The following is a 72,089-nucleotide window of genomic DNA, read 5'->3' on the forward strand; positions in this document are numbered from 1 at the left end:
CAACACCCGATCAAGGGTTCGAGTATCCATAGGTAGTGAAATTACACTAGCATGAGCATGTGGGGCTAATAAAAATAAAAAATAAAAAATTGATTAATTGACCAACCATCTATTTAGCCAACTATGCACCTACAAAAACCAGGTGATTGTCTAAGGCCAAGCCCTTCATCCAAATTAACTCATTTTGCCTCGGATGCCACAGACTTTCAAATGTGAAGCAATTGCACGAACTGATCAGACCCGACCCGAAGCCTAAAAATAGTAGACTGTAACCTTGCCTTTGAATCAGATGATGATCAGGCCCATCTGCTTGCATCTGCTTGCATACACGTGCCCGATTGGCATGTGCGAAGGTCGAGTAGCATTTATGATTTTTTCCGTCGTCGGACGTAAATCAGTCCGTATTACACGTGCCTGCTGAAAACCCATCCTTTCGTCGGACGTAAATCAGTCCGTATTACCACACCTCAGCTACACTAGCCTCAAGCTAGGTGGCTAGTCCGTGTGCGAGGGACGGATTGGTTGCTCCCCTAGTCGGTGCTTTGTGGGCCTCACCATGATATATGTGTTTCATCCATTCTGTTCATACATTTTTACAGAATATTTTATGGATTCGTAAAAAAAATGATAGGTATGTGAATCTTAGGTGGACCACATAACAAGAAAACAATAATAATTGAATATCTACCATTAAAAATTTTAAATCCTTCTAAGGTCCACTCTTCTGTTTATTTGACATCCAATCTGTTGATTAGGTCATAAAGACCCAGATGGATGGAAAAAATAAATATCAGCTAGATCTAAAACTTTTAAGCCCAAAACGTTTTTAATGGTTAACGTTTATTTAATAGTGTTTCCTTTAATGTGATCCACTTGAGATTTAGATATATCTCATTTTTTTTTTCATTCCGTAAAATGATCTATAAAAATAGATAGAAGGCATGGATGAAACACATACATCATGGTGGGGCCCACAGAGCACCGACCAACAGCCAATGGCCGGTGGCATCGTGGCAGAGGGAGTAGCCAATCCGTTTCCGTGCAAGGACGGGACTGACGCTCCTCGAGCTCCGAGTTGTACGAACGGTTCAAAGGAGATTAAAAGTATATGGGCCCCACAATGATGTATTTATTATATCGACACCGTTCATATATTTTTAGAGATCATCTTAGGGTATTATCTAAAAAATTATTAATATCCAAAGATCATGTGGACCACACCACAAGTAGCAGCAACGAATGATTTTCACCATTAAATATTTCATGTGGTCTACTCGATAGTTAGATCTGTCTTATTTTTCATCATAAGCCTTATGACGAGCTTACCAAATAGATGGACGGTTTAGATATAACACATACCCCATGATAAGACCCACATAACTTGTTAAATTCATTACAGCAAGTCCTCACCCACTGTATATTTAAAAAAAAGACGTCAGAGCTCTTTCGTGCGCTGCACGTTAATATACATGTTCGGTAAAAACATAAGCATAGTAATGGATAGTTTTTGTATAGCTATGTGGGGCCCACCTTGATGTATATGTTTCATCTAAGCCGTTTATCCATTTTGAAATATCAATTAAGGCATTGAGAAAAAAAATAACATATATTAAAGGTTGAAGTGAGCCACATTATATGAAAAATTAAATTAAATTTATACGGATCCGAATCATACCTAACTCGATCAGACTCGGTTTCTCTGACCGAGTTGGACTCTGTTCGGGTCAGACAAATTATGCATCGGATCTGTTCGGGTCAGGTGACCCGGATTTGATTCCGGATCTGATCGAGACCCGATCAAGGGTTCGAGTATCCATAGGTAGTGAAATTACACTAGCATGAGCATGTGGGGCTAATAAAAATAAAAAATAAAAAATTGATTAATTGACCAACCATCTATTTAGCCAACTATGCACCTGCAAAAACCAAGTGATTGTCTAAGGCCAAGCCCTTCATCCAAATTAACTCATTTTGCCTTGGATGCCACAGACTTTCAAATGTGAAGCAATTGCATTGTCCAACAAAAATATAATGAAATAACAAATGTAGGAGTGAACGTACCTTATTACTAAAATAAAATTATTGACACGCTGAAAGTGGTATGGTACTTCTCGAGGTAGGATCAAGATAAGTGAGATAAAATAAAACCTGATATTACAATTGTTGATGCGGAAATCTTGTCCACTTTTCTTATGATAACAACTATGGTTAACCCAACATAAGTGGACGGATACCAAAGTTAAAATATACCTTCAAATACAGTATATAAACGCAAATAAAAATGAATTACAGTTACTGGTCATGAGTAGTAGTCAGTCCACTTGGAATTCGAATGTACCTCATTTTTGAGCTGGTACTATGAAATGATATGAAACAAAGGATGGACAGTGTGTATGAAATATGGGGGGCCCAAAGAGCACGCAACACTAGCCATTGCCAGTGGGTAGCTAATCGCGTCCTATTACTAAATGCATTACATATATGTTGGACGGCCACCAAAACCTAATCGAGTCTGGTCTCAAGAACGAGCCCGTTCCCGATAGGACATGACCTGGTAAATCCGTTACCCCGGGTAAGTGTGGGGGGACCATGGGACCCGATCCGTTGATAGCCCAAAGAATGGTGCCCGCTTGGATCTGACACTCGCTCAAAACTCGCACTAGTGAGTGTAATCGCAAAGTTCACTTCCGGAGCCGCTTCCCACTTCCGATCGCCGTGATGGCGCCAAAGTAAACAGGGTGCGCACTGCGCGCTCATCTTCCCGCCAAACTCTCCGACAGGAAAATCCCGTAAATTCCCGCCATAATATCTGCCATCTTTCCCAAACATTCTCTCCTCTCGTTCCTTCCAAAATCTCTCTCTCTCTCTCTCTCTCTCTCTCTCTCTCTCCATTTCAATGGCCCCTTCCCGCCGTCTCAGCAATGGTCGATCTCCAGTAGTCAACCCGCAGCGTCAGATCACCTCCTTCTTCACACCAGGAAAGTCTCCGATCTCTCCTCCGTCTTCGATATCGCTCAAAGAAAGCCCTAGGCCTAGCCCTAACCCTAACCCTAGTCCTCCTTTCCAAACCAAGAGGAAAAAGCCTGTTCTAGTTGTGGGACCATCTCCTGCCCGCCGCTCGCCGAATTCCACGCCTTCCTCCGAATTGGGAAAGACATCATACTCAGGAGACGTCGTTGGGAAGAGGATTAGGGTTTTCTGGCCTTTGGATAAGAGCTGGTACGAAGGTTGGGTGAAGTCGTTCGATGATCGGACCGGCAAGCATGTTGTTCAGTACGATGATGCGGAGGAGGAGGTTTTGGATCTCGGAAATGAGAAGATTGAATGGGTGGAGGACGTGGTGAGGAGCTTCCGCCGGTTGCGGCGGAGTTCGGTTTGTGAGGAGGTAGTGCCTGAGAAGGAGGAGGTTGTGGATGATGGGAGTGGCGGAAATGATGGTGGCGATGGTGACGACAATGATGATTCAATGGATGAGGATTGGGGGAAGAATGTAGGGAAGGAGGAGGAAGATGTTGCTTCCGAGGAGGTGGAATTGGATGAAGATGATGAGGAAGTGGAGAGGTCGAGACGAGGCCGGGCGAGAAACTCGGGGTCTGGAAAGCGGAAGAAGATTAAAGTGGAGAAGTTGGGTTCTGGGAAGAAGAGTAGGGTTAGTGGAAATGGGGAAAAGGGTGTGTCGAAGGCTGCTTTTGATTGGAGCGGAAGTAAAACTGTGCGGCTTCCAAGCAACGCAGAAAGTAAGTAAAATGGTTGGAATTTGCAACGACGAACATGGAGGGGTTTTGATTAAACCCATTGGATATCCCAATAATATCTTTCATCTTTGCTGAACACGCTGCTCTTAGGGTTAAGTGCTGATTTTTAGGGCTCTTTTTGGATGTAAAATTGGCGTTAGTTCTGCTTAGTTTGAAGTGAACAAACAGTCCGAAGTTGTGATTACGTTTGTTTGAACTAGTACTTGAAAAAGAAGTACCTGAGATGACTATGGGGGCCAACTAACATTTTTACTTGGAAAGATATTTCATTACTCATATCCACTTCATTGCAGCTTAATTATTGCAATTTAAACCAATCATACGTCCAAACATGCCCGAATTTATTATAATAGAGATACATGTTTTGAGTATAATGAGGGAATGTGGGCCTTGATCTCTCTTTGTTGTACGTATATCACTTCAATTGGTTGGCATTTTGACAATTTCCATCACACCTGCCAAGCCATTTTTCTGAAAGAGAGAATTACTCATCAGTAACTGTTTCAGAAAATAATCGATGGACCATCCTTAAAAGTAGCCTAATTGCTAAAACCAGGTATTGACGAAACATTAGGAAAAGAACATCTGGCATTCGATGTCGGTCTCCCAGAATCATTAGCAAAGAACATCCAGCATGTGATGCCTGTCTCCCAGGGAACTTTTATGGACAATTTTGCCCTTTTCAGTCATTTAGAACTTTAGCAGCTTAACTACAGCTATGAATTACTCACTGCCTATAATTATCACATTTCTGCTATGATTACCAACAGCCAATATGGGCGTCTGCAGCTTAGAAAATTAGTGACTAAACAAAGGCTTTAGCAATCCTGCTATTCAAATAGGTGGCTAAAACAACATGCTGCTTTCAAGATTTAAACAGCTGGACAAAGAGAAACATTGTTAAGTATTCGTTTAAAAAAGAAAAAAAAAAAAGAAGAAAGAAAGAGAAGAAAAAAAGAAAAGAAAAGAAAAAAGAGAAACGTTGTTAAGTAGGGGCAGATGCATGTTGCCTGTTTATTGAAATTCTTTGCAAAAGCCAGACTTTTGCTTTTAATAATCCAGTAGCTGCCAGGCAACTTTTAAGGTGTCCTTCAATTATTTTCTAAAGGGTGACAGTTATGTAATCTCCCCATCTTGAACTGGTAAATTTGTAGCTTTCATTTACTTCAGAACTTGATGGAAATGTGGTATTCACGCTCTTGTTACGTGATTATGAATTTTCATCTGATTTTCCCATTCAAAAAAGAACTAGTAGTGACCATCGATTTCAGTGTCAGGAATGAAGTAATTGAGAATTTTATGTTGGTCAGAATCAATGGGGGAGCTTCTGGTTACTTTTGTTTCTTATTGAAATTTGTCATGCTTTTTTGGCAGCGGCGATTGCATTACCTAATGGTGACAACATTTTAATGGGCGATGCCGCAGAACGATTTGGAAAGCGCGAGGCAGAAAAGCTGGGGTTTCTTGGACCGTAAGTATTTGTTGAAGTTTGTTTCCTTGACCCTTGCATGTCCTTTTTTCTGTTAAGTAGTCAACTTCTGGTTTTTCTTGTTCATGAACTAATCAAGATTCACAACTAGTTAGATGGCCACTTGAATATGGGTTTTGTATCTGCCTATATATCCCTTCTCATGACCTCAATCCAAGTCCGTCAAGGTCTTTCTCTCATCCTTGTTTTTGGTCCTTCAACCCTAATAAAGGTTCCCCTTCTTGTGAGAGCTGTTTGGAAAATATTTAACGCACATTTAAAATGTTTCATCTAATAAAATATCCCAAGCTGTTCTTAATTTCTACATGGCTGAAAAGGTTGTTTGAATGTAATATGTACCTAGAATGCATAATAGAGGAACTGACACATATAACACTAGAGCATATTATAACCATTTCACAAAAAAGGCAGTATAGTTGCATTCAAATAATGGGTGGCATACTTCGCTTATATTCTTTAAAGAACTACCTACTATTGGGTTTCTTAACAAATTTGGATTTGACAATGAAGTTGCACATGGATCAATTGGTATTCTAGCTTTAGTCAATGGAAGAACTAAATTGATTCTATAGGATATTAAGAATATTAAAAATATCAAGGGGTCCTAATCAATGTGATGTAGGACAGGATGATCTAACCTAATATGATGCGTTGAAACTAGATAGTGGATTAACTAGAGCAATCAAAAGACAAAATAACGCTAAACTACCACAAGTTAAAGAAAATAAAATTTGTAATGTGTTAAGGTTCAAAACACCTAACAGTCCCACAATGTGATTCTTTTAAAGTATCAAGTAATTAGGATAATGTAGAAGATACGACTCCCACTTAGCATAGGTATTAAATATGAGCATTCATGGAATCACTTGAATTTTAAGGTTTTTGCATGTTTAGGGCTGTTTTAAAGGTTAAGGAATGTAGGGAATAAGTTTAGAGTATTTAGCAAACAACAAATTTAGGGTTTCGATATAGGGATTTTAGGGATAGGGAGTTGAGGGTTAATAGGTTAGGAAAATTTGGGGAAATTAGGTTCTGGGTTATAGGATTTTGGGGGAATTCGGATTAATGTTCAGATTTGGGGATTAGGGTTTGGAAAGATTGGGGATTTTGGGATTTGAGAATCTTAGGGTTAGGGTTTGAGATTTATGTTTGGAGGTTTTGTAAAGGGGGTCAAAGGGAAGAGGGAAGTAGAAGATGATTTGAAGCAAGGGGGCCACGGATTGGGGTTGCCCCTATGGACACTATTCATGCGGTATGGTTCCCCCGGTACTGTTCACGGCTAGAGCTTGGGTTTAGTTGGGTGTAGGTTAGGTCTAGGTTGGTTTAGAATTTATTTATTTATTTTTTTTTTTTAAAAGAAAAAGAAAGAAAGAAAGAGAAGAAGAAGATGAAGAAAGGGAGATGAAGAGAAGTACCTTGAGAGGGAGAAGAAAACAAGAGGATAACTAGGGGAATCACTCCCCAAATGGCTTCACACCATCAATCCCATCACAAGATGAATTGCTAAAGCACATAGCAAAGGAGAGGAAACTCTTTTCACTCATGTTTCATAATGGTTACGGTGGCGACATCGAACCCTTTATAGTATCAGAAAAGACATTTTACAAAAAGGCGCTCTCAGATAAGATTATCAACATAAAGATGCTTAATGAGTTAAAAGTTGTTCCCAACTCTCTAATCTCAACATAAATATGAGCTATACAAAAAATAACGAAACATGTAAACAAACTAAACAATTAAATTATTTCGTGGCCCATGGGAGTCCGCGATCAAAATGTCCAATGATGATGATCTAATGGTCTGATAATCGTGTCCACTCAATCTAATGGTCTGATGTGTCCATTAAGCTCCTATATGTAGCTCATGTGCATCTTCCTAGTGTGGGGTCCTCAAAGATGCACGAACATGCACGTGGGTTCTTCAATGTAACTAGGAATGCGAATTGAGCCAATTGGCCTCATGTAATGGTTGTCTAGCTATAAGGAGATTGGCTCAGCCCTCCTCCTTTGGTATGGTGCTTGGATGTCCTCATCACATTGGAAGGTGGAGGAGATGGATGAAAGCAATAAAATTAAAAAGAAAAAGAATGTATTGAATCAGGATTCTTCTCAGTACTAACCAATGGGCCCTTGAAAATTTTTGCTGTTCGAGAGGCTTGAGACAAGAGGATCCTCGTTCTCTTCAGTTTTTTAGTGGTTAGGGAGGCTCTTAGTGCTTCCCAAAGGTACTGTGGAAGAACTAATCAAGGCTTTCAAAGTGGACAGACCAATCTTTAAATATCCATTCTCCAGTTTGAAGATGATACTCTATAGCTCTATGACACATTGAGTGAGTTGAGTGAGTGGGTTATGCATCTCAAGAAGATCTTGAGATGGTATGAAGCGATTTCAGGTGAGAAGGTGAACTGTTCAGCACTGAAATGCTTGGATGAAACAGAATGAGTCAGTCAAGTGGTACGAGTTCTTGTGTCCAGGCGACCAGCACTCTGAAATCTCTATCTAAAATCATGTTGCAAACAATCTACAAATGAGGGAACAATTTCAATGCACAAAATTCCCCCTCGGTAATGACATCCTAACTGGTCCCAAGGGTCTGGGTCAAGGAGGGTTGATGTCAGGTGTGCAGCTGGTCATAAAAAAAAATGCCAAGTAATAACTATATCTGTCCCCATTTGTTAACACAAGGCTATGATGATGATGTTGATGACAACAGCCACAGCAATGATGCAAGTGTGGAACTTTGGCCTTTGATATCCAAGAGGTCAGATTCTTTGGAATCTGTCCTTTGCAGCTATGTGGTCCATTTGGAAAGAGTGGAACATAGGTTGTTCTCTAATAAAGCAGAAAGTTATAGAGGTGATAGAAGGGCTAAAAGGAGAACTTTCTCATAGGCCTTGGTCCTTGGAGTTTGTGGAGTTACGAAGAAGATCTATGTAGAGATGGCTGGATATAATCGATGAAAAAGGGGGTTATTAATTATGGTCATATTTATAATCTGTTATTGCTTAATAAAGATGTTGAGATTCAGTGCAGCTGCTAGTATCTTGAATAAATTTGTAAAGGTTGCCTGTTGTCCTTTTGCTGTGTCATAGTTAGTCTAATTTAGCAACATTTGACAGACAGTGGCACAAGGTTTGGTTATCAGTATCACGGCACCATGTAGTCCTATCTTTTGTTGCATATTGTTTTTTAATCCTTAGATTAATGGTTTCAGATCTTTTATTGCAGAAAACGGAAGGATGCATGTGGGAGACTGCCTGGGGATGTAAACTATGATCCAAGAACTCTTTACTTGCCACCCAGTTTCTTGAAGAGTTTGTCAGGTGGACAGGTAGGTGTTTATATATTTTAATGCTATTTGATTCAAAGACTTCTATATTGTCTGCTTTAGTTATAGCTAACTATCATTTTTTAATTTTTTTTTTTTAATTTTTAAAATCAATATCTACAGAGACAATGGTGGGAGTTCAAGTCAAAGCATATGGACAAGGTTCTGTTTTTCAAGGTATGGCTGTAGTTCATTGGTATCGCCCAAAGATGCTAGTGTCACCAAAGCTGATATCTGTCCTTAAAAGTAATAAGTCAATAATCCCTTCATCTCTTTCCGGAGCAGATGGGCAAATTCTATGAATTGTTTGAAATGGATGCACATGTAGGAGCAAGAGAACTTGATTTGCAATACATGAAGGTATGTGAGCTCAAAAGATTAAAGTGATTTGGATGGTTATTTGGAAAAGTTAGTGTTTTTTGTAATACATCTTATTTCAGTTACTTCACTTTATTCCTTAGTTGCCTTAGCTGAAAATCATTGTCATGCAAGTTATTCACCTTTAAAAAAAAAATCATTCTCATGTAAGCTATTCACTTCCCCTTCTAAAATTGCTTTCTAATCATGAACTGTTGAGCGGAGAACTACATTTGATTGCTGCTTGGGCTGGAATTCAGACTTTTCAAGTTGAATGTATTTTCTGTGAATATTAGTCTTCAAGTGAACCTTTTACGCTTTGCTTAGTGGTCTTAGGGGCTACTACATGAGTGTGCCACAAATGTGCACCAGGGAGCTCTATCCATCCAGTAACCATTTCAACAACCTTTGAATTTCATGCAGTCTTATTTTGTCTGGTGAAGGATGTATATGCTGTCATTCCAAACTGAGATCCTTTGACTCATAGAATTAAGTAGTACATCATTTTCATATGAGAATTGCAGATGAAGTTGGCCTGTTTTTTGTTTGTGTTGTTTTTTGAAGTTAAGCTTTCATAGATGTTTTTAGAGGAATCCATTTTTGACCAATCTTAATGTCCATTGAATGGAAGTACATGAAATTGTAGTGAAAAGACACCACAAGGATGCAAGACACTTTTGTCCTAATCTTCAGGATTTTGATATCTTGGTTTAAAAACTTGTTGACTTCACTTGATACTCATTTGAATTGACTCCACTGATAAGTCTTAAGTCAACTCAGTCAATGCCAACTTGAGTTTTTCCCAAACCCGATTTGAATTTGGACAAACTTCACTGCAAATCTTAAAGCCTAATCGTGCCATTAAATTAGTTTATGAGATTTGTTGGGTGTTTGCCTATGTTTTCAGGGAGAACAGCCTCATTGTGGATTTCCAGAAAAGAACTTCTCGATGAATGTGGAGAAATTGGCAAGAAAGGTTGGCTTTGCGCACACTATATTTAATTTCTCTCAAATCATTTTTTCTCTCCCTTGTTTTGATTGTTATAACAATTTGGTAGCTTCTCTTATTTGTTTTTAACAATCCATCTTGTGGTGTCCTTTACTCTTTCATGTAATTATTTTTTACTGAGAATGCTTCGACAATGCAGGGCTATCGGGTTCTTGTTGTGGAGCAGACAGAGACACCTGAACAGCTTGAACTTCGTCGTAAAGAGACGGGTTCTAGAGATAAGGTAAAATGATTATTCATATGGATCAATATGATTGATATATTTTTATTTATCAGAATACATACCCGATTAGGTTTCTCTTTCCTTGTTTTCCTGTACTGTTTTACAAGTTCCCCTGTTTATCTTGAAAAGCCATATGATGTGGCACTGCTTGTCCTAATCAATGACTGATATGTTCCCATCTTCGTAGGTTGTGAAACGTGAAATCTGTGCCATTGTTACAAAGGGAACTCTAACTGAGGGAGAGATGCTAGCTGTGAACCCTGATCCTCCATACTTGATGTCAGTTACCGAAACTCATCAAACTTCTGGGACCCCAGAAGATGACATAGTTGTTGGGGTTTGTCTGCTTGATGTTTCTACGAGCAGATTTATTATTGGACAGGTAGTGTTTGAAATCGCTTGTCTTTTTCTCATTATTTACTGCTTTTGTTGGTCTGTCAATTTATACGTGGTGGTTCTTCATTGAGGAAATGACTGTTCATGTGGACAATTGTGTGTTTTTTCCTTCTTCTTCTTCTTCTTCTTCTTTTCTCAGTTTACTGATGATTCAGAACGTCATTGCTTATGTTCAATATTGTCTGAGCTGAGACCTGTGGAAATCATAAAGCCTATCAAAGTTCTCAGCCCTGAAACTGAAAGTGTTTTGCGGAAACAAACAAGAAGTCCTTTAGTCAATGATTTGGTTCCTATGAAAGAATTCTGGGATGCTGAAAAAACTGTTGAGGAGGTCAAAAATATTTATAGAGTATGCAAGGATGGAGTACCGGGATCCTTGAGCAAGGCAGCTGTAGGTGTTCCTCCCGATTATGGCAGCATGGAGAATGGATCGGGATGCCTACCAGATGTCTTATCTGAGCTAATAAATGCAGGCGAGAATGGGAACTCTGCACTTTCTGCTCTTGGTGGCTGTCTTTTTTATCTAAGACAAGCATTGCTAGATGAGACTCTGCTTAAGTTTGCGAAGTTTGAACTTCTTCCGTGCTCGGGGTTACTTCATACTCTGCAAAAAACATATATGTCACTCGATGCAGCCGCGCTAGAGAACCTGGAGATACTTGAAAACAACAAAAATGGAGGTTCCTCAGGGTAATTTCAAGATGCTTATGTTTTCATTAATTCATTTTGTTTGGGCCACCCTTATTCTAAAGGGGTTTTGTTTGTCAATGTAGGACACTATTTTCACAATTAGATCACTGTGTGACTGCATTTGGTAAAAGGTTGCTTAAAAATTGGCTTGCAAGACCACTCTATCACATGAGGTCAATTGTGGAGCGTCAAGATGCCATAGCAAGTTTGAAAGTAAGTAAATCTTGAAAGACTAGTATTACTTGTGAAGGGTTATTCTCCCATTGTTGTCCTTCTCCTATGATTTCTTTTAGCTGATCTGAGTTTTTCTTTTCGTTTGCTAGTGATACCTCATCCAATCTTTCTAAAATCTTACAATTGAGATACCATATTGGACATCTTGTTTAATAGTTAGTGGGATCTGGATTTATGTAAATCTTGATGGACAGTGAGGTTGCATTGGCCTGAAAGGCTGGCATAAGAACTGTTCTCAACAATTGAATATTGAATTTGCGTTCTTTAAGCTTCCATCACATTAATTGTAAGTAGTGTTGTCAAAATCCTACAATTTACGATTTACAATTTGAGTCGAATCTTAAGCAAAATGATTGAATCCCACCTTTGAATCCCTTTTTATATGAATCCTACGATTTTATGATTCGAATCCTACGATTTACAACCCATATCCTGATTTACGATTCAAACTATACTTGTTTTTTCTTCTATTTTAAGCTTCACTTGGCTTTCATTTTATGTTTTTTAAATTGGTGGGGACTTTAAGAATTATTTAGAAAAAAATCGTTCAAAATAAAAAAGAAAGAAAGAAAAGAATTGTTTAGAAAAGGTATATTATTTTATTTTGTTCTTTATAAGAGATAAAATGATATATATTCTCTTCAATGTGAGATTCGTAGAGCTTTTTTTATATTATAAATCTAATGATTTCTTAATGTGAGATTTGTAGAGCTTTTTTTTCTAATGATTTCTTACTTCTTAACTGGTCAAAAGACCAAATTGATGTATGATTTATCTGGAATGTTTTTATGGATGGTTACAATCACGTTGACTTATATGTATTGTTGAATAATGGTTAGAAATCAAAATATCTTTTTTGTTGGTCTACAAAATCAAATTCTGCTTTTCCAATGTGGTTCTACATTTAAGAATGGTAACAAGAACATAAGGATCCTTGTATGTTTCTTAAGGAAAATTTCTTAACAGACAAAAAAAAAAAAAAAAAAAAAAAAAAAAAGAGAACAAAAGAAAAGAAAAAAGGAAAGATAAGAATCCTTTAGCACTATCATGACATGGTATTACTTGGTCCATATTGATGGCAAAAGGATGAAAGTTTTAATTTTTTTTTTTTCTGATTTATCTTTAAAAAAAATCTGATTATTTATTTTTCATATTTTAAAGAAAATCATAAAAAATCTTACGATTTATGATAAGACTTGCAATTTGATACGATTCATCCCCTATTACGATTTGCTATACGATAATGATCTTGACAACATTGATTGTAAGATAATTGATCACCTACAACCGGTCCTCTGGTATGACCCACTCTCTTATTCCATCTGAATTGTTATTTCCACTTCAGCCCTTGGAAATATTGGATATTTTCAAGGAAAAAGTGCTTGGAAATGGGCCATAGGTAAAGTTATCCTATGGCAGGTAGTAGGTGATTAGTTTGCCAATTTCACATCTCAAGGATACAACAGGTGTTCAAAGGTGTGAGGATTACCAGTTGTTAAAGTGGTTGGAATGTTATCAGTGAAGGTGGTCATTTGAACCATAAGAGGCCGAATCCTCTGGCAACCCTCCTGGTTGGTGGAAGTTGAATGCTGATGGAAGCTTTAAGGGAATCTGGGAGATTCTGAAATTGCTGGGGTAATCTGCAATCATGATGGGGAGTTTAAGTTGGCTTTGTTGGGCCTGGCAGGGACTGGTGACAGAAATTTTGAAGTGATGCTTGCAATCAAAGTGGGGCCTGCTCCTCAAGTGACACTTTCTGAGTCCTCTTATTGTAGAAGGTGACTCTAGGAATGCTATTGCTTGGGTTTCTAGAAGATGGCCAGATCCTTGATAGCAAGTTTTCCTCGTAAATGATATTTCAAATAGCTTGGCATCCTTGAAGGTTGAGTAAGCATGTTCTGATATATGCTAATCCTTTGTGGATTCTCTTGCAAAGGAAGTTATATCCTAGCTCCTTGTTGGAGATCATGTTTCATTATCTTAATCAGTGTTGTCATATGCCATTTGACAGCATATACTGCATGTGCCATGGTGGCATATGTGGTTTTATGACCTTTGGGCATTATATAGTCGCATATAGAAATATGCTATTTCATATGCCATAAGTATGTGGTTATGACATCTGCCTACTTAGTATACGATGGCATAATCTCCCATCAAAACCACATGAATAAAATTTCTAGTTTAAATTATCTCTGTTAAAATAAAATTTCTTTGTTGTTTATTTTTTCTTTTCCACATTTTTGCATGCATTCGTTTGAGTGTTTGTTAGTTGACTTGTCATAGTCTAATAGTCTAATGGATGTAATAAATATAACAAAATCTTAATGAAATTGATAATAAAACTATGAAAAACGATTCTCTACACTAGCAATATTTTTACATATTTTTTCTATTTTCCATTATTTTTCTGATTTTATTTTATTTTTCAAAAAAAAAGGGGCCTCTGTGATGGCATATGTAATTGTGCTGATTGCATGTGGCCACAGCCCCCCTGGGTCGTATGCGATTGCATCTACCATTTGAAAATACTCATCTTAATTGATTGTTGTTTTTTTTTTTTTTCCTTCTTTCTACGAGGATGCATTGAGTCATGCAGAAACTTCAGTTGGGCCTTTATATCTGTTGCTTCTCTGTCCACTCTGTAGGGTGTTCACTTCCTGTTTACTTTGACTCATGACCCTTGCATCTATGCTTTGGATTGCCAACTTGTGGCAGTATCTAAATTGCTCGAAGTTATGTCCTTGTAGTTTCTGTATTTGTTGGCATTAGGTTGGGCAGTCACTTGAGTGAGTTACTATGATGGGTTTTAGCCTTGATATTTTTGCATCTATGAACCTAACTGCGTTGCCAGGGTGTCGCTCAAGCTTCTGCACTTCAATTTCAAAGAGAGGTATCTAGGATTCCAGACATGGAGCGTCTTCTTGTGCGCCTCTTTGCTAGCTGGTAATTATTTCTGTGTCAGCCGCAAGATTCAAAATGTTATTTGATGTGTGTATAATAGTTGTTTAATGCCATGGGATTGACCCTGTAGCTTGATGGTTGACAGTGCATTACAGCATTGAGGTCTTGGGTCAGAGCCCATCTTACCCATAAAAAGTAGTTGTTTTATGCCTTTAACAACATGAACCAAACCATTTTCAACAGGTTTCCTTTAATTCATTGATGATCCATACTTTTATTTGAACCTTTTGCTACAGGCCTATTCATTTTATGTTCTGGTGGATGACAACTCCATTGCATAAAAATTGGAAAACACATATAAACAAGGGGCAGAGACTGCCCTGTACACATGTACCTTCTATAACTTATATTGCAAGCCTAAAGGCTCCATTATTTGCCTTGTGATGTACATGCTTGAAATGAACATCTAAATGACTAGAATTTTCCAATATCTTGTCCACAATACATACTATTCTCCATGGACCTTCTCTTTCTTTGCTGCCTATGATATGGCATCTCTCCAAATCACCCCAAACAAGTAGACAACTGTCATTTTTTAATTTTTTGGAAAGGTAATGGTAATTTATTAAAGAAAAGTTCCGACGAGGTGCAAAAGACTACAACCCAACAAACAGAAAAATTACAATATTTTAGAGCTTTTATACAAGAGGCCTATTCCACTACATGGAGCTTAGCCTACTAAAGACCTCCACTGCCGAGCTACTCATGTAACGAAAACATCTTCCATTCACTCCCCCCCAAAGCACCTTTAAGGTAGCCATCAGAACCAATCTCGAAGTTACCCTTTCTAGTTTTCCAAGCCCAATACCATGCTAAGCCAAGAGAAGATCACCAATTGATTCTAGCATCACCCATGACATTTTGGAAATCCCTAGGAAGTTAATCCACACCTTTCTAGTGAATGGGACCGTATAAAAGGTGATCAGCTCATTCAGCATTTTCCATGCACATCCCACACATTGGGGATCACCATTGACCTTTTTTTGAAGATTGTCAAATTCCCCTCCTCTCGAGTAACCAAACAAAAGTAGCTACTTTCAGGGGAGCACCATGGTACCACACATTTGACGTATGCACGTCTTCCTCCTCCCCTGAAGGAGAGAATAAAGCAATTTATGGAAGGAGTGGACCGAGAAGCGACCTGATTTGTCCTTGCTTCATATCATCCCATCCTGTTCCCCCATCAATGGAAAGAAGCATTGGAGACATCCCTAAAGCCTCGCTAGCTCCTCCACTTCCACGTCGAGCAAATTTGTTGGCAAGGTGGAGACCAAACAACCATATCTTCACTGAAACATCCTCATACTCTTTAGGAGAGCTCTTGCTCTCAACGGGATCCTTCCAACTGAGCAGATTGGAGAATGGTTACCTTTTAAAAAAAAAAATGCATTTTCTAATCTCTAGTAAGGATCCTTTCAATAAAAAGAGAAAAGAAAGAAATAAAGAAGAAAACCCAATAATTGTATCTCTGCAAAGACTTCTTGTTTCTCTTAAACTTCCGAATGTACCTTTCAACAAATCACGTCAGATATAAAAGGAAATATGTTCTTCGTAAAGTACATCTTGTTGGTGTTGCATTTTGAATCATGTTCCCTGAATGCAGTGAAGCAAGTGGAAGAAATGCCAATAAAGTAATTTTTTATGAGGATGCATCTAAGAAACTCCTTAAAGAGTTCATTGCTGCTCTTCGTGGTTGCGAATTGATGGCCCAAGCATGTTCTTCTTTTAGTGCCATTTTGAATAGCACTGAATCTTGCCTACTCAGTCAGTTACTAACACCAGGTAAAACAAAGGTCCCATAATTGTCATTCTGATATAAGTTGGGTGTTGTATCTTATGTTATAGATGGGCTATGCAGGCAAACTCCTTCCTGACATTGATCCAATTTTAAAGCATTTCAAGGATGCTTTTGATTGGTCAGAAGCTGATCTTTCGGGACGCATTGTACCTCATGGAGTAGATATTGAATATGACTCTGCTTGCAAAGCAGTTAAGGAGATTGAATTTAGTTTGTCAAACCACCTGAAGGAGCAACATGAAGTACTTGGAGATAAAACTGTAAGTACTTGCCTGATCAACTTGCATCAGGTTTATTCATAAAAACGAATCAAGTTCTTTACTTCATGCTATACTCTGGTATTTCAAATATGTGTAAATTAACATTCCTCCTCTTGGTTCTTCTCACAGCTCAAATATGTTACTGTTGGAAAAGACGAATATCTACTAGAAGTACCTGAGAGTCTGCGAGGGAAAATTCCTCGGGACTATGAGTTACAATCATCCATAAAGGTATGTAGAAGTTTAAATGGAAAAGCATTATACGAAGGTTGATGATGCAGGACGAATGGTCTAGACTAAGTATGATGCAAAGAAATTATAAACGGATTTTAAAGCAATTCAAAGCATAAAATATACTAACCTGCCATAAATGTAAGAAATCAAATAAGCAATAAAATTCAGATTTCAAGCTAAATCACAATCCTGCAATAAAGTAAACCATATAAAACGTGAATTTCAAAGGATCAATGGAAGGTAGAACTTTCACTTTAGCATGGGCTTAGAACTAATTCAAAGGGCCTGACTTGGTCTCTCTAGGGTTAAGGATATGAGAATCTAGGGCTAGGGTTTGAGTATGTAAGGTTAGAGATTTGAAAGGAATTAGGGCTTTGGAAGGATTTGAGAATTTAGGATCTTATAGGAAATATGGAATTAGGGTTTCATGGGGAATTGGGGATTAGGGCTTGGGAAAAAAAAAACTAGGGTTTATAGGTGAATGAGAACTAGGGTTTTAGGCTAGGGTTTAAGGGATAAGAAGAAGAATCGAAGAGAGGGAAGAAATGAGGGTAGAGGACTGGCCGTATAGTTGTACGGCCATGTCCATACAGTTATACGGCCATGTCCATACAGTTGTACGGACAAACTTGTATGGATAGGCAGTCCGATAGGCGGTTCATATGTGTGGGACTTGATAGAGATGGGATGGGTTGGGTTTTGGTGGAGAGAAGAGTAAATGGGTTTAGGTTTGGAGAAGAAAAGAGGGATTTGAGAAGAAGATTAGAAAGACGAGAGAAGTATCTTTTAAAAGAGAGATGAGAGAGGAAAGATTAGGCTTCACACCTTGGCATCACACCATCAATCTCCATTTACAAGAGAATTCATTCACATGAAGAGAAAACTTCAAGATAAAGCAAAGAGATTTCATTCAAAAAAACAATCATCCCTAGGGCTGCTTGACACCCCTTTTCTCCCCCTTTTATAGCATCAAAAAGGACATTTTACAAAAAGACGCTCTCAAATAAAATTTTCAACATAAAGACGTCCAATGAAATGAAAATTGTTCCTAACTCCCTAATCTCGACTAAATATCAAAATAAATCCAACATAAATAATCAATTAAATAAAAGAAATAAATCTAAACATTCTGAAGTCCACGATCAATGTGATCTAAGATCACAATGATCCAACTGTTCGATCGACATGTCCTCGCAATCCAATGGTCCAAACTCCTTAATAAGCAATCCACATGCATCTTCCTAGTGTAGGGTTTTCGAAGATGCACGATCATTCATGTGAGGTCTTCAATATGGCCCACCTAGGCCCATGTAGTGGTCATCAAGCCACAGTGAAACTGGAACTAATCTCCTCCTCTGGTATACTCTGTAAGGTGCCCGGGTGTCCTCATCAGTTGATCGAGAAAGTTTAAGTTTAAAATCATTCTACAACGTCCAAACGTTTCTTCTAGAACTATCTGTGCCCCATCTCTGGTTCTCTTTCGGCCTATGCAGGGATACTTCAGGTATTGGACTCCAAAAATTAAGAAGTTGCTAGCAGAACTTTCTCAAGCTGAAGATGAGAAGGAATCTAAATTGAAAAGCATTTTACAAAGGTTGATTGGGCAGTTCTGTGAGCATCATTTCAAGTGGAGGCAATTGGTTTCTGCAATTGCAGGTACTTCTACTACCTATTGCATTGATTATACAGTAGGAACTCCATTATACATTCATACACCATTGATGATCAAATATTTTGGAGAGAACTTTACTGTACATTGTTTTTGAAAAGTTGATATACTGCAAATCATTGCATGTATCACAAGATTGCAACACACTTGGTCACATCCCAAGGGTATAGCCATGGATCAAAAAACTCTGCAAATGTATGATTTGTGCCTCGTTCTAGATACTAGAATCTGTTCCACAAAATTTTTTTTATGACCGTCCAGTGCAATAACTAGACAGACATTACTGGTGCATTTAAGCTTTGTAATTTTGTTGAAAACATCTGATTGGCACGACAAATTCTTTCTAAATATCCTGTAACTTTTCCTGAAGACTACCAAAATTATGTGCAGTGCATGTATATGCACTTCAAGTCTATTCTCGTGCATCTCCCTCTGGTGGGGTGCAAGGGAATATGTGGTTTAGCTTCGATCTTGCTTGGTACGTCTGTGTTGGCACCATGAACACTTTGAGGTTCTACATTTAGTTATGAGCATTAATCCATGAAACCATGTTCCCTCAGTCTTGTAGTACTGTTAAATAAGGAATCAATGTGTCATGTTATAGTATTTACATTATAGGGACAATTTCAAAGATGCCCTTCACTGTTTTAATAAAAGTTAAGAAAACCCCTCTTAGACTGAAAATATCAGCTGAGCACTCCTGTACTGTTGCTGTCGCTCGTCTGTTAAAATTTGATGGTGTTGCCCTTGGTTTTGTCATTTTTGTTGGTGCAAGTCCCACATCATACAAGTACCAATAATGATAACTTTTAAAGTGTTTGGTAATGGTACCCATAAGTCCACTTAGACCAAATATGTTTACATGGGTAATGATGAGAATCCTTGTGCACCAAGTCTATTGTTAGTTTATTACTGTGATGCAGGAACATGTGATGACTTAATCCTAGATGCATGTATAATCAGGTTAAAGAATGTTCAAATAAATATACCTATTAACTAACCATTTCCAGTCAAAGGGATTAAGTAAATTTCAAAACAAAGACGAGGCCATTCCGTCAGGATCATGCCCCTTAGCATAAAGTCGGGTAAACAGTAAAAAGGGAGGACCTAGGGATATGAAGATATCTTAGATCTAGCATAAGTCAGTCCACAATCAAGTTTGGATCTGACCCTACTGACTAATCATCCATCTTTTCAGTTCAAACTAGAAAGGGGATATCCAGAGAGGAACGAAATGGGTGAAGAATGAAAGATTTGAGATGAAGAAGAAGGTACGGGTTCTTTTGTCGTCAAAAGAAAAAGGAGGGTGATTCTTATCTTTTCCTGCACCTCGAAGATTTAGAAAGAAGGAAACCCGAAATCGGGGTGAAATTCTCAACACCCAAGGGCCAATCCTAAAACCCTAATCTCTTGAATAAAGAGGAATAAAAGAGATGAATTTATATTCATTCAATAACAATCAAAATAGGGTTTCTCACAACGTATATATAAGCTATGGAAAAAGTAAAAGTGCACTAAAACGCCTAAAAATAAGAAAATTAACAAAAAAGACGAAAAGTAAATAAAGTGCAATAAAGCCCCCGAAGTAAGGAAAAGAACAAAAACGTCTGTGTGGTAGGGTGTGAAATCTGACCCATGGATCTATGGTTAGGGTGCGGTCATGCCGCTCCTGCACTCGTAGCACGTCAGAAAATGGGTCTGATGGACTCAACGTCCATTCACATCAACTCCTCCACTTTGGTACTCTATCGGCGATGTCTCCTCCTCTGGTACACTCTAAAGGGTGCACCACTGATGTCCGCATCATACTGATTATGTATTACATCAATTGCTTGATACTTGCACAACTTAACCATCCACATAGGCCAAAGTTAAGACTAACACCAAAATCTGTTCATATTGGTAAAGATAAGAGCCTCTGTGTTAAGTCTATTAATACCAATATGTATCATGTGAACCTTTTTAATCAGTGCCGATATGTTTCGGGACTTCCACCAAGACAATCGACCAAACCAGGGTAAGTCCACCATCATTTATTTGACACGTGTCAGGTACAATATGAGAGGGCTCGGTTTATTTTTTAAGTCTGAGTGGTGTTCTTAAATTTTAATTATTTTTTAGGGGTATTCTTGAAAGTGTCCCTTCATTATATTATGTATCTTACCATCAGGAGTATTTGCCATTATTTAAGTGGACTTGGGCTGATGTCTGATGCAGAGCTAGATGTTTTGATAAGTTTGGCAATTGCAAGTGGCTACTATGAAGGGCCGACCTGCCGCCCAACTATCATAGACATTTCTTGTTCACGTGAAGCTGTTCCATGTTTGGCTGCTAAAAGTTTAGGGCATCCTGTTCTCAGAAGTGATGCCTTGGGGAAGTGTTCTTTTGTCCCCAATGATGTGAATGTTGGTGGAGTTGGACACCCCAGCTTTATCCTTCTCACTGGTCCCAACATGGGCGGAAAATCCACTCTCCTTCGCCAAATTTGCTTGACTGTGATTTTGGCACAGGTAAGGCTTTTCTTGTTATAGGTGTGTCGGTTCATCATTGTTGTGGCCCTTCTTCACTTCATTTCTTCTTCACAGATTGGAGCAGATGTTCCTGCAGAAAGCTTTGAGTTGTCACCCGTCGATCAAATCTTTGTTCGAATGGGTGCTAGGGACCATATAATGGCAGGCCAAAGTACATTCCTAACTGAACTTTCAGAGACTGCAGCTATGCTGGTAATATTTTCCTAGAATTCAGCTCTATCAAATTGCATACAAATTTTCTTGTTTTATCTTGTTAAACTGTATGATTACCCATCCGTTTCTTCAGAACTTTACTAATCCCAAGAGACATCTCTGCATGAGTGCGACCCTCACACATGCATGGGTGAGCCCCACTGTTTGGATGACCATGATCTAAAATCAGGGTGGCCAGTTCATCAGGTGACCCACATACTTGGCAAAACAAAGTTGGTTTGTAAAGTTTGCTGATGTTCCATGTTCAACTTACACCTGTGGCCTGCCTGATGAATGCACCAACCACTGATGCCTGGTTGGGATGTCTCCAGTGTGCTAGATTGGTATGTGGCTGCATTTTGGTTTAGCAAGATTCATTTATTTATCAAGTTTAGAACTATGCCTATGCATTTGGATTCTGTGTAACATCTAGTCAACTGTTCATTGAAGTCGTCTGCTACCAATAATTCGCTGGTGGCATTGGATGAACTTGGACGGGGGACATCAACTTCAGATGGACAAGCTATTGCGTGAGTGCCAGTTTGAGACGAAAGTTTCTCCATTTCAATTTATTAAACAAGAATCTCCGGTTGTCATTTCTCGGTTTTTTGTTGAAAAAGATTTCCCATTTAATATACAAGTCCTTTCAACTTTTAACTTCTTTTTGGTCTTATTATCCTTGGCAGAGAATCTGTATTAGAGCATTTTGTCCAGAAAATTAAGTGTCGCGGCATATTTTCCACTCACTATCACCGGTTAGCTGTGGACTATGAGGAAGATCCCCATGTATTACTTTTCTTAATCTCTCTTATTGAAATCTTCCATTGTAATTTGGCATGCCCATGTGCTCATTTTGGCATATTTTATCCGTAGGTGTCTCTATGCCATATGGCATGCCAAGTTGGGAAAGGGGTTGGAGGTGTTGAAGAAGTCATATTCCTTTACAGACTGACACCTGGTGCATGTCCCAAAAGTTATGGTGTTAATGTTGCACGTTTGGCAGGTATGTTTGCTTTCTCGTTGTTCTCTCCCTAGTTTTAAGTAACCATAGTTCTAAAAGTCGGTGGCTCGACTCAAAACTCGGCCTAGTCAACTTGACTCAATGAGATTTGAGCTGAGTCCCTTGGAAACTAGCTATTGAGCTTGACTCAGCCTGGACTTGACAATACTCATTGAAGACTCAGAAAACTTGGTTGACTCTATGCGACCCATCATGACCTGATCGAGTCACTTGACCAGTCAGTTTCTTTTTTTCAAAAAGAAAAAAAAGAAAAAAAAGAAAAGAAAAGAAAAGAGGAACGTGAGATTTGATCAGGCGACCTCTTCCTTCCAATCAGTGAAGGCACACTACCAGTGAGCTATGGTGCACTTGCATTTTGATGCGGGTATCCTATATAGAATACCTGTTTTCAAATATATTAAAAATCCACACAGGCTAAATGCCTTTGCATTTAATTATTAAAATATTGAGTTGAGTCAAGTAAACACTTGTTCGAGTCAAGTTGACCTGGCCCCTCTAGACATGGAGTTTAGTTTTCAAGTTTTTGAACTATGTTTTTAAGCGTGGTGTGATTATTTGTGTCCCTGTAACCTAGTATTAACTATAAATCTATAGCCACGATTTGGCAAATAGACAGTTGATTCAGTTTGTATTCAAAATTTATTAGAGCATTATTTGGAATGACTGGGTCCTGATGCATCATGATGTGCAGTTCCCTGATGCACCAAGTCCTTGCAGGTGGGGCCCATGGTTCGTTGATCTCATGGACCCCACCTTTGGATGGGGGATGGCCCCAAAGGCCCGCAGATTGGAAGATCCCCAACTGTTTCGACGGTTAGCCATCACACAACAGATGGTCAATAAAACAATACGTGTACTGTCATGTAAAAAAGAAGATTGGATGGTTAGGATTTTCCAATGTAGAAGATTTTTGGGCATCCCCAATCTTAGTCCCCATCAGATCATGTCCGGACCACTGAACAATGGGTTCGATTTTTAATAACTGGGCATATCAGGACCCAACGATTCATCCAGCAATGTTTATAGAGCTACCTCTTCAGCCCCACAGAAGTGCAAACTCTTCTATATATTGATTAAAAATAATTGGTCATTAACAAATTTTTGTCATAATGATTACTATCAGATCATGTTAATGTTTTCAGGGCTTCCTGAGTCTGTTCTTCATAAGGCTGCAGCAAAGTCGAGTGAGTTCGAAGCAATATATGGTAAGCACAGACATGGATCCCAAGGTCAGACGTCTGGGTGCGTCAGTGATGATGAAGTCACAACCATCCGAGATGTCCTTCATGCTGCCATAGCATCAGACGCCAATGAGAACATGGACATGGGGTTGTTGAGCAACCTTCAACAGAGAGTAAGATTGTTGCTTCAGGGGAACTGAACTCATTTGGATTTTTGGAAGGTTTTGACATTTTATCTCATGCAACACAATTCACCTTGCTGGTTTTTTGTCCAAGGGGCTGTGTCCAAACATCCATGAGTTTTTACCCATCTACATGGCAAACTATGCTAATTTTCCCATCAAAGCATAGTTTCCATATGTGAATCTTGCCAATGGAGTAAAGTCCTGAAGTTGAGCGATGTGGATCAGTTTGTCATTGACATGCCGTGTAGAAAGATTTATTGATGGAGGTTGCAAGATATGAGCAGCATGGTTGTTTTATTGGGTCAGTTGCTATTTGCCTGAGCAAAATTCTCTGGTTTTGCTTGAGCTGCTTTTATTTACTGATGACAACGGAGAGGAAGCAAAAGGATCATGCATATGTATTTATACTATATATATATTTTTATCTTTTGCTATGAAAATGCAGAGTTTCAGTTGTAAATTTTTTGCAGATGCAGTGTTGCCTTATTTTCTTCTTCTTTGTATTTTGTTCTGCACTCATTGTGAGAATCAATCAGCTTTGCTGCGATGTGCATCGCATTAAACAGGATTCTACTGCAGAAGTGTTGCTGGGCCAGTGAAATGACAAAGATGCTCTCGCCATTATTTTTCTAAGAACGAGTGATAAGAGTTAATTGCATGGCTGAAGTGGCATTATTGTGGCATCTGACCCATCCAACAGGTTCGCCCTTCCACAATGTACATATAAACCAATCAGGACGATCTAATAATCAGGCGGGCCATATGTAAATTTAGAAGGTTTTGGACAGTATATTATTCTCTATGTTGTGGCCCACCTGAAAGTATTATAGCTTTTTGGTTTTTGTTTATATAATCAGATTTGTTGGATGTGCCAATTGAATGGGTTGGATGTCATACAAACTGGTCCCACTATACAACACCTCTTAACACCATCTAAAGGAATATAATAACTAAGGTAATTTTAGTCATTCCACTCACATGAAAGCATTCTGCAGTGCTTTAAAAAGGTGGGAGGCATTTTTCCGTATAAGTCCCATTCCTAAATTGAAGATGGGAGAATACCTTCAGAAAAGAATCAAGCACAAAGGTCTGAAATTTGAATGAGAGATTGTAAACCTCTTCTCACTATTAATATATTAATTTCACATTGATACATAAAAGAGCTTAACAAAAGCATAAATTTACAGGGGAACTGACTTGAACTTTGATTTTTTATTTTTTATTTTGGGTATAAAATACAAAACAGAAAAAGAAATAAAGAATATGTATTCACTTGGCTGCAGAAATTAGGGCAGGCTATGTTTTAGTGTATTTGAACTGTATGCTGCAATTGCTCATCCTCCTCGGCTTCTTCTGGGGATGAATCATCAGACACCTGGAAAAGGCAAACAGGCAAATGGATTTAGTTGAGATGAATTCAACCTAGTAAAGCATTTGCGTGTTTTTTTTTTTTTTTTTCTAACCGGTAAAGATGGTTTTCTTATTATTATGAAGCTTCCAGTGGTCCTGTTTGGGTAAGCAATCCTGCATGATTGAGATTAAGACTAAATTCAATTTTAGCAGGTGTCACCCTCCATGCAGATTCTTGTAGCCGAAGCAGCGCTTCCTTCTGCTTAATCACATTTTTAGGACCCTTTACTTCTATTAAGTGGAAGAAAGTGCCATGCTTCTTCGACATGGCTCTGATTTGGATAAAACTGCGAGCGTACTTTTTTATTAGATAACTGATCATGGTTTATTAATCCTGGTATAAGCCATCTTTACTGTCCAATATTTGTTCATGTACATAGATTGGATACATCTGATCTAGGATAGGAGTCGATGAGTGCCCCGATTGAACGGTTATAACAATTATAACCGTTTTAAAAATGGACTTCCTTTGTGGAGGATTGCTTATCAGTGCGATCTTGCGTTCAGCCTTGCAAGAGGTGACCCATCAATTGGATGTTCCGGATGGATTGAACGAGGATCAGATGGTAAATATGGCTTATGCGATGAATTCAGATCATGTTCACAATAATTATGCAATAATAATTTAAAATTAATGAAAAAAAAGGGAGGGAACTAACATGATGCTGTTGATTTTGCCGCTTCCACCGTTGGATTGCTTCCATTGTTCTCACCATTATGTATAATGGCACAATAATTCCACCGGCCCTTAAAACGAGCACCTGAGAAATTCACAAAGTAATTAATAAAAGAAATAACTACAAAAATAAGCAAGCAATGATCACAAGATTAAAGAAAAAGCAAAGAAGTCCTATGCAATTCCCTCATGGTACAGTGGGCACGGCATGTCTTTGTGATCTTGGAATCTTGATCAAGTGAGCCCATAGGCCAAAAGTATACATGATTCGACCATGGTTTAAAAAACTGAAAACTCAACTCAACTTGATGTTCAGCCGGATTGGCTCGACTCGACATTTAAAAATATAAGCATTTCGAATACGAGTAGATATATAAAATAATTAGAAATAATATACATAACAAAACATAAATATAATTGCACGGAACATCAAGTTGGTTAGTTGGCACATGCTTTTTTATTAATATATGTTATGCTGACTCAGCAACTGATGGGTCGAGTCACCATGAGTAGTATTGAGTCAACTGAGTGATCGGGTGGACTCACCAAGTCATCACCAGTCTAGGGTTTCCAAGAGATTCGGCTCGAAATCTTGTAGAGTCTAGTTGACTCAGCTGAATTTCGAGTCAAGTCTGCAAGTTCTAGAATTACAGATCCGACAACTCTGGTCATCCAGTTGTGAGTTTTGCTGGTCTAATCTGGACAACTGATTTAACTGTTTCCTTTTTCTAGGTCACTAATCAGATGGCTGCCACAGCCAATCCCCTTGCTTCTTGGGAGATGGCCTATCCAAGTGGTGCCCCACAAGAACAACAGTTCTGATCACCAGACATGTTTGCCATGCATACTGCCAGGAGGAAATGAAACCATAGTTCTATAACTCGGTGACCCGTCTCCAAACTCAGCCGAGTTGACTCGACTCAATGAGATATCTTGCAGAGTCACTGAGAAACCCAGTTGAATATTGAGTATTCAGGTTTTTGAACCTTGGACGGCATGGACACTAAATGTCCAACAACAAAAGATGATGTTACTTAAATTAGTTTTAAGCTGTTATAAAATAATAATAATAATAATAATAATCAGAAACTTACAGTGAGAAGTGTAAATGGATAATGGTCTGCTCCACCTAGCATAGAAACAAGATGTCTTGCAAGCAAAAGGATAGTGAACTGTACAATACAAATACCAAAGAAGAAGAAAGAGGAATTAGAAACTTGGATATAAAATCAAGAAAAATACAAGCTTTGCTCGCTCTTCTCAATATAAAACAGCTTCTAATATTCGAGTGTTCTTAGATCGTATTGATGAAAATGCTGTTGTATAGTTACACCAAATTTTGGTGTATGTGAAGAACCATCTGATCTCTAATTGATGGTTGTCAAATGGGGAGGGGGAACCACAACCTTCAACTTGGTGGGCCCCACATCTTTCTCTTGTTCAATCTCTATTTTTCTTTACACCGAGAACTTGGTGTAAGTGACTAGCACATATAATTCAAAGTTGGTGCAGTTTATCTTTGTTTTTCTTTTGAATCAATGTAAAAGATATGGAAAACACTACTTACAATTACAGCCAGGGATCTACAGCATGACGCACTTCTCTCAGATGCAGAGGAGCATTCAGGGTAACGGGTTTCGATAAATTCATCTTCTGCCGCAACAATTGCCACTAATCTAGGATGGCGTAGCTCATGGTTTTGTCTGGGAACCTCCAAGCTCTCTCTGTTTCAGTGAGAAGTTAGTTTAAATTGATGATTTTTCTTTTACTTTTCTTATACAAACTTAAAAACAGTAATTATTCATTTCAGATACAATTTTTTTTTTTAAAATAAAATAAATAAAAATCTAACATGAGCCACTGGGGGTTCTTGTGCTGACCAGCCCCAAGTTATCTAGAGCTGCCGGATCAAACAACCGACGAATTCAGATTGTCCTGTGAAGAATTGGCTGAGATCAGATGGCACTGGTTACATAAGTTTTAAGAGGTTGGTTTGTCTCACACACACCTCCTCCATACAGATCTCTACATGCAGCACACATGGCCTCCTGGCAGGTGTGTCCATCATCTGAGCACAGGATAAGGTGATCCCACCATGAAGATGAACATATGCAAAAATCAGGCCAGTCCACTAATCATAAAGCCACACATGCATGTTGAACGATTTGGCAATTTTATTTAAACCGTTGGTTCTTTTTATATATACTGGCTCACCTGAGAAGTGGGTCAGCCTGAATTTCCCATATCGGCCACCTTGTGCCTTGGAATGATGTTCCATACGTGTAAAGGTGCGTGTGTAGTTAGCAAATGCTGGGCCAGACTAAACTACAAAAGATAAGATTTTGGTGGTCAATCCATGAAGTGTTTTGAGTTTAAAAACTTGAGAAAAGGAGAGTAAAAAAGAAGAGACGCATGCATTTTAGAGAGGCTGAAGGCGACATTTGGAACAATCTAGTATGAAAGATAAAAATATAATGAAAAGGAAATCACCTGATTGTCACAGCTATATCAGCCAATCGAGCTTTTTTCCGTATTATGTACCCAGCTTCAAAGTTCTGCAAAAAAATTTGAATGTTTTCAATCAATATTTCCAATTTCAATCAGAAGATCATTTAAACAAAGAAAATTTGAAAACTTCAAACTGCATAAGAACATAACCTCATGTTAAAAAGAAAAAGCCATAGAAACCAATTCATGCAGTAGGCAAACGAAAGCAGAATGATAAAAGAGCGCTGGGCTTTTATCAAGACACAAACAATAAAAAGGCAGCGGCAAAACTCTGCTCTCATCACAGAAAAAACCATGAAACACATAGAAAAACCCAATTTTCTGTTGGAGAAAAACCAATTACTATCTACAAAACCCATTTTAGTTATAACATAAGCACCATACACAGTAAAAATGAAATTGTCACAAAAATCCATTAAGCAAGAAAAAGGATTTTTACTCAAAAAAGCTACTCAAGCAATATAAATTCGAGAGCTCAGAGTTTTATCACCCCAAGCACCATAAATTAGAATTGAAGTGATCCAATTTTCATAATTTTGAAGCCTAGAAAAGGGATGAACCAGTAAATATGTGGGATGGTGCTTTCTCTCCGACGATGAGGTCACGGATTACCTACCAAAAACTATAACAAAAAAAAAAAGAAAAGAGTTCATTTCACACACGAAAACCATAAAAATTTAGATAACAGGGACCCAATTTTCGCTAAGTGTGCGTTTGGTTGCACCAAATATCATGATATTTTATGATTAAGCAGTCTAATTTGGTGCAACCAAACGCACCCTAAATCAAAAGCTATAAAGACGCATATTAGACACGTAATTTTCATAATAAAAAATATATATGGAAAGATATGTTAGAAATCCATTTTACATCACAGAACAAACCATATAAACATAAATTCAAAAAAAAAAAAACCAGTTTCAACAGAAACATCACATAACAAACCATATAAACATACATGAAAAAGAGCCCAGTTTCAACAACAATAGAAGTTAGAAAACACTCAAAACATCCCAACTTACACCATGGCCCAAAAACCCAATTTCTATTTCAGGGGAGAAAAACATAAAAACTTCAAAAGAAAGAACCCAAGTTCAATTAAAGCAAGAAACAGTAGAATTTTTTTTTTTTTTAATATTTAAATCACACTTCTATACATAGTTTCATACATACATCTTCCAACAACACCTAATTTTCATATCAGAAAAACCAGAAATAACACAAAAATACTACTTCCTATCATAAAAGAAACGATGCAAAACAGACTTAAAGGCCCAAAACTTCAATTCTCACAACCACGAAAACCAAACAAACAGAGATTCAAAAGGTTGTAAAAAACCCATTTCATATAACAAAAAACCAGTGAAAATAAGCTCAAAAACCCATCTTTCATCTCATCAAGAACATGAAAAACAGAGAAAAAAAAAAATCCAAAAGAAAGGAATAAGAGCAAAACCCAAATCTCCTTTCCTTTTTTTAAATTTGAATTCTAACCAATAAAAAATAGCTCAAATCAAAAACAGAAAAAACAAATAAAGTTTCAAAAGAACTGAAATCAAAGCAAAACCCAAATTTCCAATTTTCTGATCTTTTGGAATCTAACCTGTAGACAGATCTCACAGGTGGTATTCCCTTTCTCATCACACCACCTCTGTATACACTCTCTGTGAGCAAACTGAAATCAGAGAAAGCACAACGGTCAAAAAATTTAAATTCCAAAACAGAAAAGACACCCAAATGCACTTTTTTCTTTTTTCATTTTTTCCCCCACCTTGAGAGTTCCCGAGCAAGAACAAGGAGCTTCCAAGCTTTTAGAGGATTCTCCTTCTTCTTCATGACAGATTCTACACTGAGGAATTGAAGGAGAGACCAAACCTTCCAAATACAATGAAATCTCTTCTCCCATTTTCCCACAGCTCTCTATCTCTCGATCTCTCTCAATTTAAATGGTAGAAAATTGAAAATTTCCCAAGATGCCCCTCTTTTACAAAATGACGAAAATGCCCTCGCTCTGATTTGAATTGTGGAAACTTGAGAAAAGCTTTCGTACTCTGGCACAGTGCGATGGATGATATTCAGGAGCTTACAAATTAATTTGAAGTTGCATTCATGGAATGTATTTATTAAAATTAAACCGTCCAATTTATGTAAAAAAATTTAGATGTGTCATAAATAAAAAATTATTTTTATTTTACTTTCATAATATTAGATTTATAGACATTTATTGGACGGTTAAAAATAAACATATCCAATGATCGTAATTCAACAAGCAAGTGTCCACGAATGGAAGGCTAGGATTATGCAACCAATATGATTCTTGGATTATAACTTGGATAATTCGGGTCCCACAATTTAACCGTTTAATTTGAGTTAGTATATGCCACGTGTACTATTTGAAGTGCCTGCGTATCAAGCGTCGTCTGCAGCCGGAGTATTAAAAAACTCGCTTAGTAAAATTACAGAGATGCCCCTATTTGAGCAAATGACGAAAATGCCCATTTGGACCGAGGCATGAGGACACGGTTTGGTATGACTTGGACATGAGGACGTTTGACAGGGTTCGGTCAAAGGAGGGGATTCTGATAGTTACACACGTGCGGTAAGAACACGTGCGAGAGGGACGAGAGCTTCCTACAGCACTTGTCGCATGGAGGCATTGCAACAAGAAGCTCTGTTGGGCCAACCGAATGTGTTTTTAAGGCATCCAATCCGTCCATCATTTGCATCGGCTCGTGTTAGTCTGTGATACCATAAATCAGTCTGAAAAAAGACTTAAATGGGCCACACCATAATGAAAAATGGTGATGGGAACTCTTACCATTGAAAACCTCCTTGGGCCTATCTTGATGTTTATATGCCATCCAAACCGTTCATAAGGTTTTTCTCACCAAAATGAAATGAAAAACCAAATGTTACCCTGATCAAAAATTTAGGTGGGCCTCCGAGAAGGTTTCAGTAGTAAGCGTTCTCATCCCCACTTTTCCCTGTAATATGGCCCAACTGAGCTTTGGATCGGCCTTATTTTTGGTTCATGTCTTAAAATGAGTTACTGAAAATGATGGACGGAGTGGATGCCACATAGATATCCGATATTCGAATCAGGTGGACCAAACTGACCTAATCTTCTGGATAAAAAATGGGTCCGTTGAAATATTCAGGTGGATGGCCAGGATCTCCCAATCTGGGGGACCTTCGGGGCATTGCATATAGGAAGTGGGGCCCATCAGCTCAACGATCCTGGACCATCAGTCATCTAATTCAGCAGCATTGAGGGATTTATTCAAAGATTAAGATTAGTCTAATCAGAGAATATGTAGATATCTAGAAGAATGATGCGGTGTACAACGCACGTCCGAAGCATTCTGTCCATTCGTTCTCCGCCGCTGTCGATTAGATGACGTGTGTGGCCCACCCAAATAGATAGGTGGGGCCCACCCAAATAGATAGGTGGGGCCCACACATCAACATAGCAATGGATTCGCGTAGTGATTACACTTCCAACAAAAAAATCAAGGAGAGTTATTTGATACTCCGGTGGGATTGATGCTTGCTACGCAGTCGCTCAGAAATTGTATGTAACATAAATCAACTCAATTTAAACCGACTAAATTGTGGAAATAAGTGTCCCTGTGTCAAAGTACCAAAATTAGATTCATTGAACGATCCTAGCCTTTGATTCGTAGCCACTTATTTGTTGAAATAAGACCATACTACTTTTCATTTTTAACCGTCCAATCGATTGTCCACCAATCCATTCGTCAGTTAATCAAATAAGTGTAATTTTTGGGTCATGATACATCTACTATTCGATCCATAAAACCCACAATTTAATTTGAATTAATTGTATTCCAACTATGCAATTTCTAAGTGCCTGTGTATCATCCATCACACTCCGCCAGAGTTTTTCTCAATATTAATATGCCGATTGCCGACTGACATGAGGTGAACTCGGAATTTCAGGATGATCTAATGCAAATGGTTGTATCGTAATCCGACGGTTCAGATCCATCAATTGTCTCCTATATAAGCTGTGGCCAATCATCAAATTGATCAAATATTCAGCTGGCATGAGTGGACGGTCCTGATCTATGATTGAACTTTTGGGATAGACCATCTGAGCTAGAATCCTACTGATAGGTCCACTAGAGATCAACAGGCAAATGAGGGCCCTCACCTAGGACCGGAATCTTCTACAACACCTGTTTTAGAACACTCAAAGCTCTGTTGGGCCCATCATGAGGAATCCAGTCCGTCCATCAGGTGAGAACCCTCATCACCGTTCATACAAAATATCATTCGGATAAGAAACTCATACGGGCATACAAAAAATGGTTAAGATGTGGAAGCGGATTGCCAGTGGCGGTGGTGGGATATCCACGTGGCATGACATGGTTCAAGCTCTGTAGGACCCACCATGATGTACGTGTTTTATCCATGCCGTCCATCCATTTTCCAGCTCATTTTAGGGTATGAATCCAAGATTGATGGACATTGAAAGCTCAAAGTGGACCACACCACAACATAGTGGGGATTGAATGCCCACTTTTGAAAACTTCTTGTGGGCCATGGAAGTTTTGGATCATAAGCTTATGTTGTGTTTTCCATCCCTTCAGGCCTACGTGAGTTATGAACAGGTTGGATGGAAAATAAAATATCGCAGTGGGCCCTACCTATGAAGTTTTCAACGGTGGTCCTTCAATCACCGCTGTTTTCTTTTGTGTGATCCACTTGTACTTTAGATGTCAGCATCTTATTAAAAATGAGTCAGCTAAATGGATGAACTTCGTGTATAAAACACATGCATCATGGTCGGCCTCATAGATGTTGGGACCTATCATGCCATATATACAACCATGTCGTGCCACGTGGATAACCGTGTGGCGGTTGCTACAGCCAATCGGATTTCTTAAAATGGAATACAAGAAGGTCCCATTCCACTCACGAAAAAGATTCCACAGAATCTTCCAATTTATAAGAATCATGATGAATGTGCCATTCATGTATGCTCTCATCCTAAAAACCAATTGGATTAGGAAGCGGTTTGCATCCTGCCCTCACTGGGCCCCACTCGGTTAAGTGGGACCCACTGCGATATATGGGTTTTATTCATGCGGCTCATTTATTTTGTTAGATTATTATAAAGCATTACCTAAAATAAGGTATCCAATGAGAACTGAATGCCTGTCATTAAAATTTTATTGACATTCATGGACAATTTTGATCAAGTATTTTTTTGAGTTTTTTACTAATTTAAGTTTGCATGGCCTAAATAATAAGTTCGATGATAAATAAACATTACAATTTAAAAATGTTTCAATAGTAAGTGTTATTATCACCAATGTTTCCTTTAATGTTTTGAGCTTTGGATGTGCAAATAAAACCCATGGTAGCCCCACAAATGGGTTGCCCTTCCTTGAGTTGATTCCATCTACGTGGGGTAGTCAATCTACTTAAAATTTTAAAATTTGAAATCGCCTGTAACTTTTGACATAATTAAATAAAAATGCATCGTGGTGTATTTCATATGTGAAATAAGGGCCTGTGGAATTTGAAATCTATTGTTATGTTTGGCACTCTGGATTCAAGATCAACTTTAATCAAAATGTATATAACGTTTGACACAATGGTTGTAATAAGCTTGCTCAAACATACTCTTTCCTTGAAAATGATGAAATTCCAAGTCTAGGATGGGCCACAAGCACAAGATCACGTATGAGTGACCAACCAACGATTTTTAACCATTGATTCACATGGATAATGTTTGGACGACGCTGCTCATCGTATTAAAGTAAATATAGTGATACAGTTGATAATCTAATTATTTTGAAATATCATTAGTGGGCCATGTGTCTAATAAATTAATAGTCTAATGATACACATGTTACCCATGCAACTTTTGAAAAGATTTTAGATGTAATCTAAGGTTTCACTGTTCATTTCAAACCTATAATTGAGGGAATTTGAAACCCCTTAAATTTGAAACCCCCGTTATCTTACGGTGCCAAACAACCGGGGATTTTGTAATCCCTTTATATGCCCCCTAAATTTATGGTGTGGAATGACCCCTAATAACTATATTCTTTTCACGGTGAGCCAACATCCCGAGTCAAGTGCCAAATGTAAGGCTCTCGTCTCATGCTAGAGGAATATTTAAATTACTTTCCTCGCTTGCTTTTGGCGTAGACATGTGGTGCAATTTTAATTGACCATGTCTGGCCACAGAAAATTTCAATTTGTGGCAAACAACATACTTTTGGATCACATGATGAAGGGCCACTCATTCAAATTGAAACCACCATAGAATATATTGGTGGCAAACAACGTACGTTTGGATCACATGACTAAGGGTCCACTAATTCAATTTAAAACCACCAGAGAATATAAAAACCTATGGCCGGAGCGTTATTAAGATCTTTCTTTGTACGTTGCCGGCTAGTGGATAGGCTATCTTCATTGCCATTTCACATAGGATGAAGGGCATTTAATAACAAATACCTTAAAAATATTATACTCATACGGAGTATGATAGATGATACTCAGGTATTTAGAAAGTAGAATGCAAATAATTAAAATTGAACTGACTAAATTATAATTCCTATTTTAGATGTATCATGAATAAAAATATACATTAATTTCACCATCTAACCGTCCGATTGATGGACATTTATGGGACGGGTACAAATGAAACACATCTGGTGGACATATTTCAACAAACAAATGTCCACTGATCAAACGCTAGGATTGTTGAACCAATCTTATTTTCGGATTACGACTTAATGATCTTGTTTTGAACAATTTAATCGGTCGAATATGAGGTAAGGTATTGTGTGCCTACAATTTCAGAGTGCCTGCGTATCAAGCGTCATGCTCCGCCGGTGTATCTAAATAATCTTCTTATGCACGGAATCTTCTGCAACACCTTTTGTTGAAGAGCATGCAAGACCGTGCTCCGTGGGCCCACCATGTTGTGCATGTGAAATCCAGTCCGTTCAAACTTCGAGGCACCTCGTGTTAAGATCATAGGATGAAAATCAGACTGATCTAAAATCCAGATAGACTACACCTAAGGGAAGAGTGGGCATGAGACGCTCACCGTAGAAGCATTTCTTGGCCACCATGTATTTTACGTTCCATCCAATCCGTTCAACGGGTGAAACCCACTGGAATTAAAACAATAGTAAAAATAAATGCGAACTATAATATATGTGGGCCACATAGAGTGAATTTAGATATGTTAGTCATGATTTTACATGTTCTCGTGGTGTGGTCCACCTAAGTTTTACATAAATCTTTTTTTTGTTATGAACGGTGTAAATGATGTGTATCAACTGATGGACGGATTGGATTTTACAAAAATATCAAATTAGGCCCACAGAGCTCGGACGTTGAAGGCGCTTACGTGGTATTATGAATCACGTGCCTACGACCTTGTAACGCGGCTTTTTTAAGATTCTGGCAGAGTACGATGATTAACGTGGACACTACAAAACGGGACACGTGGCTTGCATCTAACTTAACTTACACCGTACAGATTGTAGGATCCAATTAACTTACTCGTTAATAATAATATTATACTATTTTTATGTCCTGACTGGATAATTTGTGGACATTTATTGGACGGTTAAAATAAAAATAATTAACGGTTTGAATTTAGTACTCATTGTCCAGATGTTAGAGCCACGCAACCATTCTTGATTTTGAACTATGACCTATCTCAAGTGGGACCCACGACTTGAACGGTTTATTTTAGTAAACATACAACAGAGGTACAACCATCATACTCCGGTAGAATATTTTTTTGAATGATTTTGGGGAGGAATGCTCATATTACTCACACGTTCTTGCACAGCTTGCTTTCCCCACACGTGTGGACAAAACACCTGAGAGAAATCCAAGCGGTGCAATCGAGAATGCATGCCATGCCATGCACAAAAATCAAGGTGGTTGGACAAATCTAATTATGGATGATTAAAAAATTTGATTATTTTTTATTAGTCAATACTCAAATTAATTAAGACTTAGGATCTAGAGATTGGTGTACCCATCTTGAATATGGTTAATGTTAGAGTGTTAATATCCCTTGTTACATATTGATGCGTCATCTTTTAAGAGATCTAGCTTTTAAAGAAAGTATTTCTTTGACATGATATTATAGTGGAAGGTTTTGTATCTGAATCCCTAATATATTCCCCCGAGAGAATATATCCTCCTAAGGTCCATATCTCTCTCTGAAGGTGCCATCCTCTAATTGTTGCCGACTGATTTGTTGTAGGAATGGAACGGAGGGAAACTAGAGGAGAAATTTTGGATGGATTCAGAATAGAGAGAAGATGCCCTTATAAAGGAAAAGCATGTACCATTGATAGGCACCGCCTGATTTGTCATAAAAAGAGTATAGAGAAATAATAAATATAAGAGAGAAATGCTGAATAATTCCATAATAGATATATCTTTATAAAGAAAAAGCATGCAGGTAGCATAATATTGCATGTTGGCGTTTACTAGCAGCCAACTCTGTCTTCTGAGTTAGATAAAACATATGCAGAGAAAAATAAGAAGTGCATAATCAAAGACATACCACACCGTGTCACGTCACGCTTGCGAGATTACTCGCATGACATATTCTTCTTTTCCAATACAAAGTATTAGCGTATTTGTGCAAGATTGTAGTAGAAATATTTAATTTTTTTAACAAATTTTCAACGTGAAACAAAATTAAACAAAACTTGGGTAAATTGATCAACAAAAGAAAAAAAAAACTAATTTTTAAAGATTTTTTAAATCTTTCTTTTTCATCTCTTTTAACAGATAAGTCTCCCGTCAATTCATTCTCTCTTTAACATAAACTTTTATTCAATCTGGCCTTTTTTTTCCACCAGCCTCCCTTTGAATCTCTCTTCTTTTTGTTAACAATATTCATACGTTAGATATTTTTGTAGGAAGTAAAAATAATCTTGATAATACATAATTGATATAAACTATGATAATATCTCATAGTGCACTTATTTGCACCCTAATATATAATTAGGATAAATTATCGTTGGACAATATTGTGGACAAACATTGCCAAGGTTTTGAAGATCTTGCAATAATATCATCAAAATACAATAAACAAAATTATTTATTTTTTATCACAATATCATCTTGATTCCATTGTGATATAAACTCGAAAACTGGTAAAAGCCTTAAAATTTTGTTATATAACTATTTATTTAAGTTTTAAATTTATTTATTGAATTTAGAAAAAGACATTATTACAAAATATTTATTTTTGGAGATATTTTCTCAATAGTATGTGGAGGAAAATCTCAAAATTTGAAAATCTCACTGGAAATATCTGGGCACAGAAATTGCCAAGAGAGATTTGTCACCATGCTCCGGTGGGGTCATACGTAAACACTTTTCCATGCACGTGCTTGCATTTTGAGTCGTTCGTATCTACATCACCTGTACACGTCGAGGTGGGAGCTGATTAGGTGAGAACCCGGATCCACCGGGCGGGTGAGACCTTTGACTTTGGGGCTCATAGTTATGCATGTGTCTTAAATCCGCACCGTTCAGCTGTTTTGAAAGTTCATGTTAGGACTTGTTTCTATAATGAAGCAAATCCAAATCTTACGTGGACCATATTACAAGAAACGGTAGTGATTGAATCCCCACCATTAAAACTTCATGGGGGCCACCAAAATGTTTATTTTCCATCCAACCTATTGATAATGTCACAAATGTTTAAATGAAGAGACCACACAAATATTAGCTTGATCCAAATCTTTTGTGGCTCAAGAGAAGTTTTTAAGGACTGTTTGGGAGCGTGGAGTTGAAACCCTCTCCATGGATTCGGAACCCCTGGATTTGAAATCATCTCTCGGGGGTGTTTGGTACCATAGATTGAGAATCAACTTTAATCCAAAAGTAGCTATTCATAGTATACTTGTAGGGGTTTAAATTTAATTGCTAAATCAACTTTAATATCTCTAATTCATGAACTTATGTAATTTTTGACACAATGGTTGTAATAAGCCCGTTGAAATATATACTATTCTAGAAAATGATGGTATTCAAAGTCTCAGATGGGCCACAAACACAAGATCAAGTCTGAGTGACTAATCAACTATTTTTAATCGTTGATTTACATGAATAATGTTTGGATGGTATTGGCCATCATATTAAAGTAGTTAATGGTGATGCCATTAATAATCTAATTGTTTTTTGATATCATTAGTGGGCCATGTACCCAATAGAATAATAGTACGGCGACACACATGTTACACATGCAAATGATTTTAGGTGTAATCTAAGCTCTCATTATGGGTTTCAAACTCCCCATTTACTTTATGCTACCAAACAACTAGGGGATTTGAAACTCCCTAAAATCCCCTCCGATCCGCTCAAATCCATCGTGCCAAACGACCCCTAACAGTTGATTACCACTGTTTCATATAGTACAGTCCACCTGAGATTTGGATCTAGTTTATTTTTTGGATCGTGCCCTAAAATGAGCTTTTTTTCCTATTCTATTCACTCGGCCGTGTGTGTAGAGGTGGGCATGTTGGACCCGATCCGGCGGATCCAACCCAATTCGACCCAACTCGGTACCGTTCCGAACAGAAGCGACGGCATAGATCGGCCTAATCGAGTCTGTCCATCCAGATCCGATCGTTTTTCGGATCAGGTTCGGATAGTAGTGTATTCGGACAGAACCGATCCGAAAATCCGGACCAAAAGGGTCCGACCCGACCCGACCCGAGGATGTAAATATCCCTATATTTAAAAAAAATATCCATGTATCTTTGGCTTTTTGTTTGGCGCCAAAAAAACCCGCCCAACACACACTTGAGCCCCCAACTCTCTCTCTATCTCTCTTTATATTTCTCTCTCTCTCTCTCTCTCTCTCTCTCTCTCTCTCTCTCTCTCTCTCTCTATCTATCTCTCCCTTTCTGTTGAAGATGAAGGCGAGTAGAAAACTAGTTAGATATGGGGTAGATCAAATACCTCTCTTTCCGCCGTTGGATTTTGGAGATTTCTCTGTTGGAAAGAAATACACTGAAATATGGTGGATAGCTGCGGACGAAAGAGAGAGAGAAAGAGGCTGCAGACATTGATCGAAGGTCGGCGTACCGCTGTTTACAGGCGTCGTCTTGATAGCCCGACCCAAAGACGGAAGCAGATTAGCAATTTCTGTGGCTCTAATCACGAGGTATGTGTTATATCCAAACCATCCATCCATTTGGCAATATCATATTAAGGGTTGGACGAAAATAAAATAGATCTAACCATTAAGTGGACCACACTACGGAAAGCGGCGGGGTATTGAACGTCTGCCATTAAAACCCTTCTTGGGTTCATAGAAGTTTTGGATCAACATGAAATTTGTTTTTCCACTTCATTTAGGTCTTTGTGACCTTAAGAACAGATTGGATGGAAAAAAAACATTATGGTGGCCCTACAAACTGTTTAATGGTGAAAATCATCATCTCCGCTGCAATTTATGGTGTGGTCCAGATGATCTTTGGATCTGATTCATTTTTTTGGATAATACTCTAAAATGATCCCTAAAACTAGATGAACGGTATAGATATAATAAATACATCACTGTGGGGCCATGTAACTTTGATCTCCTTTGGACCGTTCGTACAACTCGGAGCTCAAGGAGCATCAGTGCTTGTCTTCGCACGACACATACCTAGAGCAGGTACGTATAGCTGGCGTTAGCTATATAGCCTATATTAGGCAGTACTTCTTGGAGCGCATTGAGTTACTACGCTCAGTAAACTAAGTTGGGCCCACCTCGAATGCATTTAGTTCATCCACGCCGTCCATTCGTTTTGCTAGATCATTTTATGGGTTCAACCCAAAATTGATGCATATACAAAGCTCAAGTGGACCATACCACTAGAAAAGGTGGAAGTATTGATTTCAATCGTTGAAAATTTTCTAAGGCCCCCAGTGATGTTTATTTGTCATCTAACCTGTTCATACGATCAGAAAGACATGGATGAAGGGAAAACACAAATATGAGTTTGATCTAAACCCTCTGTTGTCACCAAGAATTTTTCAACGGTAGATTTTCAATTCACACTGATTCCGGTGGTGTGGTCCATTTGAGGTTTGGATATACTCCATTTTTGGAATAATGCCTTAAAATTATTTTTCAAAAGAGATGGACGGAGTGGATAAAATGCATGAATGCCACTGGGGCCCACGGAGTTTACTCAGTAGGCTTATTGTACTGAGTTACTCGGTACGCAATCCGATACAAAGCTTCTTCAAGAAGCTGATTTCGCAGGGAGATATTTTGTACATTGAGTAAACTATGTGGGGGTCGTCTTAAATTCTTTTTAGTTTATCCACACCGTCCATCAGTTTTTTCAGATCATTTGAGGGATTGATGCTAAATTTTAAGTATATCTAATGATCAAGTAGATCTCACCATAAGAAACAGTGAGAATAATGATTTCCACACCATTGGCAAAAATGGACGACCCGAACCTTGCCCAACCCGATTCGACTCGGTTTTCCTTACTGAGTCGGACTCGGATCGGTCCAGGTCAGGAAGATTTAGGATCGGATTGGGTCAGAGGACCTGAACTCGGTCCCGGATCTGACCGAGCTTTCAATACATATGGACGGCATGGATGTAGTCACATACATCAGAGCCGCGCCACAGTCAAGGGTCCCACCCACCTCGGTGGGTCCGGGGTCTCACCCAATCCGCTCCCCTACTAGGATCTTTCCATTCTTCATCTACTATTATCCAAACATGGACTTAAATGTCTGTGATTGGAGCTATGTCCCAAAATCGTGTCCATCCATTTTCATGTGCCATTAATTTTACGGTTTGGATCATCCAATCAATTGGAAATTTTCAATGCAGCTCATGAAGAGCAAAACGGATCTAATATTAACAGCATGGTGTCCAACGAATCTTGCCAAATGAATCTCTTGTGACTCGGCTCACCATGTCAACTGACTCGGCCGAGTTTCAGGTCGAGTCACTTGAGTTCGTGGGTCCAGACATTGGCCTGTCGGGTCCCATCAAGGTTGGAGAGAACCCCAAAATCTCCACCGTATATACGACAACCCCACCCTTTGAATGTTCAAATGGACGGTTAATAAAATAAACATAGCAACCGTCCTCTTCACGTAGGCTAATAGAATAAACAAAGCAACCGTCCACGTTAAAATGACCAGAACTGATGGTACGGTCCATTCACGGCCAGTCGCTTTTAATCAGAACTGGTGGGCCCCTAAACAATGGGACCCACTTGCATAGGACACGGCTGGATTGCCTACTGACGCTGTCAGTAGCCGTCAGCAGTCAGCAGCTATTGGACGGTGGTCTGTGGCCATCATGATGTATGTGTTTTATTGGTACCGTCCATCCATTTTTCCAGATCATTTTAGGGAATGAGCCCAAAAGTGAGTCACTTTTAAATCTCATGTGTACCACACCACAGAAATTTTCTGATATTTATTTTTTTCTTGGGACTAATTAATAACTTGGGCCTCAGGAAGTTTTTAATGGTAGACGTTTAACTGTTTTCTTGTGGTGCGGTCCACTTGAGATTTATGTCTGATTTTTTGAATCATACACTAAAATGATCTGGAAAAATGGATGAACGGTGTGGATTAAACACATACATTATGGTGGGGGCCAAGGAGGAATGTTGAGTGGGCGCCTGACTACTGGCAGCGTCAGTAGGGAATCTGCGTCCACTTGCACAAGCTGAAATGCCGAGTGCATGTCGACGGACAGAGACGAGTTGGATTTAGTGGGGCCGGCTTTTACATCGTTTGATTTGTTTTCTTTTGTCCTTGGCTTGATTTTATCTCATTTTGTGTTGGCTGACATGCATTTGTGCTTATCCTCTCATCGGCCTTATCAGCTTTTCTTTCTTAATCTTCAAGGGATTGTGCTTGAACGTTGTGTTTAGGGCCCACCTTATCTTTAAATGACATCCAGTCCATCCATTGTGTGTTTCTGATCATATTACCCATACTTATGCCGATCTAAAACTTAGAGACCTATAATCATACAAAATCCCAACACATCCTCTTAAATCACATGTTGTGGCCCACCTGAGTCTTACAATGGCCCAGATTTTTGGACGTCCATTCTTACCAGTGGATCTCATATTTTGAATGAATTGGATGTCATATAAAAGACTCATTGAGCCCCATACACAATTTGAAAGTTTTAATGGTTGTTTGTGTGACAACCGTTCCTGTGGTGTGACCCACCTGTCTTGCATCTTGCTGATTTTTGGGATATAAGGTGAATAGCTGCTCACCATTTTTTTTTTTTTTTAAGGTTCTCCATCATCTCCAACCTCACACGCATGTGATTGGTGGGCCGTACAAGGATAGCTGCATATCTATATAAGGTTGTTGGTCATCTCTCACAAGGTACAACCCATTAATAACATCTCACCAAGTGAATATATTACAGCTGCAGGGTGGTGCAGGCCTGGCTACCTAATCGGCATCCTCCTTCGAGGGACACGGATTGCGTCCTACCCGAACGGGCAGGAGCTTTGAGTGGCCAGCATGATTTATGGGTCTTATCCACACCGTCCATTCATTCTTTCCTATCATTTTAGGATATAAGACTAAAACTTAGGCACATCCAATATAAATGTGGACTACACAATGGGAGTTAAACTCTTACCGTTGAAAATTTTTTGAGGGTCACAGAAGTTTTGGATGGAGCTGATTTTTTTTTTTCTTCCATTCAGGTCTATTTAACTTCATGAATAAGTTGGATGGAAAATAAACATCACGTTGGGTCCTAGAAAACTTTCAATGTTGAGAATCGTTATCACCGCTGCTTCGTATGGTGTGGTCCACTTGAGCTTGAATCTGCCTGAAATTTGGTCATATGTTATTGAATTATACTAAAAACTGGATGGACGGTGTGGATCAGACTCATACAGTACTGTGCCTACTCAAATCTCCTGCCCGTTCTCAGATTTATACAGGCTATTGTAGGACGCAATCCGCATCCTCATTTGAGGAGGAAAAAGGACGCCGACTGCGTCCTACCTCCGCCCGTCTCTGGCCCCGAACGAGCAGTTCTGTAGGCGGGCCCATTGTTATGTATCTGTTTATCCAATCCGTCCATCACTTTCCTTAGATCATTTTAAGGCATATACAAAAAAATGATACATATCCAACGCTCAAGTAGACCGCAACAAATAATAAAATTAGTTGCATTAAATACAAGAGTCATCTATGGTGTGATCCACTCAACCGTTGGATCTGCCTCATTTTTGAATTTATATCTTAAAATGATATGAGAAAAGATATGGACGACATGGATGAACAGATATATCAATATGGCCCCACCTACAGAACCGCCCATTCGAGGATAGAGACGGGTGGGGTAGGACGCAATCCGCGTAGCAGGAGAAAGTCGGGCAGTGCGTCGAGCCTATATTTTAGTGTATGTATTATACATCCATGTTATCTGTCTCTCTTGCCGGATCATTTTAGACCGTCAGATCTAAATCTAAGGTGGACCATACTTATAAAAAGTAGCAGTGAGTCTATTAAAAATTTCCTAAAGCCCACCATAATGCTTATTTGCAATTGCCCGAAATGACAGGAAGAAACGGGAAAAACAGAGCGGATATAGAATACATCATCAAGGTGGGCCCCACAGTAAGGGCAGCATCTTATCTGCTCTCCACGGATGATCTCATCTCATGAATGGATTGGATGGCATTTAAAATGGTGCACACGTGGCTAACATATTTAGTGAGTATGGTGCGACAGTACGTGGATAGATCATATGGTGGACCATCACATCATCATCCAGAAAATTCAACCATAAAACAGAACTAACGGTCAGAGCTGACTAATCCGTATATTAATCCGCTGGATACACGGTACTCACTTACAAGTCCTCGTGAGAAACGTTTGCCACGTGTATTCTTGATATACCGCCTGCGATGTTATCTTGCACGCTTTTGATAAAGCTATCAAATCCTAAAGCCGGCGATATGCACGGTATACTCTACTGTGAATCGGTCACGCAGAAATGCCTTGATTTGAATGGAAATAGGCAGGAGAAAAATAAAAAATAAAAAGTCCAATAATCACATAGAAAACACACCATTTTTATATGAAAAATCATTGGGAGTGATCAATTTAGAATTCAAAACAATTACGGGGAGAGAGAACTTGCATCAAAAGTTTTTCTCTCTCTCCCATTAAGACTTAATAAAATATAAAAAATAATTTAAAATCATAACTCTCTCTTAATTTTAACCTAACCAATTCTAACAGTTACTTTTTTCAAAAGGAAAATGTCAAAAATACCCTTTTAAGGGCCCACTAACACTTAGAGTGTGTTTGATTTTCCAAACATTTGGTAAATGAGTTGTAACTGGATAATAATAATTTCACTTGGTAATTATAGTATTATTACCCATACTTGATTTGACACTTACTTTTGTAGCTCTAAAATTGAGGATACTGCCAAATATATGTGGGGCCCACCATGATATTTGTGGCTTATCCACACTGTACATCCTTTATGCTAGCTGAATTTAGGGCTTGATCAGAGAAATGAAGTTGATACAAAGCTCAAGTGGACCACACCACAGGACTTAGGGAATCAAATATTTACCATTAAAAATTTATTGGTATAACTATTTTATTTGGTGTGGGCCACTTGAGTGTTGGATTAGGCTCATTTTTCAGCTCATGTCCTAAAATGTTACACTAAAATAGATGAATGATGCATATTTATAATTTATATAATGTTGGGACCCACAAATTTAAACCAATCATTTTGACCCGATTCCCAAAACAAAAATACAAGTGCATTTTCAAATAGGGTGGAGGAGTAATAATTAGTAATTCACAATGCATTTACATGAGATTTGGAAAATCAAACGGGCCCTTAACGTTATATCTAGAGCTGGGCATCGGACTGAGTCGGATCGGATTGGGTCTAACTCGAAACAATTTGAATTCTCGATAACCTGACCTGAACTCGATCCGATCCGGGACCGAGTCCGGTCGCCTGACTCGAACAGATCCGGAATGTGTATGAGCTGATCCGATCCGAGTCCGACTAAAATCCTATCTCAAATTCTATTTCAAAAGTCAAAACCCTAAAATCACAGACAGAGAGAAGAAGAAGAAGAAGAAGAAGTAGAAAAGAAGAAAAGAAAGTTTTGTCCTAAGAATCTATCCTTTGCTGCCCTACACAAGCTATCCTCAGTAAATTCCTTGCCTCCATTTTCTAAAATAAATTTCAATTTCTTGATAAAAAACGAAAAACAAAAATCGAAACCAACAACAACAGTGTTACATTTTTGCTTTGAATCGCTTTCAAATTCTAAGATTCTTGAATCTACTGCCAAAGTATATCTTGTCCGACCGTACCCCGTCGTTGCCATGACCCACAATTATAACCATAAAAATCCTAAATCTGTGGCCCTAAAACTCCCAAAATTGGAAGCTCTAACTCTCCAATTTTTGCACTTGAGAGAATGAGAGATAGAGAGAGAATGGGAGAGAGATACCTAATGCTTGATGGTGCGTGAGAGCTTTGAGAGAGCTTTGAACGGCGTGGATTTAAAAGTACATCATGGTGGGCCAGAGAGATTTGATGCCAGCCAGCTGGCCGGTGCGGGGTCACCTTTGGCGTTACACGCATTGGCATAGGAGGCGGGGGTTGGAGTTTTGAGAGAGAGAGAGAGAGAGAGAGAGAGAGAGAGAGAGAGAGAGAGAGAGATCGGGTGTTTTTAGGTTAGAGTAAAAAGTAAAATGCTTTTATATAATACCCGATTCTGGATCGGGTCGGGTCATCGGTCCCGATCCACCAAGATCCGAATTCGATCTGAAATTCGTTCGGATCTAAATTACCCAACCCGATCCTGATTGATCCAGATCGTCGGTTCGGGCCGGATCGAGTCTATTCGGGTCGGATCCACTGGATCAGATCTATTTTGTCTACCTCTAGTCATATTTCAAATTCTAACTAAGAATTTGACCTTGCTTCCTTTATCTAGATTGAAACAAAAAAGAAAAAGAAAATAAAAATCCAAGTAACCAAACAGAGAACACTGTTTTTTTATGTGGAAAACCCTTATGAGAAAAAATCACAGCTCAAAGCAACGATTAATCTACTATTCAGAGAAGATTACATGGATGAAGAGAATTTATAGCAAAAACCCTAATTATCCCTCCTTCAAGTCTTTTAAAATACAAAATAATTCAAAATTGTAACTCTCTCTTAACCTTAACATAACTTATGCTATAAGTCACCACGTCAATTGAGAAATGTAAAAAGTGCTCATCCGAAGGTCCATTAATACTTAGGCCTTGCTAGCATGTGAAACGTAATATGAGCTCATAAAAGCAAATAAACACATAATGATTTTAGTGTCACAATTTTAATAATACTTAGGTTTAACAATTTAGATGATTTCTTCTATCGTGCCTACCAAAGATGATCCTTGACTCAAGAATCTATTTCCTTGGATGACCACTACGAATCTTGTATTATATTCATTCTATCCATACATTTCCATCTTATTTTAGAAAGCATGAACGAGATTCAAAACTCAGGTGGGCCACTGCAACGCCCTAGAAATTGGGGGTCGTGCATATGATCGACTCTCGAGTTCTCGGAGTCACTTATAACTGGTTTTCATTAATATGCGATTAATCCAGTCTAAATGCACATTTTGAAATTTCCTGGAACATGAAGCATACCACACAAGTCTACTGAAATGGAAGAAAATCAACTATACCTATATACACATGTCTAAAAGAATACAAACGGGCGCACAAGGTGACGCCCAATAAAAATCACAAAAAGAATGACATGCTCAAAAAAATAAAGCTAAGTCGCTGCTCGGCGATCCAATGACCCATCTACTGATCCGACGGGGTCTCGCTCATCAACTGGAAGTAAGGGAACTCATCTTCCTCCTCGAGACTCGTGTCACCAGGTTCCACGCAATCTGCATCTCCTGCATCTACGAGCGAATTTGGTTAGTGTTTTAAAACATCGCCCCAGAGTGGGAGTGAGTGATCAACTCAGTGGGTGCTATTAGTCTTAAGTTGCAACAAGCATCAATTATAACAAGAATTTAATGAAAAGCAATGATTCACAAACATCTAACTAATCTTATTAATGAACATGCATGGTGAATGATATGATGTATGCCCTCGACACAACTCTCCCTCGAGCGACTCCGTTTAACGATCGCGTATGTCAACACTCCCTCAGTGCGACCTTGACTGCCGCGTCGCCAACCTAGCTAATGTCGTGTAATGACGATGTTAACCGGGTTCTTAGTTAAGTCCATTCATCCAGCAAATTTGAGAATCTGATACACCCCACATATCAAATGCCCTGAACTAGTTGCGAGGCTAAGGCTCCCCATTGTGTGAGGCTGAGACCCCGCGATCCTTGACCCCGTCCGGTTTTCCCCATCCCTGACTTCAAACACATGGGGGGTGCTGAATGTGGGATTGCTCGCGGTCACTATGGGGAAGCGCGTCATCCCAGCGTAGGCCGACAGCTCGGACACATTGTCCCATTCCACCATGCCCGGCTCACGAGACAATGAATTAATATTTAATTCGTTATCGATGGGCTATAACGGTGGTAAGGTATTCCAGTTTCCATACATATGTGAGCAAACAAAGTTAACAAATCAGGTGGGTCAACAAGTGGACTAAACCGTACGAGCCTATGCAAGTACGTGGCGGAACAACATCAGGTACAAGCGACCCATGTAGTCTAACTACTGCCGCCCACACGCACTCGCCGAAACCCATGGATTTAGCCTCAAGGTGGTCCTACCAATGGAACCAACTTTACTCTCCTCATGTTCCTGACCAACCCAAGGGTAGGAATAGTGATTCATAACATGCCAACTACCAATGTAACATCAAACATATTCAACACCATATTCTCATGTTGCCCAACATACAATTCAAATTTCTCTAGCAAGCAAACTATTAATATCATGAATAAGGTGTATGTGTGTGGTGTGGGTTGGTGAGGAAGTTAAGCACTTCCTACACCTCAAGGGATCAAATACATAAGAGCAAAAGAATCATACACAAGATGAAGCAACACATATGAGAAGAAGAAATCAACCAAACATGAGCATGTAATCATCCATACACTAGATCATGAGAGAGGCAAGATTAACATCAAAGAGAAATAAACATGCAATTCATATAATTCCAACAATATATCATCCCTAGGTTCCTCTAAATTCTTCCATACAACATATCAAGCAAACAAAATAATTTCGTCTCCGAAATTGCCTAAGAATAGTAGTAAAGGTTTCATTATTTCATTTGCCTAGGTTTGTTGATTTCAAGTTTATATGTGTGGTAGGGTGTATACTATCTATGTTCGGCTGGCTCATTTTAGTCTTCCTCCCTTAAAATCCTTTTTTTTTACCCTGATGCTTTGCTAAAATTTATTTATTTATCTATTTATTTTTAAAGATTTAGATTCATGGCGACGGTTTTCCTCTATCTAGAGTAAAAATATTTATTTTCAATGTTAGAACAATACGGAGAGACGGTTGCAGTGGGCTTGAACCCGATACGTCGATCATCTACTTGACAATGGTAGAAGACTCATCGTATCCCTTCTTCGTCCTGGTGAATCCTGGTCTTCTGCTCGGTCAAAGCAGTGAATCCATTGGTAGTCCCCCAGGATTGAGAATTGAGTCAAGCCGCGAATACTTCGCAGGTGTATACTTCCGTAATTCCGTAGTCCGATCAATATAAATGTTTAGGGAACAACCATTATTAAAAAGTTTAAATCTCCTATTTATAAAGTTGTCCTTTGGGTCTTGGTCTGAGAAAGTTCTCATTTTAATTCTTGTCTAACTTAGTGATTTAAATCTCCGACGGTGCTTATAGTCAAATGATTATCCTAAAAAGGTTTCTAATAGTATAAAATCTTATATATATATCACCATTTCGATCTCATGTCTAGTGGGTTAGGAGCAGACTGCACTTCAGTTTTCTAAATTTCGAGAGGGAAGGAAGAATTGAAAGTTCTAAGGTATTTCAGAGGTTTGAAGTGCTAATAACGTTAAGAAGGATGCAGAAAAGGAAAGACGAAGAATGTCGTCTTCTTAATGTGGTACGAACCTTAATTCTTTAATAGAATAGGAAAACTTGACATATTTTTCCATAGTCCGCCTTTAATACGAACTTTCGGAGCCTTAAATTGTGAAACCCAATCCTACTTAATGCTCTTAATTCGATTGCGTTGAAAACTATTTAAAATAGAAAAACATATATAAAAATTAGTCTAATCATAGGATGATTCCTAATATTATTAGAAATAACATTTTTATCTTTCACTGTATATTTGGTTTCTACTGCAGACCTGTTTAAATTCAATCCATTATAACCTATTTTGCGTTTGCAACAAAACTCATTAATAGATTCAGCTTGTTGTTTAGTTTCTGCTTCTAGAACTGTTTCCAACACCCATAGCCTATCCTGGAACTTGCTTACCAGCTCCTATTTTAGCAAAGTCTTCACCAGTCAACCATCTGTCTTCATGACTGATCTGCTTCCTAGCCACTTCCACACCCAACATTGGTACCAAAATCTAGCATTGAATGTCCATGGCTACAAAGTATCTTTAATTGTGGACAATACAATATTCAGATGGGGATGTATATATGGAATCACAGTTTATTTATTTTCATTTAGAGCAACCTCACCTATCTGTGATGAAGCACATTAGATGAATGGATTGGGTGGCAGATAAAGACCATGGTAAGCCCCGTATATAACTAACAGTGGATGTTCCTTCTCAACTATTCCATGAGATGGCCCATTTGAGTTTCAGATGATTATATTCGAGTTCAATGGTTGCCTTTGGAAGAAAGAAAACAAGAAGAAAGGGTTGAAGTAATGGGTTTTTGATGATAGGTTTAGAGAAGAAGAAAAGAAGAAGAAGAAGGAGGAGATGGGTTTGAGGATGGGAAAGTGAGAGTGATGGAGTGAGAGTAGAGGGAAATGGGTTTAGGAGACAGGTTTGGGAAAGGATTTGAGAATGGGATTAAGAAATGTAGGTTGGCTATGAATTTGAAATGAGGTTTGAAGTTTGGGTTTTAAGATGGGTGTTGGGAATGTATTTTGGATTAGGTTTGACAATGGGTTTGGAGAAGATGAAGAGGAATGGGTAGAGGCTGGATGCTCTTGGATGGGTCTCTTGAAAATGAGTTTGAGGTCAGTTTTCATGAATGAGTTTAGAAAAGAAAGTTGAGAATGGGATGAAAATAAATGTTGGGAGTGGGTTTTGGGAAAGGAAAGATGAAGAGAATGAAGGAGTGTTGAAGGTGAGGAGGTTTGGAGAGAGGGTGTAGAAAATGAGGGTAGTTTGGAGAGAACTAATGGAGTCAATCAAGACTCAACTCCTGCTACAGCTCCAACAGGACAACAAAGGCAACTTATCAGATGGAATACCTAGCCCAAGCTGTTGAAGGGTCAGATCACACCATCCAGGTCGATGTTTTGGATCCTAGAGGCAACTTAAATTCCATTGATTATGTGGACTAAATAGCATCCTTAGCAGCTTTCTTTATCTGGAAAGTTTTAGAGAATGGAAAGAAATTAAAGTCTGTGGTCGCAAAACTCAAAGAGTGTGCTCGTTTGATGGCAACAACACCAATTGACCTATGAAAGGAAGGGAATAGAAAAGATTAATAATTAGGCTAAAATGAAGTTGAAAATGGACAGTAAATTGTTGCCTCTTAATTATTATCAAACCTTATATAAAAATTTTCAATTGCAACAATCTAATGATCAATGTATGCTAAAGTATATAAAATCAATTTTTACAAATCGTTGGGTTTTGTAAATGAGCTTAAGGGAGTGCATGAGTGGATAGTTTTGAATGAGTTCTGTTGAAGGGGTTTTGGGAGTTTGTTTTAGGAATGGGTTTTAAAAGTGAGATTGGAATGGGGGTTAGAAAATGAAGTTGAGGATGGTCTTGGAATGGGGAGGAATGGGTTGAATGTGGATAGTTGAGGTTGAGTTTTGTGAATGAAGGATTTAGGTGGAAATGGATATTGGGTGTTAGAGGGGATTTTTTGGAAATGAGAGAGTGGAGATGGGTTAGGGAGATGGAAGTGAAAATGGGAGAAGGATGGTTTTTTTAAGGAAGATGGACTTTAAAGATGTGGTTTGGGGGAAATGGGTTGAGTGTGGGTTTGAAGAAATGAACTTGAAGATGGGTTGAAGGTATGGGATTTGAGAAGGGTTTTGAGATGGGTTTTATGAGAAATGGAGTTGGAGAATGGGAGTTGAGATGTGAGTTTGAAGAAATGGCTAAGAAGGGTTTTGAGATGGGTTTTGGGAAATGAAATTTTAAAATGGGGAAGAAGAGAGTGAAAGGAGTGAGGTTTTGGTGAATGAGTATTGAAAGAAATATGGGTGATGAGAGAGGATGAGAAATGTGCAAGAGATAAAGGTGGGTTGATGTTGAATGGGTGGAACAAGAAGGAATGGGTTTTGTGAAAGAGAAGAAAATAGTTTGGAGGAATGGGTTTTAGGAATGGAGTTTGGAGATGAGGGAGGGGAGAGGGTTCTTTTTCCAAGTGTTTTGGAGCAATGGAGAGGAAGGAAATGAAGTGGTTTGAGTCCTATTTGCAAGGAGAGGGGACCCCACTCGTGTGCATGTACTAAAGGAGGCCTATCTTGTAACGTTTCTTATATATTTGGTAACCGAATTATTTTTAAAATTTTTATAATGTTTCATCATTAAGTTTAAAATTATACCACAAAATTTCATCTTATTTGAAGTTGTAGATAAATTACTAAAATTCTAGGAGCAACAACCGTCCGAAATTAATAATTTTTGAACAGTTGGTAAAACATCCTAAGTTTATCTATATTATAATTTTTATTTTATTATTATTATTTTTATACAATACTAGACTCATCAAACTTAAATATGCCTTTTGAATCACCGAAATCAGAGTTGTAACGAAGGAGATATGAATTTTTGAAGTTGATCAATTTCTGCAAGAAATTTTGGCGTGGGCACGCCGGGCCCCTGGAGGTTTGGGCGTGGGCATGCCGGCCCACTGTGTATTTTGGGCATGGGCACGTCGGGGTCCTGCTTAGGACTCCTACTTTTTCGATTTTCTGGGCGCCGGTAAGGCCCCTGGGAAAGTACTATATATGATTTTGGGGTAGGAGAAGCTCATCTACGCAATGAACTTATTGGTTTCATGAAATTCCTCCTTCATAGGGGTAAAAAATGTAATTTATTCTTATTTCTACTATTTTCAGTAAATTTTCATTTACCCTTAGATTTTTATCCCTAATTGGGTCGGAACTATAGAGTTTGGTCCGGTATTTGCTCATTTGGTATAGGACAATGGTTTCGACCCTCTAATCACTAAATTTCAAGCTCGTTCCTATCAATGAGCTGATATACTGTAAGATGCTCGGGCCCAATTTCTAGCGATGCTATATTCTTTCGCTCCCCAATCTGAACTCGTTGGAAGTCTTACCTTCCATCTAAGGATTCATCGATTCAGGTGTCTGGGGTGGTTCCTATGGTTTCAGTATCGCTATTAGGTCCCTTCCTAAGTCAGCGGACACGTTAGTGAGTTCATGACCCATGGCCTAAGGGATTTCAAACTATTGCTCTGATACCATCTTGTAACGCCCTGGAAATTGGGGGTCGTGCATACGATCGGCTCCCGAGTTTCCGGGGTCACTTATAACCGGTTCTCATTAATATGCGATTAATCCAGTCTAAATGTGCATTCTAGAATTTCCTGGAACATGAAGCATAACCACACAACTCTACTGAAATGAAAGAAAATCAACTATACCTATATACACATGTCTAAAAGAATACAAACGGGCGTACAAGGTGACGCCCAACAAAAATCACAAAAAGAATGGCATGCCCAAAAGAACAAAGCTGAGCCGCTGTTCGGCGATCCAACGACCCATCTACTGACCGACGGGGTCTCGCTCATCAACTGGAAGTAAGGGAACTCGTCCTCCTCCTCGAGACTCGCGTCACTAGGCTCCACGTAATCTGCATCTCCTGCATCTACGAGCGGGTCTGGTTGGTGTTTTATAATACCGTCCCAGAGTGGGAGTGAGTGATCAACTCAGTGGGTGCTTTTAGTCTTAAGTTGCAACAAGCATCAATTATAATAAGAATTTAATGAAAAGCAATCATTCACAAACATCTAACTAATCTTATTAATGAACATGCATGGTGGATGATATGATGTATGCCCTCGCCACAACTCTCCCTCGAGCGACTCCGTCTAATGATCGCGTATGTCAACACTCCCTCAGTGCGACCTCGACTGCCGAGTCGCCAACCTAGCTAATGTCGTGTAATGACGATGTTAACCGGGTTCTTAGTTAAGTCCATTCATCCAGCAGATTTGGAAATCTGATACACCCCACATATCAAATGCCCTGAACTAGTTACGAGGCCAAGGCCCCCCAATATGTGAGGCCGAGACCTTGCGATCCTTGACCCCGTCGGGTTTCCCCCATCCCCGACTTCAAGCACATGGGGGTGCTGAATGTGGGATCGCTCGCAGTCACTACGGGGAGGCGCGTCACCCCAGCGTAGGCCGACAGCTCGGACACAGTGTCCCATTCCACCATGCCCGGCTCACGAGACAGTGGATCAATATTCAATTCGTTATCGATGGGCTATAACGGTGGTAGGGTATTCCAGTTTCCATACATATGTGAGCAAACAAGGTTAACAAACCAGGTGGGTCAGCAAGTGGACTAAACCGCACGAGCCTAGGCAAGTACGTGGCGGAACAACATCGGGTACAAGCGACCCATGTAGTCTAACTACTGCCGCCCACACGCACTCGCCGAAACCCATGAGTTTAGCCTCAAGGTGGTCCTACCAACGGAACCAACTTCGCTCTCCTCATGTTCCTGACCAACCCAAGGGTAGGAATAGTGATTCATAGCATGCCAACTACCAATGTAATATCAAACATATTCAACACCATATTCTCATGTTGCCCAACATACAATTCAAATTTCTCTAGCAAGCAAACTATTAATATCATGAATAAGGTGTATGTGTGTGGTGTGGGTTGGTGAGGAAGTTAAGCACTTCCTACACCTCAAGGGATCAAATACATAAGAGCAAAAGAATCATACACAAGATGAAGCAACACATATGAGAAGAAGAAATCAACCAAACATGAGCATGTAATTATCCATACACTAGATCATGAGAGAGACAAGATTAACATCAAAGAGAAATAAATATGCAATTCATATAATTCCAACAATATGTCATCCCTAGGTTTCTCTAGATTCTTCCATACAACATATCAAGCAAACAAAATCATTAAACTCCAACTATAATTGGTGTTAAGTCACTTAAGGATAATAGTCCGCACCTATTGATCGTTGAGATCTTGTAAAATGACCTAGAAGCACCAAACTCGATGTTGATCTGCCGGAATCCTAAGACAATGCACTTGCATGTTAGGATTACATGCATTTCTTAGCTCAAACCCAAAGATTACAAAAAATGATGGGTGCTTACCTCCCCATTCAGATAGAAGTGACTTGTAGTTGTGGATATGGGAAAGGAAATGTATTTCTCTGAGGCCCCAAGCTTCCTTGGGTCTTACCTCTTACCACACACTCCTTTCCTTTCTTCTTTCTCTCTCTTTCTCCTCCTTTCTCCTCTTCCTCTTCTCCCTTTCTCTCCTTTCTCTCTTCTCTCTTTCCTTTCTCTAGGGCAAATTCGTATGGGGAGAGGGGTGCCCCAAAGAAGCCCTTTTTATAATGCCATATTTGGTGCAAATGGCCCCAAGTGCTAGGTTTTTACTATACTAGACCTATGAGAAGGTCTTTCTAAGCTCTAGGGCCCATTATGGGATGTACAAGTCAATATACACCGTAGGATAGTTAGCCCTAATAATGATCTACGTATGGATATGATCGGCCTGCCATTTGGATGCGTCGATCGACAGATATGATGAGAAGTCTGTTCAACGGTCGTCGATGGTCGATTGGGGCCGCGGCTATACGGATATGAGTAGGGAAATATCCTCACTCTAGGTGTGAAGTTTGGTCGTAAACCGACGGTCCGAAATCCTCAACTTTGCATAAGAGTGGATGACCCAATTCACTTAAGTTTCAGCTCCTTTCTTTGGGGTATTTGCACTTCTCATGCACTCGTCCTTTAGCTCAAGTTGCGCGGTTCTGGGCAGTACACAGGTCCAACTCTTACGATGGATGTCAAGCCCAATGAGATGGACATTATTCTATAGTTTTAGAACTAGTGGCCCACCAATGAGCGGTGTAGAGCTTGTTTGGAGAATCGGGGCAGTTCTGGTGGCCCTCTGGCCATGAAACTAATAGGATAGGTGTTCCATGGCCCGATGAAGGGCCATGCAAAATTTAGGGACGATCGGATATGGGGTTTGATCGCACGGGTCCGATTCGTGATCAACGGTCACCGTGCCATGATCGGGACCCAGATTTTGTGGGCGGGCGTAGACAAATACATTAGACCTTTACCGTAAATTTGAAAGAAATCTGATGGCTGAAATGCCTGAATTCCTAATTTTATTTACCAGTGCCAGATTCTAATTCTGGCATTGGTGGGTTGCATTTGGCAAGTGCCGTTGGGACGGCCTAAATAGTTTATTTCTGAGTGTCCACTGGGTCCATGGTCCGCGATGGACCACAAGCCCAGTAAGATATATGTTTTTTCAAATTTTTAGATTTTTCTTAGCTTCCTCGGCTGCTGCACGGCCTACACAAGCTATCGCTGAGTACAAACCGATCATCTGACTTGATGGCCTGCACACGGTCTGATCGTGACCAGACTGGACCACTCGTGTATAAGCTAATGTTGAGTGCTAATTAACGGTCAGTAAGTGATAATATAAGTTAATTAAAAAAAAATTTCAAGGATTTTTAAAAATTCAAAACAGTGAAAATTCAGGATGTTACAGCCACACTATAAGAAACAATTAAGATTGGACGCCGACCTTTCAAACCTGATTGGGCCACAGGTGTTTTGGATCAGGCCGATATTCATGTTTTCCCTTACTTATTGCGGATGGACCCGCCTTATGAAGGCGTTGGATGGCATATAAACATCACCACCCCAGGAAGGTTTCAACAGCAGTCATTTTCATTGCATCTCTTTCCCGTGGGGTGGTCCATTAGAATTTGTGATCTATCTCATGCTTGGGTCCATGTCCTAAAATGAGCTTTGGAAACGGATGGATCGATGGAGTAGATATAACACCAACATTACAGTGGGCCCCACAGACCTTGGGGCGGTTATAGGCAAGTCACGTCCAAATGGACGGTTAAGAAGAAACAAACTAATGGTCCAATATTGATGGCTAGGCTCTTCCTGTTTGGGATATTTGTGGTGCGTCGTTCACCAAAGGTGGGTCACATCAGTCACAATACGTAGTAGGCAGCCGGCAGCCGCTTATAGATTGGACTTTTTTTCTTTGATTTTTGGTGGTCCAATAGCTTACATTGTATTCAATGAGTAGTATAGCATATTAATTCCATCCCAGAGGGTGACGAAAGGGATGATGACCATTCAATATAGTGTCCCATTCAGGTGGGCCACACCTCTATAAGTCACGCTGGAGAATCTCAAGTGGAGGAATATAGATAATTCCATCCAAAGCTCAAGTGGTCCACGCCACATGGAAGCATTCCCATGGGATGGGAACGGCTGATATTGAATTATTGGGCTTACTGAAGTTTTGGATGGGACTGATATTGAAGTCCCTATCTATTGACATTGTAATTGAAAGATATGTTCCATACATATCTTCAATCATAAAAATCAGAAGTTTTTTACTTTGTTAATTGTTTCTATTCCTAGGATTCTTCCCTGTTTCTAACATAGCAATGATGATGAATTAAATAAAAAATCTAGATATAAAAGAGTTCAAATATGCTTTTTAATTTTTAATTATTTTCATTCTTTCTCATATATTGAAAAAAATCAAATAAAAAACTTCCAATTATTCAAATGACCAACACTTAATTATTTTGATTCTTTCTGAAATATTGAAAAAAAAGAAGTAAAAAAGTTATAATATTATTTCAAATGACCAAGTTACTAGTTAAAAGTGACTATTAAGTTACTAACTAAGATTTTTATTAAGATAAAAAAAATATATAGAACATGAAATTTTTATTTATTCCACTATCACCAGATATCATATGGTAAGTAAAGTGAATGACATTAAAAAAAGTATTAGATTTGCATATAGATCATAAAATTTGCCAATAATTCATCCCAATAAAATATTAATTAATTTAGGAGTCATTAATTAATTCATTGTAATTTTGATTGATAGGTATTCCAATAAAACAAACCTATATAAACATAGGTGTTAGAAATCAAGCCAAGTTCACATGAAGTTATAGAAGAACTGAGATAAAAAATAAAAAATAAAAATCAGATTTTATAAAATAGACCATGTTATCAGAGGGGATTTAAATCAAAATATCATTTGAATTACCAAGTCTTCAGTGTTGAAACGAGGTTATCTTCACTCAATCTACCACTTGAGCCATGTATCCGTGTGTTATCAACAACCATTTAATTTCTAAGATAGTGGACCCACTTCTCCATATCGTGTGGCTCATTTAAGTTTTTAATCTGCCTTATTTTTGTCCCACTCCTATAGTTTTTTGTTGTAGCACGTGGGACCACCCTGATGCCTGTAATATCATTTGTAGGAGCAATGTGTGTATACATGAGCACTTACAGTGATCCAGACCGTTCATACGCTTCTTCTCACGGTGGATAGATATTTTAAAAATTCACACCATGGATGATCTCAATCGTTCCACTGGCGGGCTGCCCATGAACGGCTAAAACCCAAATTCAATGGTCTACATTCGATGCAATGAATCCATTTATCGAGTCTGGAACTGGGTCATAATCCATCCATGGTGGGACCTCTAGATTGATGGCCTAGATCCACGTGGACAGGACACGATCAGTCTCCACAGTAATTGGACGATCGTAACCATTGTATCCGTACGCTTTTCCCAGTGATCCTGGATCGTTGATAATCACACCTAAACAGCTAGAATCAACGGCTCCGATTTAAACGTGCTCCCTATCATGGGAGCATGCGCACATATTACGTAATCATATAGGGATGTGGTCAGCTCATCTACTCTATCGGCGTATGTTAGCCCGTTTCAGAAAAGTCATCCCCACTCACAACCGCTTGTATTGAATGCATGCATTCAGCCCACATCAAGAGAATTAGATGAACCACGTTCAAAGCTCTATTGGGAAAGAGTGGGGAAAAGAGATACGATCAAGTACAGCAGATGTACTGTAGATTACTATACAGCCACTGTTTTTAGGCCAACATATCATATTTTATAAAATCCAATCCGTCAAAAATGGTGGGCCACACCATGAAGATCAACGGAAGTGGAAAAATCAGGCGATGAAGTAATCTATCAGGAAAAACCATCAAAAATCATTGGACAGACAATGGAATGAATCCGGGTACTGGTGTGGCCCACCAATCAGTGGTTTGGCCTGTTTTCATAACTGCTGATAATCACAGAGCTGTCCACTTTTTCTATAGATTGGATATTTTACACATGGGACATGTTGATGGATAAAAATTTGATGTACGGATGGTGGGCCACATCTGTGTATCAGATAAGTTCTTTTTTTAAAGGTGTGAAAATGGCTGCGAATGGCTAAAACCATCTTCCAGAGGTTTGTTGACCCACTGGCACCACCCAGATAGGGTGGCTGCGGATCAGATCGGCCCATGGGTCAATGGGCGTTATTTATGAATTTATTTATTATTTCAAGGTTCTAGATATGGGAACGGATTACGTGTTACAAGGTATCATGGGCCCACCTTGATGTATCTGTTGTATATACGCGCCGTCCATCAGTTTTCCGGCTCATTTTAGTCATGCAAATTTGAAGTGGACCACGGACGCGGTTTGGCTAGTGACGCTGACATGAGCCTGTTTGCTAGTGGTCAGGGCTATGTGGACCCACCATAATGTATGTGTTTTATCCATGCCGTCCATTCATTTTAAAATATAATTTTAGGACTTCAACCCTAAAATGAGGTAGATCTAAATCTCAGGTGGACCACACCATGGGAAAACAGTGGTGATTGAGTGTCTACCATTAAAACCCTCCTAAGGCCTAATGTAATGGTTATTTGACATCTAAGTTGTTGATTAGGTCATACAGAATTGGATGAAGGGAAAAAAAAATATTATCCTGATCTAAAACTTTTGTATTCCCCAAGATATTTTTAATGGTGAGCAATAAATCAACACTATGCGGTCCACTTGAGATTTCGATCAACCTCATTTTTTGGGTTCATACTATAAAATGATATGTAAGAATGGGTGGACGGCATGGATGAAACACATACATCATGGTGGGGCCCACAGAGCACCGACCACTAGCCATTGGCTAGTGGCAGGGTCAGTAGCCAATCCGTTTCCGTGGACCATACCACATAAAAGAGTGTGGTCATTGAACGCTCACCATTAAAAACTTTATATGGCCTGCCATAATGTTTATTTGCCATCCAACTTATTGATAAGATCACGCAGGGACATGGATTGGGTATTACCTTTATCCACACCGTCCATCCAACTTGCCATATCATTTTAGCATCTAAGCTCAGAAAACAGGCAGTTACGAGGATCAAATGGACCACACGGTGGGGATTAAACACATACTGTTGAAAGCTTTTTGGGGGCTATGGAAGTTTCGGATCAAGATGATATTTGTGTTTTTTCGTTCATCCAGGTCTATATTACCATATGAACAGGTCTGATGGAAATTATCCATCACGGTGGGCCCTAGAAAGGGTTCAATGGTGGGTGTCATTATCATTATTGCTTCCTCTGGTGTGGTCCACTTGAGACTTGGGATCTACTCATTTTTGGGCTTGTACCATAAATGATATGGTAAAATGGATGGATGGTGTGGATAAAACCGGTACATCACAGTCGCCCCTAACCCCTCTACATTCCTAGCTTTGGGGGTGGTACCAAATCCATATCCACCGGACCTGATGAAGGGAAAACATGAATATCAGCTTAAACGTTTGAGCCACAGGAAGTTTTTAATGGTCATATTCAATCCCTACTGTATAGTTCACTGGAGATTTGGATATGCTTTATTTTTGGACCATGCACAAAAATGAACTAGAAAAACTGATGGACGGCACCGATATACAACAAATACACCAAGGTGGGGCCCACGGTCAGGGATATACCCACTACGGTGTTACCCAGGTAATACCTAATGCGCTCCCTCTAAACGGAGAGGGACCAAGCGTGGTTTGTACCAGATGACTGAAAGCCTTTGCAGTCAGTTCCTGCGCTGGGATTCTAGGGGGGGGGCCCACCGTGATATTTGTGAAAAGTGCACTCCATCCATACGTTTTGCGAACTCACTTTAAGATAGATACGCATATCTAAATAAATAAATAAAGGAAATTATTTAGTGCAGGCATTTCCACCACATCATAATGCAAATAATATGTTATGGGCCCTACCATCGTGTTTTAATGAAATCTACTCCAACCATCAGACACACACTCGCTTTTTTATATAGGCTTCAAAAAATTAGATGAATTCATACTCAGATGGGCCACACCAGAAAGAACAGTTAAGACTAGATGCCATCCTATATTTTTGTAGAAGGGGCAACCATGTTTTGTATATGCCATCCAATCCGTTGATATGAAACATCTACCTCAGATGACCGCACATCTAAAAAACTAGGCCATTCCGAGTTTTGGGTCAGCCCAGAAAGAAATAAGGGTGGATGCCCATCCCAACCATTCCTACTCGTGCCATCCACCTGAGTCACTGATTGGGCTGATTTTGGAGCCAAAGGCCCAAACGAGGGATGATATACATGATGGTTGGAGTGGATGTCATAAACACATCATGGCAGGGACCACAACAACCATTTGCACCACATTGAAAACGTTTACACTAGATGACTTTTCCCCTACAGGGTGAGCCCCACCTGACCGCTGGCCCACACAAGCTGTCGATGAGTTGGGCTAAATAACCCAACTAGACCTGACCTACAATCAAAAATAAATAAATAATAATAATAATCTACATGTTTGCATGTCTTCAATTATCAAGCCGAGTCGTGCATGCCATTAGCCTCATGTTTCATTACTAACCTGTGTTGGGCTTTGGCAGGTGGGGTTCGGTTAGTCAGGTCCGACCCAACAGCAATTGTATGAGTTGGGACAGGTTGGATTGGGTTTGGGCTAGATGAATTTTAAGTGGGTCAGGTTGGGTTCGGTTTGGGCTCGATGAATTTTAAGTGGGTCAGGTTGGGCTGGGTTTAGGTTTGATGAATTTGAAGTGGGTCAGGTTGGGCCTGAGTGATGGGTCGTAGGTTCTGGCCCCTTTAGTCAGCAGGCTGGGCTCCGGCTCCGGCTCGGGCTGACCCAGACCCATTGTAACCCATCTCGCTTGTGCACGCTCCAACATCTAGCACACGTAACACTCTTGCACGTGGGACCTTAGAAGGTGTCCTCCACCGTCAAGATGTAGATACACAGAAATCAGGCCTACCCACACGTGAACAGTAAATATGGATGTTTGGCTATGTTATTTTATTTAAAGAATCCACATTTTTTTGATCAATCTGGTTTTTTTTTTTAAAAAAAATGATTATCTTTAGAGTGATGGCCCACCTCACCAAATGCTCAGATGTCCCACAAACTCGTGAGGACGGCACGCGTGACGAATGGAGATGGGGTGCATGTGGGGCTAGCGACTCTCTTCCTTCAGAGGACAAAAAGATAATAATGATGAAATCATTCATCTGATCCAACGGTCCAAACTTAAATAATTGGGAGGTGGACCCAGAAGAAAGGATCCTGTGCCTTGGTGATCCACTGATGAAATTGACTAAAGAGTTGAGGACTTACCAGTGGTGTTTCACTGCCAATTCAAAGTCCACCACCCTTTATAGTTAGATAATCCGGCCCACCTTCACACAGGTCCCACATCATGGGACGGTCTGGATATTCAGGTGCAGGCACTAGGCCTCCATTATGTGGAACGTTGAAAAACAAAAGCTGCTCTTCCGATAAAATTTCATGAAGGATGGACTGTCCAATATTGATAGTGTCCATGGTCCATGAACCGTCTGATCATTGACCTAGAGCTCCTATCTGGAAAGCTCCATTGATTGCACATGGCCTAATGAATGCTTTGATTGGACGATCTTTAAAAATTGCTTCACACTTTTCAGCTTGTAGAAGTGGGAATCTTTATACTTTTGAGTGGTCTATTAATCTACTGAATTTGAATTATACTCATAATCTTTTTTAATGATTCATTCCTTAAACTCTAGTTCAAAAAATTCAAATCTTTCCGTTAGAAGTAGGTCTTGGCTATACATAATTTGTGGCAAGGCCTATATGGTAGAGGGTCTTCATAGATAACCGTAGCCAAAGAAAATATCAAAAAGCTTATCTCTTGGGAGGCATGGGAGGTACCATGATTCCATATTGTATATTGAAAATGTTAATTTGATAGGATGGATAAGGAATGGGCCATAGTCCAAAAATGATATTGCTTGTTCGATGCGATTAGTTTGTACGTAATTTTGCTGATAAGCCACGACGGTCAGCAAGGGCCCTGAGGCCAAATCCCAGATACGTGGGATGAAGTTGGACGTGGAGAAGAAGCTAATAAATTGGGGTGGACTGGGTCACCTACAAGACTGGGTCACTAGCGTGCGGTTGCGAGTTTTACGTCATTTGTTATGTTACTTTTATTTCCGTTGGTTACTCTTTGTATATACGTGTTGGTATGTTCTGTTTCCAGCTTTCCTTTTATTTCGGTTTTATTGTACATGGCTTGGCTTATTTAAAGCTGCCGAAAGTTCTTCTTTAAAATCTGCCCATGAGAGAACTCGTCCCTCTTCTTAGAATGTTCTGCGGATCCATTGCCACCATTGGTTGGCCTCTCCTTCCAAGTGATAAGAGCCCAAAGAAACCTTCTTGTCATCGGGAGTGTTCTGGAATTCAAAGAATTGGTTCACACGATTGAACCACTCCGTCGGGTCATCTCCGAAGAATCGAGGAAATTCCAATTTTGCCGTTTTGGAGGATACGACAAGCCGTCCCCCATTGTGGCCTTCACGGTATTGGTTACCATGATTTGGAAGCTCCTGATCTGCAAGTAATACATCAGAGAGTCGGTTAAGAGTCTCTTCCAAATGCCGCAGCCTGTCTGTCATGCCGAGCTCCATCCGGTGTAGCCCATCTTGCACCTCACCGAGCCCAGCCTCCAACAGTTCAATACGCTCTTTATTGGTTCCCATAGCAACCTGGCTCTGATACCAATGATAGGTCCCAACACAGCCAATACAAGAATAAGTAAATAAGTTTCTCTTCGGGTGAGAAAATACCGCAAGTTTGATAACAATGATTACTTTTTTCTTTTTGATTGATAACTCTCGGCAGCTTTAAATAAACCAAGCCATGTACAATAAAACCGAAATAAAAGGAAAGCTGGAAACATAACATACCAACACGTATACACAAAGCGTAACTAACGGAAATAAAAGTAGCATAACAAATGACGTAAAACTTGCAACCGCACGCTAGTGATCTAAAATGGCCTGTAGTTTCAATATGACTATCCCATCGTCAGTAATTGGTGGCAACTCCTTGCCATGCGTCACCCCATTTTCTTCGTTAGAGTTGTACCGTTTAAGTAGGGATATGTGAAATATGGGATGACATCACGATGGATTTTATTGAAGGGTTACCGACTTCACAGGGCAAGGATACCATCATGGTAGTCGTCGATAGGCTCAGTAAGTTAGCCCACTTCCTTACCTTAACCCATCCCTTTACGGCTAAGGATGTTGCAGAAAAATTTGTGGAAGGTGTTGTTAAGCTCCACGGAATGCCCAGATCAATCATTAGTGACCGCGACCCAATCTTTGTGAGCAACTTTTGGCAAGAGTTCTTCAAGATGTCGAGCTCCAAACTGCAGCTCAGCTCCGCGTATGACCCACAGACCGATGGCCAAATGGAAGTTGTCAACCGATGCATCGAACAATATCTCAGATGCTTTGTCCACCAGTGGCCACGCAAATGGAGCTTCTACTTACCTTGGGCAGAATATTGGTACAATACCACTTACCACATCTCCACGGGAATGACCCCATTTCAGGCACTATATGGTAGACTGCCACCCACCATTCCCTCATACAACGAGGGCCTCTCACTGGTGCATGAAGTTGATCAGCAACTACGAAACAGAGATGAATTACTCCAACAACTCAAGGCCAACCTTGCACGCTCAGTTAATCGGATGAAACAATTAGCAGATCATAAACGACGAGATCTATCGTTCGAGGTTGGCGAGTTAGTGCTTCTAAAGCTACATTCGTACCGCTAGCAAACAGTTTTCAAAAGAGTTCACCAGAAATTAGCCAGCTGTTTCTATGGGCCCTACGAAATTTTGGAGAAAATCGGTTCGGTCGCATACAAGCTCCACTTACCAGAGGGGTCGCGCATTCATCCCATATTTCACATATCCCTACTCAAACGGTACAACTCTAATGAAGAAAATGGGGTGACGCACGGCAAGGAGTTGCCACCATTTACTGACGATGGGATAGTCATATTGAAACCACAGGCCATTTTAGATCACCGCTGGATAAAACAGGGAGCTCAGATTATCAAAGAGAGTTTAGTCCAATGGGAAACTCTACCCGCAGAAGAAGCAACGTGAGAGCCCACCGAACAGCTATTGGAAATGTTTCCGGGCGTGGACCTTGAGGACAAGGATCCATCTAATGGGGGAGGTATTGATAAGCCACGACGGTCAGCAAGGGCCCTGAGGCCAAATCCCAGATACATGGGATGAAGTTGGACGTGGAGAAGAAGCTAATAAATTGGGGTGGACTGGGTCACCTACAAGACTGGGTCACTAGCATGCGGTTGCGAGTTTTACGTCATTTGTTATGCTACTTTTATTTCCGTTGGTTACGCTTTGTGTATATGTGTTGGTATGTTTTGTTTCCAGCTTTCCTTTTATTTCGATTTTATTGTACATGACTTGGCTTATTTAAAGCTGCTGAAAGTTATCAATCAAAAAGAAAAAAGTAATCATTGTTATCAAACTTGCGGTATTTTCTCACCCGAAGAGAAACTTATTTACTTATTCTTGTATTAGCTGTGTTGGGACCTATCATTTGCTTCAGTTACTTATGCTTCAAGTAGTTGATTTAAATTTTTTGGATGCAGTATTTAAGTTTGTTAATCAGTATAGTTTTCAACTAAAATATAATTTTGTCATCTCCTGCTCTCAATCCCTATTTCTTTTGGCTCTCTTAATAGTAGTAATAGCAGTTGCCGTTGGAGAGGAGACAATAATCGACTCTCTCTCTCCCTCTCCCTCTCCCCATTTTGTTTGATGCGGTTAGTTTGTATGTAATTTTGCTTCAGCTACTTATGCCTCGATCGAGTAGTTGATTTAAATTTTTATGGATTCAACTTATTAGTTTGTTAATCGGCATACTTTCCAGTCAAAATATATATAGATGTGTCATTTCCTACTCTCAATCTCCTTTTCTCCTCTCGCTCTCTCCTAATCACAATAGCAGTAGTTGCCGTTGGGGAAGAGACAAAAATGTGAGAAAGAGAGAGAGAGAGCATTAAGAAATTCTTCAAATCAAAGATATTATCTTCATTTTTTTATATTAATTTGCCTTCTTTATATATTAAGAAATTCTTCAAATAGAAGATGTTATCTTTATTTTATTTTTTTTGAATTGCCTTCTTTGTAGAGATTTTAGCTTAATAAATATGCAAACAAAATCTCTACAAAGAAGGCAAATCAATAAAAAATGAAGATAATATATTTGATTCGAAGAATTTCTTTAGAGAGAGATTGTTGGGTCGTGATGAGCTTCAAAGGAGGGTATTGGAAGTGAAAATCGAGTGGAACTCCACCTTTTTTGTGAGAATTGAAATACCCTCTTATAAGGGAATTGAGATAGCCAACAAATGTTTGGATGCTCGGATATTTTTTAGTGAGATTCACAGACCAGACGGGTATTGTGAAGTTTCAATTCTCTCATCCGGACAACCCCTAATGCCGTATTTGGATTTGTGGAAAGCATAAGAGAGGAATTGGTATTTAAAAAAAACTCATCTTCAAAAAAGTGTGGAAAAGAAAAATATTATTTCTCACATTTGTCTTTTTGAATAACATTTTCATGAAAAATTTTATACGATTTCTAAATAGAATTTTTTATAGAGAACTACCTAATTAATATGAAATTTAGATTCCAATACATTTTTCAAAAGAAGTTTTCAAGCATCTACCTTATTAATCTATATAATTATCATCCACTATCTTCTGTTATATTTTTTTTAACACCCAATTAGGCATTTGAGCAAGTAAATGGATCAGCAGCTTGGGCGGGCTCCACTGTATTGTTTAAGTAAAATTTATCGTGATCATTAGTGCATCACCTCATGTTAAGCCAAGGGCTCAAACCATCACCCCCATTTATGATTGAGGTGGACATATGGAAGTAATATACAGGGCAATGATCACCTTCCAAAATGTTTCCCTTAGTATGGCCCACCTAAGTCATGATTGGGTATGACTTTTAGACCCCAAGTTTAAATATTTGTGTGGTATTTAACTATAGGAGTAAATTTCATATGATCATTACAATGGGTAGTGCAAAAAATTATGATATGACATTTCAAATCTAAGATGTCGTGTAAGTTGATTGAGAGGTTGTAATTTTGCAAGTGAATTTAGGTTCTTGAGTGGCGATTTCAGCCTATGAATGCCCATTGCACATTATTTAACTTGGTACCGATTCGACCGACTCGGCGTTTGTGATTGGGTGAGACTCGGTCCGAATTAGGTTAGGTCAGACATGGACTCCGATCGAGCCGGGATACTGGAGTCGGCAACGAGTTGGTTTGAGTTCGGATCAGCCATATTTCAAAATCGGATCGAGTCACTCGGTCCGACTCGATGCCCCCCCCACCAAAAACTTCGGTTAATCTAGAGTACCACGAGCACATGCGTGTCAACATGCGGACATCCACCGAAGCCCTGCCACCAGAGAAAGCTCGGAACCTAACACGTGTTCCGTAAAGCCACGTGCACATGCGTGTCAATATGCGGTGCTCCACACGTGTAGAATGAGCAAACCGACCTCAACACGTGTTCCGTAATGCCACGTGCACATGCTTGTCAATATGCGGTGCTCCACACGTGTAGAATTAGCAAACCGCGGCAGAAAAGCCACTGCAAGCCAAACCCACGGAATCCAAAACCAAAAACCGCCACCAAAACCCCTATAAAACCTCATTCCGGATAGCCATTCCCAGCAACGAATTCTCCAGATTTCCGGTTTTCTACTTTAAAAATTCCCAATTTCCGGTTTGAACGGCTTAGATGGAATCTAAGGAGGAGCGCAGGATTCTAGTGGCAGTGGACGGAGGAGATGAGAGCCTGTACGCACTCTCCTGGTGTCTCAAATACATTGTTTCGGATAATTACAAAGATACCCTCATCCTTTTCTACGCCAAACCGCCTCCTACTCTCTATCCAGATGTTGATGGAACAGGTAATACATGGGAAAAACCGAGGGCATTCCCGTCAATTGCTTGATATTTGGAAGGGCTAATGAAGTAATTTTCTCTGCTTTTCAGGGTATTTATTTTCTTCTGATGTAATCGCATCGGTAGAGAAATACAGCAATGATTTGGCGGAGTGTGTTATAGAGAAATGTCGGAGAGTTTGCAAGGATTCACAAAATGTATGTTCCCAGCTATGGATGTTTGCTAATTCCACACGCTTGCACGTGTCAATAGCAACACCCGTGTGAGATCTGAGCCTTCCATGTTAGATCTTCTGCTTAAAAAATCAGGCAGGTTTATTGCTTAGGTGGACCACGATGCACGAATCAAATCGATGGTTGAAAAAAATTGTCTAGCCGTCGATGTGATTTGCATGATGTGGCCCACCTGATGTTTGAATGGTCTTATGTTTAGGCCAGAAGATCAAATTTGTATGTGTGGATGGCTCAGATCTCTAACACGTGTTCCGTATTGGCACGTGAGAATGTTTGTTGACGCGTGGGAATGAAATAATGGTAGAGTTTTGTTAGGAAATGGTCGAATTTTTTTTTTGAAGTCAAGAAAAAAAGTCGTAGGGTTAAAATAGTCTTTTTGTCCATGAGCTTCTAAAATTATGGATTATTTCAAGTGGGCCAGGCTCGGGCCGGCTGGTGGACAGCCTGGGCCAGGGTCAATTAAGCTTTTGAGTCTTGAATTTAGGCCCGGTCTGGCCCTGGATTTGAGAGCAACTGGCCAATGGTAGAATGAACGGCCCAGATTGACGAGCCCTTGAATAGAATCATCGTTAGATTCCGTCATTGGTGGATTTTTCTGGGCCTACAAAGTCAGGCCTGCCCAGGCCCTAATGAATTAAAAACCCAAGCCAGATCTAGGTAGGCTTGTGAGCTGGCCCGATTCATTTAGAACCTAGGTGGCAATGGGTCAACCCAACCCACTGATGAATGGTCTAGATCACCAAACCAGAATGGTGCATCAGATGCAATTCCTGTAAACAAGATGACCTTGATAAGCCATCTTTCTGGGCTTATATGTACACAATCAACCCAGGCCCATTTGGCTATTAGCCCAAGGGCATTTTGATCAATAAATGACAACTTTACCCTTGAGAATGATTTTTTTTAATTCCCTTAATGGTGTTGTTAGGAGGTTAAGGTGGAGATAAAGGTGGAGAATGGAGACCCAAGAGATGTGATATGTGAAATGTCTGAAAAGCTCAAAACAGATGTTTTGGTTTTGGGAAGCCATGGGTATGGTTTTATCAAGAGGTATGTATAAAGACGAAAATACTCTTTCTAAATTACTTTTTAACTTAATTTTATAAATATTATATTTATTTTTTTCAGGGCTCTTCTTGGGAGTGTGAGCAATCACTGTGCACAAAATGCTAAATGCCCGGTTCTGATAGTGAAAAGGCCCAAGCACTGATTGGAAGACGTTCTTATAATATTTGGATGTGGCTGTTATGATTTTGTATTGTATAGAGGGGTATGCATGTAATTTTGTAATTTATTGAGACCTTGCATGTAAATAAGATGAACATGCTTTACTACTCTGAACAATATTCTAATTAAAAACATGGTTTTCAAACTCAGCGACTCGGACTGACTCGTCTGAGTCGAGTGGACCCCTACTTCCAGTTAGGGGGGAAATAATGCCCATGGTTTGATAATAGAGACGTTTTTGTTTTTTTATACATCTTCATTTTATTTATTTTTTGTTTTTTTTCTTTTTTTTTAAATGTGGAACTCAAAATGCCATATTTGTATTTGGGTTGATGAAAATGAACCTTGTTTGTACCACAAAATGCCTATGTCGCCTCTTCTTAATAAATGGAAAGAAGTTATGAATGAGGAATGCAATTCTACTCTTAAAAATTAAGATATGAGATCTAGCCAAACGCCCACTAAACAAAAATGTTGGTGATAAATGCATTTGGAATGCATTTTGGATAATAAAAAGGCAATATAAAAGTTTTAAGTGGGGATCTGTTCAAATTGAAGGCTTAGATTATGAGGAGATACTTACCTCTTAGGTTACTAAGTAAACGGTCACAGTAATAATGTATGGAGATTAAATAAATTAATAAATCGGTTGACTTTAATAAATTGATAAATGGGTTGAAAATTGGTTTGGTGTTTTGAATGTATTTGATGGTAAATGGATTCCTTGCTTTGGTGCTTATCTATTTAGAAGTAGAGGTAAATAGAAATGGAGGTATTTGAAATATATAATATTTATGTATTTTCAAATCTCATATTTTATTGTGATGTAATTGGAGTTAAATACTTTTCTTTTTCTCTGTCTCTATTTTTAAAAGCACGTAAGAGTCCTATGTTTAACAAATGTGTTGGAAGGCTATTATTTGTTGTATACATGGCACATTATCGATGATATGCCAAACCAATCCAATTATCCACTGCAACATTAAAATCACATTAGTAGAATGATCAGAATTGTCCATTCGTATTATTGACTATCTATAGATTGTATGATAATGAATTTTGTGCATAATGAATGCTTTTGAAAAGAAATTCTTAATCCTACTTTGTATGTGGATAATGTTCTTTTTGCTAATAATAATTTGGGGATGATAGATATTACCAAGTATTGGTTATCTCTAAAATTCTATAATTTGAGAGCATTGGTTATCTCTAAATTTTGAGATTAAAGACATGGGTGACGTAACTTGCATATTAATAATCAAACATCAAATGGAATCATTTTAAAAGGTGTCATTTCGAACTATGAGATTACATCTTATTGCTAGCCAACGGATAAAAATATCAAATGTGGTTTCTCGTCTTGAGAGTGATTTAGAAAAAGAAGAAAAATGCATAATGTTCTCATGTATGCTCTTCCCAAGGGGCGGGTGCATGCACTATTGATGCTGGCGTGGTGTTGATGCCCGTTGATTTTGGAATGAATGTGGGATAGACTTAAAATGATGTGTTTTGATGATTTAAAGTCGCCATTAGCCGATCGGAAATAGTAGATATTGAACCGCCATTGTTCCGTAGACCACACCATAGGAAATAATAGATATAGAACACCCATTGTTAAGAATTTCTTGTAGTTCATAGAAGTTTTGGATTAACTTGATACTTGTGTTTTCCCTTCATCCAAGTCACTATATGAACGGACTGGACATCATGGTGGGCCTTAAGGAAGGTTTTTTTTACTATAGATATCATTATCTCCACTATTTCTTATGGTGTAATTTGTCTCATATTTGGACTCATGCCTTAGATACCCCAACACTCACATCATAGTGGGATTTCACCACCGTTGAGTACTCGAAACCTAGACCTTGTGTTGAAAGTTCAGGGAGTCTATGGAGGCAAGAGGCAAGGACAAATAACTTATTTGAGATAAGAAAGTCGGGTTTTAGATCAATTATAAGTAAATTTTTTACCCAATATTATTTAATTAATCACTTTAGCTTAATAATTAGAAATCAAAATAAAATACATGAGCCATAATTAACTTACCTTAAATAACTTACAATCGAAACACTCCCTTAATATTTGATGTATTAGCTAAGCAGACATTTATTGGACAATTAAAAATATAAATATCCTATCCTCTTATTTCTGCAAACAACTATCCCTGCATCAGATGTCAGAATTGTTGAACGGCTCTGATATTAGGAATGTGACTTAGGCCTTAGTAGGCCCTAATATTTAATCATTTTTACTTAGTCAACGTGAAGCGAAATGCATTGGATGCGCTCACCAAAGCCAATGAAAAATAAAAATCATATCATTGCGTGTGGAGTCTTTTCTTACTTAACTAGAGATTCCACGTATGATTGGTCCACATGACATTTTCTTATACGCCACGCGTCCAACAACTTTCTGGAAGCATTTCATATGGGTCTATGCATGCCACGTATACAATGTACGTCCTTATCACCATATGCGGATATTGCCTGCGACCCTGACCATAGGAAGTTGCTGCGGCTGTTGGAACTTAGGTGGGGCCCACTGTGATGTTTGTTAGAAATCTACCCGCCATCGGTTTTGGCACCTCAGTTTAGGAACGCAGATTGCGTACTACTACCCCACCAGGACCTTGCTAAAGATGGACGGTCCTGATTGAAGCTTTGGGGGGCCATCATGATATATATGTTTATTGACACCACATGTCATTTTAGGGTGTGAGCTAAAAAAAATTTAAAAAATGAGGTACATCAAAGGCCAAGTGAACCACATCCAAGAAGGAGGGGTGATTAAACTTTTACAGTTGAAAACTTCTAAGGGCCCACTTAAATGTTTATTTACCA

The 72,089-nt window shown here is 39.1% G+C and overlaps 3 protein-coding genes across 5 annotated transcripts; 2 read left to right on the plus strand and 1 right to left on the minus strand.

The window, feature by feature from the left end:
• The first annotated feature begins 2,653 nt into the window (after nucleotides 1-2,653).
• Nucleotides 2,654-24,139, plus strand: LOC131231180 (DNA mismatch repair protein MSH6). The gene is made up of 21 exons (XM_058227295.1): nucleotides 2,654-3,737; nucleotides 5,130-5,226; nucleotides 8,472-8,574; nucleotides 8,695-8,748; nucleotides 8,857-8,931; nucleotides 9,836-9,904; nucleotides 10,077-10,160; nucleotides 10,348-10,542; nucleotides 10,696-11,246; nucleotides 11,330-11,459; nucleotides 14,335-14,426; nucleotides 16,048-16,226; nucleotides 16,303-16,502; nucleotides 16,632-16,733; nucleotides 18,230-18,392; nucleotides 20,623-20,915; nucleotides 20,991-21,128; nucleotides 21,579-21,658; nucleotides 21,815-21,914; nucleotides 22,002-22,131; nucleotides 23,292-24,139. Exons 1-21 carry the CDS (start codon nucleotides 2,897-2,899, stop codon nucleotides 23,528-23,530), a joined length of 3,915 nt encoding a protein of 1,304 aa, XP_058083278.1. The 5' UTR covers nucleotides 2,654-2,896; the 3' UTR covers nucleotides 23,531-24,139.
• A 466-nt stretch (nucleotides 24,140-24,605) lies between these two features.
• LOC131231181 (uncharacterized) lies at nucleotides 24,606-30,041 on the minus strand. Of its 2 annotated transcripts, XM_058227296.1 has the most exons (7): nucleotides 29,881-30,041; nucleotides 29,713-29,784; nucleotides 28,092-28,156; nucleotides 27,169-27,325; nucleotides 26,696-26,773; nucleotides 25,585-25,686; nucleotides 24,606-24,890 (listed from the first exon to the last, which is right to left on the minus strand). In XM_058227296.1, exons 1-7 carry the CDS (start codon nucleotides 30,013-30,015, stop codon nucleotides 24,819-24,821), a joined length of 681 nt encoding a protein of 226 aa, XP_058083279.1. In that variant the 5' UTR covers nucleotides 30,016-30,041; the 3' UTR covers nucleotides 24,606-24,818. The 2 variants fall into 2 exon arrangements, with proteins under 2 accessions (XP_058083279.1, XP_058083280.1); XM_058227297.1 differs by lacking the exon at nucleotides 29,713-29,784 and having other exon boundaries at nucleotides 29,881-30,039.
• A 37,500-nt stretch (nucleotides 30,042-67,541) lies between these two features.
• On the plus strand, nucleotides 67,542-69,398 carry LOC131231301 (universal stress protein A-like protein). Of its 2 annotated transcripts, none has more exons than XM_058227447.1 (4): nucleotides 67,542-67,794; nucleotides 67,880-67,986; nucleotides 68,951-69,072; nucleotides 69,151-69,398. In XM_058227447.1, the coding sequence occupies exons 1-4, from the start codon at nucleotides 67,623-67,625 to the stop codon at nucleotides 69,230-69,232; spliced, it is 483 nt and encodes a 160-aa protein (XP_058083430.1). In that variant the 5' UTR covers nucleotides 67,542-67,622; the 3' UTR covers nucleotides 69,233-69,398. The 2 variants fall into 2 exon arrangements, with proteins under 2 accessions (XP_058083430.1, XP_058083431.1); XM_058227448.1 differs by having other exon boundaries at nucleotides 68,954-69,072.
• Nucleotides 69,399-72,089: the final 2,691 nt, after the last annotated feature.

Source organism: Magnolia sinica, chromosome 17 (genome assembly GCF_029962835.1).
Source record: "Magnolia sinica isolate HGM2019 chromosome 17, MsV1, whole genome shotgun sequence".
NCBI classification, from domain to species: Eukaryota; Viridiplantae; Streptophyta; class Magnoliopsida; order Magnoliales; family Magnoliaceae; genus Magnolia; species Magnolia sinica.

What these genes read in the sequence shown, in the direction of transcription:
- LOC131231180 (XM_058227295.1), top strand. Translation starts at nt 2,897, where the DNA reads ATGGCCCCTTCCCGCCGTCTCAGCAATGGTCGATCTCCAGTAGTCAAC. An exon ending in TGGAGAAATTGGCAAGAAAG is followed by an intron (nt 9,905 to 10,076) that starts GTTGGCTTTGCG and finishes TCGACAATGCAG; the next exon opens with GGCTATCGGGTTCTTGTTGT. An exon ending in TAATGTTGCACGTTTGGCAG is followed by an intron (nt 22,132 to 23,291) that starts GTATGTTTGCTT and finishes TAATGTTTTCAG; the next exon opens with GGCTTCCTGAGTCTGTTCTT.
- LOC131231301 (XM_058227447.1), top strand. Translation starts at nt 67,623, where the DNA reads ATGGAATCTAAGGAGGAGCGCAGGATTCTAGTGGCAGTGGACGGAGGA. An exon ending in TTTGCAAGGATTCACAAAAT is followed by an intron (nt 67,987 to 68,950) that starts GTATGTTCCCAG and finishes TGGTGTTGTTAG; the next exon opens with GAGGTTAAGGTGGAGATAAA. An exon ending in GGGTATGGTTTTATCAAGAG is followed by an intron (nt 69,073 to 69,150) that starts GTATGTATAAAG and finishes TATTTTTTTCAG; the next exon opens with GGCTCTTCTTGGGAGTGTGA.
- LOC131231181 (XM_058227296.1), bottom strand. Translation starts at nt 30,015, where the DNA reads ATGGGAGAAGAGATTTCATTGTATTTGGAAGGTTTGGTCTCTCCTTCA. An exon ending in CCTGTGAGATCTGTCTACAG is followed by an intron (nt 28,157 to 29,712) that starts GTTAGATTCCAA and finishes ATTTTTTTGCAG; the next exon opens with AACTTTGAAGCTGGGTACAT. An exon ending in GATATAGCTGTGACAATCAG is followed by an intron (nt 27,326 to 28,091) that starts GTGATTTCCTTT and finishes TCACTGAAACAG; the next exon opens with AGAGAGCTTGGAGGTTCCCA.